The 71,667-nt window shown below is 31.3% G+C and overlaps 7 protein-coding genes and 1 long non-coding RNA gene across 10 annotated transcripts in view; 5 read left to right on the top strand and 3 right to left on the bottom strand.

The window, feature by feature from the left end:
- The window catches only part of VPS41 (vacuolar protein sorting 41), a 10,974-nt gene extending 3,862 nt beyond the window's left edge, over positions 1–7,112 (bottom strand). The window contains exons 1-10 of the mRNA XM_020358590.3: positions 6,661–7,112; positions 5,698–5,967; positions 5,425–5,604; positions 4,989–5,249; positions 3,119–3,251; positions 2,307–2,397; positions 1,181–1,283; positions 436–539; positions 264–357; positions 2–157 (exon numbers count right to left, since the gene is read on the bottom strand). Of these exons, the coding sequence (XP_020214179.1) occupies positions 2–157; positions 264–357; positions 436–539; positions 1,181–1,283; positions 2,307–2,397; positions 3,119–3,251; positions 4,989–5,249; positions 5,425–5,604; positions 5,698–5,967; positions 6,661–6,921 (1,653 nt within the window). The 5' untranslated portion in view covers positions 6,922–7,112. The remainder of the gene's footprint in view (position 1; positions 158–263; positions 358–435; positions 540–1,180; positions 1,284–2,306; positions 2,398–3,118; positions 3,252–4,988; positions 5,250–5,424; positions 5,605–5,697; positions 5,968–6,660) is intronic.
- A 3,751-nt stretch (positions 7,113–10,863) lies between these two features.
- LOC109799309 (coiled-coil protein) lies at positions 10,864–28,136 on the top strand. Of its 2 annotated transcripts, XM_020359856.3 has the most exons (25): positions 10,864–11,485; positions 12,787–12,954; positions 13,506–13,580; positions 13,767–13,845; positions 14,513–14,577; positions 14,669–14,758; positions 15,044–15,133; positions 15,278–15,364; positions 15,539–15,622; positions 16,982–17,101; positions 17,573–17,601; positions 17,698–17,830; positions 18,736–19,281; positions 20,036–20,580; positions 20,692–20,755; positions 20,892–20,994; positions 21,089–21,261; positions 21,958–22,083; positions 22,841–22,911; positions 23,972–24,034; positions 26,588–26,660; positions 26,841–26,960; positions 27,313–27,390; positions 27,520–27,570; positions 27,651–28,136. In XM_020359856.3, exons 1-25 carry the CDS (start codon positions 11,255–11,257, stop codon positions 27,750–27,752), a joined length of 3,366 nt encoding a protein of 1,121 aa, XP_020215445.1. In that variant the 5' UTR covers positions 10,864–11,254; the 3' UTR covers positions 27,753–28,136. The 2 variants fall into 2 exon arrangements, with proteins under 2 accessions (XP_020215445.1, XP_020215446.1); XM_020359857.3 differs by lacking the exons at positions 10,864–11,485; positions 12,787–12,954 and having other exon boundaries at positions 13,546–13,580; positions 14,518–14,577.
- Positions 28,137–34,292: 6,156 nt separating this feature from the next.
- Positions 34,293–39,563, bottom strand: LOC109798894 (serine carboxypeptidase-like 51). The gene is made up of 13 exons (XM_020359325.3): positions 39,332–39,563; positions 39,114–39,208; positions 38,733–38,840; positions 38,383–38,623; positions 37,972–38,015; positions 37,824–37,891; positions 37,596–37,701; positions 37,285–37,490; positions 37,129–37,198; positions 36,871–36,921; positions 36,582–36,634; positions 36,356–36,491; positions 34,293–34,640 (listed from the first exon to the last, which is right to left on the bottom strand). The coding sequence occupies exons 1-13, from the start codon at positions 39,453–39,455 to the stop codon at positions 34,572–34,574; spliced, it is 1,371 nt and encodes a 456-aa protein (XP_020214914.1). The 5' UTR covers positions 39,456–39,563; the 3' UTR covers positions 34,293–34,571.
- A 10,440-nt stretch (positions 39,564–50,003) lies between these two features.
- On the top strand, positions 50,004–51,936 carry LOC109799168 (protein RGF1 INDUCIBLE TRANSCRIPTION FACTOR 1). 2 transcript variants are annotated; one of them, XM_083061979.1, is made up of 5 exons: positions 50,004–50,130; positions 50,235–50,423; positions 50,583–50,659; positions 50,777–50,822; positions 51,388–51,936. In XM_083061979.1, the coding sequence occupies exons 1-5, from the start codon at positions 50,128–50,130 to the stop codon at positions 51,613–51,615; spliced, it is 543 nt and encodes a 180-aa protein (XP_082918105.1). In that variant the 5' UTR covers positions 50,004–50,127; the 3' UTR covers positions 51,616–51,936. The 2 variants fall into 2 exon arrangements, with proteins under 2 accessions (XP_082918105.1, XP_020215290.1); XM_020359701.3 differs by having other exon boundaries at positions 50,005–50,130; positions 50,583–50,822.
- A 2,172-nt stretch (positions 51,937–54,108) lies between these two features.
- On the top strand, positions 54,109–55,366 carry LOC114915902 (uncharacterized). Its single transcript, XR_003804090.2, has 2 exons — positions 54,109–54,689; positions 54,811–55,366. It is a non-coding gene; the product is annotated as an uncharacterized LOC114915902 (long non-coding RNA).
- A 3,447-nt stretch (positions 55,367–58,813) lies between these two features.
- On the top strand, positions 58,814–59,742 carry LOC109799073 (uncharacterized). Its single transcript, XM_020359562.3, has one exon. It carries the CDS (start codon positions 58,827–58,829, stop codon positions 59,481–59,483), a length of 657 nt encoding a protein of 218 aa, XP_020215151.2. The 5' UTR covers positions 58,814–58,826; the 3' UTR covers positions 59,484–59,742.
- Positions 59,743–62,610: 2,868 nt separating this feature from the next.
- Positions 62,611–63,491, top strand: LOC109793291 (RING/U-box superfamily protein). Its single transcript, XM_020352754.3, has one exon. The coding sequence runs from the start codon at positions 62,806–62,808 to the stop codon at positions 63,358–63,360; it is 555 nt and encodes a 184-aa protein (XP_020208343.1). The 5' UTR covers positions 62,611–62,805; the 3' UTR covers positions 63,361–63,491.
- A 2,434-nt stretch (positions 63,492–65,925) lies between these two features.
- LOC109793290 (Ring/U-Box superfamily protein) lies at positions 65,926–71,255 on the bottom strand. Its single transcript, XM_020352752.3, has 8 exons — positions 71,095–71,255; positions 69,477–70,566; positions 68,923–69,041; positions 67,389–68,303; positions 66,998–67,301; positions 66,579–66,744; positions 66,349–66,454; positions 65,926–66,254 (listed from the first exon to the last, which is right to left on the bottom strand). The coding sequence occupies exons 2-8, from the start codon at positions 70,311–70,313 to the stop codon at positions 66,137–66,139; spliced, it is 2,565 nt and encodes an 854-aa protein (XP_020208341.2). The 5' UTR covers positions 70,314–70,566; positions 71,095–71,255; the 3' UTR covers positions 65,926–66,136.
- Positions 71,256–71,667: the final 412 nt, after the last annotated feature.

The following is a 71,667-nucleotide window of genomic DNA, read 5'->3' as shown; positions in this document are numbered from 1 at the left end:
CCTCCTTAAGCGAATCAGTCATGGATGAAGTATTTAGCTGAGGTTCAATAGCTGAAATAACAGGCAATGCAGAATAAATTACAGATGGCCAGGATTTCACAGTGGACAATAAATCCTTATGAAATGATGGATTTGTAGCCAATGCAACAAGAGCAACCTGTAGAACCAAAAGCAGCATAAAAGATTTTTTAACCCAAGTCAGTTCATTACAGATACTATGCAAACACATTAACTGTGAAAGAGATCACTTTGTTTTAGCTAACCTCATATGCAGTATCACGTAGTCTGGGGTTTTCTGTAGGCATGTAAGGAACTAAAACAGGGAGTTGACGAAGATGTGCAAAGTGGAAAACCCATCTGTTAAAAGCAGTTCATTGAGTATCCAATTACAAATCAGAACTCAATAACAGACTAATAAATAATGGCATGCAGTACCTCTCCCATGCTGAAGCTGATCCTCGAAGCAACTTGGGGCACAAAGATGCTGCTTCACCATATTTTCTTTCCACAATCAGATGATCAAGGTACCTAGATCCCACCTGCAAAGATAGTGGGAAAATGAAAAACATAAAACCATATTAAGAAATACATCTTATACAGAGTAATTTTTTTATAGAAAAAAAAAATAATATTAAAGAGGAGAGAAGTGCGATAAGGGAGAGGTTAAGGTGTCCTTGAGACTTGAAAATAACTATACAAAAACAAACGCAAGTACCAATTGCATCAAAATAGAATCTTGAGGAAACTAGACAGGAAAGAGAAGGGTCAATCAAGCTTCAATACTAATCAAATCAAATTCCAATTTCACTATAAATGTAGGCACGGAGGAAAGAGGATTAATTGCTTTATATATTGAAATCACAATTCATTAAATACAAAAATACTATAGGTTTCATTTCATTTTTCCTTTGAGCTTTCATCTTGAGTGTCAATATAAGTGCTATTGATAGCAAAATAAATTATGACAAATTAAAAGATTTCTTAAGAAACAAAATAGTTGAGGAGCTTTCACATACATACAATCAACATAAACAAGTGCCTCCATATGCATACAGCACACATGTACCCTCATAACAATTATGTGCTTCACAAGTACTTTTTATTCTGTAATTTTACACATCCAATTTTAATAATCACAAAATCAATAGAAATTAGATTGAATTATGATAAACTTAAATACCTCATCAAGTAGTTCACTCCGTCCCTGACCAGATTCAACCACGGCCAAAGCTTTTTCATGCCACCCATGCTGAAGAAGCCAAGCAATATGATCTTCAGTATCCCTGATTATTAAAACACATCAATTTTTCTCCATATTCTAATTTAATTTTTTTTTTCAAATATGTAGAAAAAACTTTTAACATAAACATGACATTTAGACGTATATAAAAAATTCCATCAAAATTTTTTAGCAAAGAAATATAAGCTAAAGAACAGACTCCATTTGTTTTGATTTAAATGATCTAGTTCCTTGATGTACAAGGCTGAAGATCTCACACATAGATGAGAGCTTTGTGCAATTTTTTCCAGGCACTAGGAGCCATCACCTTTTTTTAACTAAAATGAGTAACAAAATAAGTTCCTTGGATTACCATTCTATGATATATGTGAAATGCAATAATATAAGAAATATTAGGAGTAACACAACAACTGAAGAACTGAACAGTAATGCTCGCATTGCATTAATACATTCTTCCATGACATACCATGCAGTCAGCTGGCAAGTCATGGGCATATAATATCTTACAGAGTTATGCTAGCAACACTCCATTCTTGATTAAAATTTATTGGAAATTACAAATTTTGGTGAGTTTTGCATCTCGATTAATGAGTCTCCTTATTTAATGATGAGACCCACCAAAATTTGTAATCTCCAATAAATTTTAACCAACAATAGAAAATATTGCTAGCGTTCCTCTATCTTATATATTATCTTAGAATATACAAACAAAAACATAAAACAATATCTATCACGCTTGGTGGATATGATGAGGTAGAAGACAATTTTATTTTTTTATTTTTTCATGAGAAAGATCATTTTTTTTTCTTGTTGAATCCCAACTCAACTCCGCTTTACCTGAGGAAAAAAACACAATCAATCACTTAAACTACGAATAGTGCCTTTGAATACAGAATAAACAAAAGGAAACATAACACATTTTTCCTTAAAAACATGTTTATCAACTCAACACCCCCCTCTCCCCCCCCCCCCCAAAAAAAAAAAAAAAACCTTTTACAGCAATACATCATGCATAAATCATCCAAAAATTAGATCAGTACAATAGGATAAAGAAATTGAAATCAACCTTGGCTTTGCAATAACTACATCCTTTGGAGATACAATATAGTAAAGTGGTTCATCACCTGCAGCCCACTGACCACCAGCATAACTGCTACCTACGTTTGAATGAAAAACAATATTACGCAAGACCATTCCATACATATCAGGAAAATATATATTCGTAAGGTGTATTTTACGAAGGAGCTAAGAGAATCCTCGTCTCTCAGGAAGGGAATGATTAATTTAAAAGATTTCAAGAGATGTAATCAAGGGAAAGTAAGATGCTAGGGGGAATGGTAAATGTAATGGATTTCCAGTGAGGCAATTGAGAGGAATTTGGGAGGGAAAATTTGATCTGTATGGATATCAAAAGAAGAGATGAGAAGACGGAGGGTGAGGAAAAAAGTCAAGAGAATGAAGGATCTCTTGAATACTGTGTGTTACCTATTTTCTGTTGTGAGAAGAGAGAAATAAATATTTTATTTTCTGAATTTGAAGGAGTATGTATACAGCAGAGTGATTTGTTAATGATGATGATGATGATGATTACAAGGAAAATAAATAACTACTAGTATTTTCAAGAGAACAATTAAAATATCACAACTTCCTAAGATACATTGAACTCAGCTCAACACAATAACTAAGCTACTTGAAAGAGTGATAATCATTAAATATTCCTATTTCCAACATCTGTTTCAGTTCTCTGTCTTCCTCAGTAAATCCACCACACGTACTGATACTGCAATGCTATCCAAATCAGCAGTAGAAAATACAGTATATTCAACATAGCAGAGCTTGCTTCAAATAAATTTTAAACAACACAAACCAAATGTTAACCTGAAAAGGGAGCATGAGCAAGAGAATAGTCATTTGCCCTGTAATGCTCGAACCCATGTACTGGTAGAGCATCTGTAGAAAGCTCATCATTATTCCATGTTACTATTCTTACTTCTGGTCTTTGTGCATTGCCCTGTTCAAAATTATTTTATTCACATGCAGAACAAAGTCAAATTTCTGAGTTCTATAAAAAGGATCATATAAGCACTATCTCACCTTTCTTTTCTTTCATAATACAATAGGTACACTTTATTTTTGGCAAATACAATAACAAATTCATCATTTCCATACACTTTTTCCCTTTTTCAAAAAGCTCTGTTAGGGCTGGTGATAATTGCCAAATATATTTATATCTTTAAGCCAATTTAGGCAATTATCAAGCATATTCTATGTCTAAGAGTATGTTCTAGTAAAAATAAATAAAATAAATTAGTTTTTTTATTTAATAGAATTCTTTAAGTTTTAGGTGTTTTTTTTTATGTTTTTGTTAGTGTTTTAGTCAGAAGACCGACCAAGGGACTGAAGCTATCAACTCTCACTCAAAGCGAGTTATCTTGGCCACTTGAGTGAGACAAGACTGAGGTTAATAAAGATAGCAAGACCTCTTGCCCAGAGCGAGGATGTAGGACAGCCCAAAGCGACCCTCCGTTCGCTCAAGACCACAAGCATGTGTTAAGTTTGTCAACAAGTCCGCTTACAAGCCATTTGGGCCACTTAAGCAAGTCAAGACAAGAAAAAACCTATCTAAAAATGTTATAAAAGGGACTTCAACACATAGGGAAAAGGACTTCACATTTTTTATATTTTAGTAAGATTCGAGAGATTCACCGTTGTTGGGGTTTGACGTAGCAAACTCTGAATCCATGTAATTTTTCATGTTGTTATTCAATTAAGTATTATTCAATTAATTGTTTTTCCTCTATTCATAATGTGTGCTTTGGTTTGATCACCCTTTGCATGATCCCATATATTTATCTGAGGTTGAGAAACCCTTTTAAAACTACGATCCAGAGAACAACATCAATAACGCTTATTATTAGGAATAGGATAAAAATTATTAGTCAACATTTTAGACCTTGGATCTTAATGCAAGTTGCTTAATTAACTTCCTCAAGGAATTGATATTTTTATCAATGAACCTAGAATTTCTCACCTAAAGGATTAGTGTTAAAATACTTTTGTTGGTTGTTCAATTAACTTAATATTAACTGAAATTGAATAATAATTTAGAAGAATACGTGTGAAGAAGGTCAGTAAAATCAACCTTTGATATCTTTTATTATAAATTTTCATCTATCTTTTTAATTTGTTTTCTTTTTCTAAAACCCTAAAAATACATTCTTACTTTTATGTGTTCTTCAAACGGCATTTTATAAATTTCCCCTCATTAGCATTTAATTTGATTAATCATTTGTAGTGCAAGTCTATGTGGATTCGATACTTAGACTTCTATCCATTGTACTACTTGCGACAATTGGTAGGCCTAACATGCACCAAAAAAGGTGTTGTAATACAAAAACGTCTAATTTGTGGGAAGCAGCAATATGCTGATCTGGTAGACTGGTACCATTGCTTATATAACATTATGAAGCTATCTAAAAAATCCAATTGACTTAGTTCATTATTTGATCTTTCACAAAAAGTAATAATAAATAAATATAATTTCCAACATGTCCAAGTATTATGGAACTTCAAATTAAAATACTTGGAGAAATTTCATCTTGAGAAGAATAAATGAACCAAGAAAACTAGTTATAGTCTTGTAGACTAGAGGAAGAGGGGAGGGAGGTCTACAGTATAATAGGTGTGTAAGGTCAGCATGAGATATTAAAGAATTTCATTTCATCATCTGCAAGGAATATAAATATACCTGCCGTGAAGGAGCAGTGCTACTAAAATCCTTAACTTCATCTTCTTCTCCAGGAATATATGCTAGAACAACCAAAGCATCACCAAAGGGGGCAAGTCCTGAGATGAAATAGCTGGTTTGGAAAGATGCCACAATATCCACCTGGGTCATACCAGACAAAGGAACTTGCCTGAATGACCCATTGGCTGCTCTATGGTGATTTGTCCTAATTGAAGCAATTTTGATAGATGTTCCCCAGCCAATAACCAAGAGGGTGTCATCCTACATGTAATGGAAGGAGATTAAGTTCAGTAGCTTTATCAAGAGATATACAAGAACAAGTGAAGTAATGCTATAGCTGCCACTGTTCAAAAGCTATAGAACAAGCTCAATTATAGCACTATACACTGCTTGACAGAATGACATAACAGCATGCCAACATTGATATTTGACTAACCTGCCAAACCAGGTGAGGAAGCAAAAGCTCAGGGCGTGGGCTCCCTCGTGGTTTTTCAATAAATGTAATACGCTGGTCATTGGCAGTATCATAAACCTTCACTCCTGCATCATTAGCCCAAGCAACAAGACTTGCCCTCCATTTAACAGCATGTATTGAACCTTCACCAGAGTGCAAAACCTTTTTGGAGGGTAGGGTGGGGTAATTTTATTGTTAACAAACAAAAGTACCATTGAGAATATATATGCTAATTATATGAACATTCTTACAAACCTGGTCACGGTAGCCCAACCATTTTTTTGAATTTAAATATAAATGACCAGCCAAACCACCAGCAACAAATCTCCTAGACATTTTCCTTGCATAATCAGGATCCATCGCAACTGCCTTCATCGGGCGATGGTACTCAAACTTCATTCTCTCATCAGTGAAAAGGCTGTTTATCACAACCGATCCATCATCAGAACAGCTTCCAATATATTCACCCTCTATGTCAAAGCTAAGGTCGTTGACAACAGAAGCATGTGCGGAGAATTCCTTAACCTATAAAAAGGCAACTCAATTAAAACAGATTCCTGAAAACAACACAAGCAAGCAATTGACCATCACACGACAGCAACTACACGAAATCTCAAATTGCAAAGTCAACATAAACCTATCCATAATCCTTAACACACATTAGAGAATATCAACCGAACACAAGTTCTCAATCACAAATTATTCCGCCATAAAACTGACCTAACCAGCTCCAATTCGAGTAATACCAGGTCAAATTCACAGATATTGCGAGATTCTCAATCACGCAACAGCAGCCATGTGAAATGTCGACAACGTACAGTGTCAACATAAACCAAATTACATCAATGATCCCTAGCATACATATGAAGACAATATCAACGAACACTTCTCAATCACACGAATTATTCTGTGATGTAAGTTTGATCTATCAAGCTCCAATTCAAGTAATAACAGCACAAATTCACAGAAACTACAAGATTCTCGATCACACAACAGCAGCTACACGAAATCTCGAAAGTGCAGTGAGAACACAAACCAGATTACATCCATAATCCCTAGCATACATTTGAAGATAACATCAACGAGCAAAAATTCTCAATCACACGAATTACTCCGTTCCGTAAATTTGATCTAGCCAGCTCCAAGTCGAGTAATAATAGCTCATATTCACATAACCTGCGAGATTCTCCACGACGAATAGATGACACGTTAACTGACCTGATTGCCGAGAAAATCGAGGATGTGAACGGTGCCGCCGTGAGTGCCGAGAGCGATCATCCGCTCCGCGACGGCGATACACGACGCGGCATCACTCGCTAGCAGCGAAGGTATGCTACCTCCCATCCTCTGGTACTTGAGCCTCGGTTCCTCTTCGTCTTCCTCATCTTCCACTTCCTCTTCGTCTTCCTCTTCCTCCTCTTCGTCTTCTTCTCTCTCATCGTCCCCTTCGACGCCGTTCTCTGACGCAAACGGAGCCATTCGGATAGTTATCGCGTGAAGCCTCGTCGCGAGGGGAATCGGAATGGTTAGTTGGAGAATTGAAAATGGAAAGGGAAAGTGAGAAATTAGATCTGTTTGGGTGCTGAGAAAATCTACTTTTTTATTATTATTATTCCCTTCTCTGTTTCTCGTTTTTTTTTTTAAATGAAATTTCGCGTTGCAATTTTCGCGAGAAGGGAGAAAGGTTTCAAAAACGGTCCCTCGATGGGGAAATAATAATGGGGTAGACGACAAAAACAACGAGGTGTTAGATGCTGACTCAGCAAATAAGGGTTTAGTAGGAGGCAGGGAAGGGCAATGTACGCGTGTCAGCACTTTTGCTCTGTTCTTGCTCCTGTGCTGTGCGTTTCGCTCACGGTCACGGAACGCTATCCTCTACGGTTGGGTGTAACTTTAGGGTGATGCAGTCCCATCTTTTACCGTTGGATTTTACAGGCGTGTGTTTTGGATGGTATGATTTGTGATGTTGAATATCCATCACCGTCCATGTCTGCAAACTGCAATTCGATAAAATCAATAATGACCGAAGGCCCATCTTAAAAAGAGACTAATGGGTTATCGCCGTCGGCCCAAGTTTGACAAAAGTTTGTAAGATATTATAAACCCCTATTTTACTATTTAAAGTATTTTTCTGAAAATATCTTATTTGACAAAAGTAACTCTAATATTTGACATCTCATTCAACAGAGAGAGATTGTAAAATAGAAAAGAGAAAGATAAATGAGTGAAAATAAATAAAAAATAAAATTGAAATTTGATTGTTTGATTTCGAAGAAATTTAAAAAAATAACATTATATATGTTTGGTAGGATGTAAAGAAATAGATGATAAATATAAAATAGGTGAACTAAAAAATAAAAACAAAATTTTAAATTAAGATATTAAATAAAATAATATTTTAAAGGTTAAATTATACTTCTAGTCTTTTAATTTATTTTTAAGATTTATTTCAGTCATTTATCTTTTAAAAAATTTATTTCAGTTTTTTATCTCTTAAATTTTAATTTATTTTAGTTTTTTGAAATACTCAGATAAGTCAAATAATACTTAGGCTAAACCAAGAGTAATTTGTAAATGAATATTTGTATTATTATAAGAGATAGTAAAATCTGATTACGTTGATTTACAACTAAACGCAATTTTAGTGGTTGACCAAAATCAATATAAAAAATTTGTATGTTTTTTGTTTTATACTATTTTTTCGTACTCTTAAAGTTTTTATACTACTACACTGTTTTAAAAAAAATGTTTAGTTTTTTATTGACAATATTCAACTTTTATTTCTAGTATATTTTTTTCTCCATAACTTTCACACATAATACAATCATTTTACACATTAAAAATACATACATTCTTATGCATAAAACAACAATACAATTCCAGCTAATATTCCACATTAGACAAACTAACATCGCAAAGTTACAAATTATAACACCATATATCAAGTTGTGATTTAGCATCCAAGCTTTGTGTCTTATTTGGAGAATTAAAATATATAAAATAACATGCCAAATATTCATTTTTTTATGCTATAATCATAAAAACCTGAATAAAAACAATATTTAACATGACGAAATTACACTTCTTAATCACATACAAATATAAACCAGTTTTAAAATCAAATTTGTTACAGCATCTTGATGATCCATTCAAGGCTCGTGATTATGATCAATTTCCATAAACCAAACTATAATGGACTAATTATTTAAATAAGTAAAAACTTTTAGTTGTTGGGTTTTAAACCACTCAAACTAGGTCCAAATTGAATTAATTTTTGCAAGGTCATGATAAATACTGAGAAACAAGGTTCTAGTTCCTAAACACAAGTTATAACATGATTTATTATTCAACTAGTTCAACCTGCATGCACTCCACAATGCACAATAGCTTAATTTTGAAACATTCTTGGGTGCAATCAAGCCCCCAATAGATGGTATATCACCCATTACCATCTCCCATGCATTATACATCATTTTAAGTCACTATAAAAAAATTAATCCCTATAAAAAAATTGTAAAAACAACCACATTTTTCTTAAACAAAAATATAAATAGACAACACATATAAACTCAGAATCACATATAAATGTCACAAGAGACCGAGAGATACCTTCAATCAATAAAACAAACCAAATAAATCAGTTTAACCTCCCCCGTTACTTCTTTAATCAAAAGTTTCAATAGTGAGTGTTAAGAACAATGACTTCTAACAATCTTTTACGAGTGTCTATGAAAAATGGAGAAGAGGAGAAAATGATTAGAGACCTAAATTGAGGAAAAGACTGATAAGAGAAAAGATAGGAAAATTCAACTACAAAAGATATAAGAGAAGAGTCATTTTGAAAACTCTTATTCCTATGTTTACAACTTAGCCAATACATAATAATTGAAAAGAAAGAAGGGGGGAGGGGGGAGTGATTTTATATCCACTTTTATGGGACATAGGGTAAGGTTAGGATGAATCTACATGGATCCACTTAATTGAGTTCTTAATCATTATTAATTTAGTTCTTAATCATTATTCACCATTAACATAAGTTTAGTATTTTTTCTTTTTAGTTTCACTAATTCATATACTAGTTATTTGATTAATTTATTAACTTAGTTTTATTAATTTTCTTCATTAATCATTTGATGTATTATTTTTTTTATTACCTTTAATTAATAGGTCTAACTCAATCATTAATTATTTTTATGGATATTTTGCTAATTACCACGACTAATAACACCTATTGTAGTTAAAGTATTTTTATTTTTTATTTTTTTCTAGTTGATTTTTTTAATCCATTTCATATTTTTCAAAATTAATCATGACATCAAAAATAATTTCAAACAATTATTAGAAAAAAACGTTTTCTATTTTATTTTTTTGTTCGAACATTTATGACATTACATAAGTACCTAATAAATACAATAATAGAAATTAAAGTTGCTATTGCAAGGAGACTATGCGTGATTATTTTTATTTGAGCACAGATATGGAAACACGTATCATATTTTACTTATACTTTAACTATTGTAAATACACTACACTAGTATTAATCATCTTACATAGTATATAAGAGAAAATATGCTATGCTATTGTATGTGAAAAATTTGTTGAGTTTTATAATAATTATTTTATAAATATGTTTTTTATTTTTGGAATTTTTACAATGATCATAATTAAATTATTTTAATTTTTTTTCAAAACATTTAAATATTAAATTAATAAAATTAAATTATACTTTTTAATCCTCTATTATATTTAATTTTAGTCGATCGTTAAATATTTATCAATCAATCACTAAAATTACAATACTAATTATACGATGACATAATATTTAAATCAAATTATAATATTAGTCTTTATTTTTATTATATTTTCATTTTCTTTAAATAAAATTGTCAAAATTGATTCAACTTATCATATGAACCATAGACTCGATTAGGTCAAGATTTTTTTTAATTATTAAAAATAAATAAAATGATTCGATTTGAGTTAGTTTGACACTAACCAACTAGATAGGATAAAAAAATGGTTAATTTAAAAAAAAAAAGACATACTAGACTACAACTTTAATTTATTTTAATTATCATATTATTTACTTGTCACAATAAACATTTAAACATTTAGCAATAAAATCAAAATTGTGATTAAAATAATGGAATTAAAAGTTGAGAATCCAAAATCACATATTAATTTAGTCGATTAATAATTATTTTATCATTATTTAAATTCTCTTTAAAATTAAATACATTTTAAAAATTTCAGAAACCGATTTATTTAATAATAAAGGTTTGAGTGATATTTAATAACTATTTTTTTTAAAGGCGATTTTTGTTAGGCAAAAATTAAATATTTTCTTATTTCATAATTATGTGCATTAAACTGTTAATCACAAGCAAGTTCAATCGAATTTAGTTGATCGATTGGCGTTAATTTTACAAGTTTTAACCAAGTTGTCTTCTCCAAGCTTTTGATCCCAAATCCCTCCCCATCCAACGTAAATTTCTAGTGAAGCAACAAAACAAAACCCAACCAACCATATGCGCGCAAAGTCAGTCACTGTCTGATCCCAAATTCTAAGCCACTTTTCGTCAACAGCACCGAGCAACGATCGCGTGCGTCCATGCACAGTGCTGTGTGTGGCCAGTGAAGTAAAACGCAAACGCAAACGCAAAAGTCTCTAACGCAAACGCCGTTCGAGCTCCTAACTCGCATTTCCCGTCGTAACGGCCAGATCTCAGTCTCAGTCTCGGAGAGCGCAAAACGCAACCGATTCGCTATGAAACGCGACTGTCACCGCTCGATCTCGGGGTCTTAAGCTGAGATGCAGCCGAATTTGTTTCCCTTTGGAAGCGTGCTGGGGAATCCGTTCATCTTCAATGACGATTTGAGCGAGGGAGGGATCGAGAGCTCTAGGGTTTTCTTCTTGCTCCCGTTCTTCTTGCTCTCCCAGGGAGGAGCAATGGATTTGTCCAAAGTCGGCGAAAAAATCTTGAGCTCCGTTAGGTCCGCGAGATCTCTCGGATTGCTCCCTCCCGTTCCTGATCGCCCCGAGGTAAATCAACATCCGCGTGATTATCATGCACAATTGCCTCGCCATTACGCTGAATTTCGATGTTTGTGCTTTTTGGAAGTTTAGATGAGTGGTTGTAGTTCTAGATAATGCCGTACGATTGAATTGTGGAATCGTATTCCACGTTTATGGTTAAGTTAGGGTAACGCGTTAAGTGTGTTGCTTATAATGTATTTGATACTAGTTTCGGATTTGATGATGGAACACTGCTATGCGCCTGGATGCGAATTAACGCTGAGCAGGGCTTTGTGATAGAATTCAGGAGCTTATGGTGTAACAATAAACGGTTGCAAGTTTGATTTGGAAAAATAATGAAATCACGAAATGGACTTCGTCAAGAATGCTGGCTCTGTGAGAGGACTTGCGAAGAGCCATTGATGTTTTTGGTTGTAGGGAATACTGTGGTTTTGAATTGTGATTGCAGTTTCGTTGAGACCCTACACATTCCTGGAAATTGTGGCTGCGATTGCCGTTGCAGACCATTCTAAAACCATGGGGAATACTGAATGATTTGTTCACATTGCTTATATTTGTGTTTTTCTGGAGTGGAGAACGTGAGTTTTGGGTACAAGAATTATCACAAGTGGGATAGAGTTATATTTTCTATTCCGAAGAGATTTGCAGGTTACATGTGAAAGTGATTTGCTAGAAGGAACTGAAAGAATGGGTTCTCATTACAATCGGCAATATGAGTTCCTATGAGAAACCAGTTAGATGTGAAACTGGAGAGTCATAAGGATGTGATTTTACATATATATTATATATTATATTTCAGTTTAAATAACATCTTGAGTATGGCTTGTTTTCATGTGTTTCATCTTTAAGCACAGTAGCTATAATAATCTTACTTGTTAATAAATTAATAATCATAACTGTGAACTGAAATTTGTCTCTTGTTTTTTATATTGGATGACTGTATCTTTCTTCACAATCAAAGCATAATATTCTCTCACATTGTCAATCAACTCTTGTGAGATTTTTTTTTTGGTTTACTAATATGGCAGTAGTCTTATTTAACGGGGATGAGGATTTTGTTGACATAGATGGTTGCTATTATTCACCCAGTTGATCATCCAACATTCTTGATAACTTAGTGGTCTACAAGTCATTTTAATATCTCTTGTAATTTAATGCTTAAGCCAACCAGTGAACCTAACAATGAATGCTCTCTGTGGTTATTGTGCTGTTCATATTCATACATTTGTTGGTATTCATGCAGTCACTCCTTTTTTGATTTTAGAGTTAGAGTCATATTTTCATGTTTTATAAATGTTATTGAACAGGTTCCAGCTCGAGCTGCTGCTGCAGCTGCCGTAGCTCGTGCTCTTGCAGGGTTACCTCCTCATCAGAGATATAGTCTTTCATCAAGTTCAGAAGAATTGAGTTCAATTTATGGAAGCAGACCTCAAGGGCAAGTAGTGGAGGAGCTGGAGGGTGAATTTTATGAAGAGGTGCTACTTGCTGTACCACTTTAGTTTCAGTTTCTACTGTTTTTATTGCAACCTCTGTTGTCTTGAATGACCCAAACGGTTTTAATATGGAAGTTCTGTTGCTCAATCTGAAGAGAGATTTTTCTGTGTGTTTGTGTTTTATTGAAAGATGGCAGAAAATTTTATCTTTTGAAAGTTTCCAAATATTTCCTTGAGATGGTTGCTAACAGTTAAGAGCATAGAACTTCTCAGTAAGAATTTGCTTTGTATCCTTAGACGGACCATGAATATAACACTACATATTAAGAAGTTTTATATATACAAACTTCTTCCTTGATTTGTTATAACTAATATTTGAATATCCCTTCATTTAGAACTTGAACTTCTGGGAATGACAATCCATATCCATTAGTAATTAAAATTTCTGTTTGGATGTACAATATAATATTCCTCATGCTAACATTGTGAAAATTTCCTTTCACGTTTGCACTCCAATGAAATTTAATTCATGTTACTATATTTCATCACCATGAATTATGAGGTGAATGGATTTTTTAAATGCCTTTATGCAGGATTTTGATCCAGTTAGGCATGTTTTAGAGCACATTCCAGCTGAAGAAAACGAGCTAACATATTTTGAAAAACAGGTGTGGTTCACGTTTCTAAATCTTGCTATCAGTGGATAATATTTTAACTTTTTGGAAAAAGTTCTTACGGTTCTCTGTTGACATTTATTATCTTCATTCTTGTGATTAGAAGAAACTCATTACTTTCATGCTGCTACATGTTAATACTCTAATATTAGATGCTTGGCCTTGAATTTTGTCATGAAGGCTGCCCTTAGATTGGCACAACTGGATAGAGTAGCTGAGCATTTATCTCGCCATGTTATGGAGCATCATGAAGTAATGGGTAAGTTGAAGAGGTGAACTAAGAGAATTGACTACCTCCTCTGTGCAGGTTTCAGGACATGAGGTCATGCATGTTAATATTTTGTTTAGCATTTATTTTCTGCTGTCCACGTCTTTTTACTTGCTTATTTCAAGGTTGTCTATTTATGATTGGCTAGACAACATTATTATTATGTGCAAATTAACTCACACTCCCTTGTGGTTTCTTCGAAATTCACACTATACCCCTGCCTTTTTCACCCTACAGTAACCCCCTAAGTTGTTTGAAATATATTACATTGACACCCCCTATTACACGAGAAACATATTGTGTACCCTTGTAACATCGTGTGAATTTTGAAGAAACCACATGGGTGTTAGTGTAATTTGCTCTATTATTATTAATTTCTCAATAGAAATTAAAAAAAAAAAACTCTTTGGTTGACATATAAATCGTGTTAATATCCTAATTCTATCCTAATTAGTAAATGTATTTGGAAGATTGTGATATCATTTCTCATTTAAATGATAAACAGTATTAGTCTAAATTCATTGAGATATTGGGAAGTTGGGTTCATGCAACTTTACTACAGTTTCCAACTTCCCATATCTGGACCACTTGTTTATCTGTTTGTTTTAGTTTTTTTAAGAAGTTTTAGAATAAGGAGCTGATACTTACTTTTGGCCAGTGAAGGGGATGAATTTGGTCAGAGAATTGGAAAAAGACTTAAGAATTGCAAACGTCATCTGTATGGTAAGAATCATAAGATTCATAACTCATAAGGAGCTGATACTTACTTTTTGATCTATCTTGCTCTTACTGCTTTCTTTTTAATGTTTTTCAGAATGGAAGAAGACACTTGACATCATCTATGAATGAGGTTTCAAGGGATTTGATTGTGAATTCTTATTCAAAAAAGAAACAAGCTCTTCTGGTATTTTTGTCACTCTTTGTATAAACTAGCCTTAGTTTTGTATTTTTTATTTTTAATGCTTTTATGCTTTGGTTCCCGTTTTATCATGATCTTATTTCATTGTGCATTTTGAAATTTGATTTCTTGTATTTATAAGTTGTTATTAGGTATATAGAGTAGTTAAGTCTAGGATACCACTTTTTTCCCTGTTTTGGGGTTAAAGGGGGGTTGTATATACATGCTTACACTCGGGCCTTTATTAGCTTGTGGTGGTAATTTCATGAATGCATCTATTTCAATTCACAGGACATGCTTCCAACCTTGACTGAACTTCAACGTGCTTTGGACATGCAATCAACACTTGAATCCCTTGTAGAGGAAGGGAATTACTGGAAGGTGAGCTTATATATATATATATATTAACATGCAGATTGTGATGAATTACTCACAATTTAATCAGGTTTCTATTTGTTGTTTTTCCCGTTTTTGAATCTAAGTCATCTTCTAAGATATTCATTTTTTATGTTGATCATTATGCAGGCATTTCAAGTCCTATCTGAGTATTTGCAACTCTTAGATAGTTTGTCAGAGCTTTCAGCAATACAAGAGATGAGTCGTGGTGTGGAGGTGACTTTTGAATAACTAATAGGAAGGATTAAGATGATTTATTCTTAAGATTTTCCTTGCACGTTTGAAATTTGTGAAATCAAATCGATTACTTTTTATGTTACTGAACATGTTCCTGATGACAATGTGTATTTGTTTATTTATTTGTTTTTCTCCATTGTATTATTAATGCAGGTTTGGCTGGGAAGAACTTTACAGAAGCTGGATGCTCTTTTATTGGGAGTATGCCAGGAATTCAAGGAAGATGGCTATATAACAGTGAGTGTCTATTTGTTTTTTGCCATAAATTACTTTGCTTTCTACTCATATGGAGCAAGTGATGAGTCTTTAGTGTCTTGGAATAAGTAGTGAGCATATACACTTTTATTTTTGTGTCTCTGTTTCAAGGAGGTATGTGGCAAATGAAAACTAGTTCCGAAAACTAATTTCATGAAACTTCATCAAATTGAATTGGTTCAAATTAAACTCAGTAACAGAGCTAGTTTAATAATTAAAGATTGTATGGTCAATCTCGGTGATTGTTAATCCTTTCTTTTTGTGTGGTTGAATTCAAATAAATAGAAAGAGGGGAAGAGAAATGATGAAAGTTTTAGTTCAAACTGAAATTGATTAAATAAAAACTAGTTATGAATAAGATTTTTTTTGGGTCTAGCATTTACTTAAAAATTGATTTGATGAGCTGTTTCTGATGCAAATTTTCTAGTGTTGGCTGTTTGCCAAACCAAACAAAATTTAAAACTTAACCCAGTTTGCTTGGTTATCCACATTTGGAGTTTCACAAATAATCTGCAATATGTTGATGTTTACGTTTCATTATATGTATATCCTATTGTTCTTGTACTTTAATCTGTTAGCACGTGGTCCAAGATATGGTAAGAATTTCCATCCATGATTCTATCTAAAGGCCTAACTTAGCTAGTTTTCTAGTTTTTATTTGATACAAGTAATCACCACCAATATCTGGAAATTTGCTTCTCAATATTGAGTTCTGAAAATGCTTGTCATTTTGTTTTTGCAATGCTCAGCAGTTTCCCTTCTTGGGAATAATTTGTTTGATGTTGTTAGTGAAGATTGGGTTGTCCTCAAAGATCTCCTGAAGTTCCTTTGCGTTAATTTTAGAGGTTTTGGAACCATAAATACTAAAAGGCTTTGATGTTGTTCTCAATTTGTGGTTGTTTTGTTGTATATTTCTGGAAGAAATGCTAGGATTTTCATTTGTCAAGTGTTACCTTTGGAGTTCAATTGGGATAAAGTAGTTAGGTACTGAGCTTCTATGTGGTGTTCAACTAAAGGTCCTTCCGGGGGGGGGGGGGGTGTGGCTTTGGTAGATCTACCAAGAGATTGGCATAATGTTTGATGTTTCATGTTCTTAGTTTTTTCTTCCCTTTTTTTTGGTTAGTTTCTTCCCCTGTTCTTTCTTGGTTTAATTTGTGTATTTCTTATTATCTTGCATTTGTGTCTCTTCTTCCATTATTAATAATTTTTTTGTTTATAAAAAAAAACCCACCGATATTTGATATGATTTGTTGTTGTTCGCATTATAATGTGTGTGAAGATATTTGCCATTGGATTATTGGAAATATCTTATAAATGATGTAACGTAATGAGGTGATACAGGTAATTGATGCATATGCATTAATAGGGGATACTGTCGGTCTTGCTGAAAAGATACAGAGTTTCTTCATGCAAGAAGTTATATCAAAAACACACTCTGTATTAAAGGCTATTGTGCATGAGGTATGCAATACATTTTCTTGCCTAACTTCTGTTGTTTAGCACTGTCTGGATTCTGAAATTGTTTAGGAGGGGGGAGAATTAATAGTATATTTTCCCTATTTGACATGTGAATAAAATTGAGGTGGAGCTTCTGTTCATTATTCTATGTAATTTACCTTTTGGACATCTGTTATAATGGTGACATTATACCATTAATACAGCTGAAGCATATGTCTTGGCTACTGAAGCTTAGTCTTATTATTTGTTTACTTATATTCGTCAAAATGAGAATTGGCAGCGCTCAATTCCTTGGAATGGGTTAAGAGTAGTATGCCCATAATTATTGATATTCGAGCCCCCAAAACAATAATACTGATTGTAGCAATGGATTCACTTTAAAGATTAGTTTGGTTGATTTAAAGGAATGTAATTTCTCTCTTTCAACCAAAACTTAAAAGAACTCATTTAATTGTTATGTTAACTGTTTTTTAGGATGAGGAGGGACTTCCGCAAAATAGTAGGTACTTTTTCTTCTGCAAGCATATTTATCATTCTTTAATTATTAGTACAAGTATTTTTATGTTAGATTGGCTTCATAGTTGTCATTTCAATTCCAGGCTAACTTACAGCGATCTATGCCTTCAAATACCTGATTCAAAGTTCAGGCAATGCTTATTAAGAACATTGGCTGTTCTATTTGACCTTATGTGTTCATACCATGAAATTATGGATTTCCAGCTAGATAGAAAGGTAAGTTTCTGGTTCATCTTTGGCTTTAGGTATACATTTTTTCCATTCATTATGCCTTTTCTCCTTCTGCTTTGTGCATTTAATTTTAAATATTCATGTTATACCCATAGAAAAGTCACATGGACTACTATTAGGTCAATTTTGGCCTTTTATTTTTCTGCAATGGTTAGAGAAGTCATTCTTAGTTTTCCACCCAATTGCTTAGTCCCTATTTTTAAATCTCTTACATATTGTTTGGTTGGAGGGGAATGGAGGGGAGGGAAGGAATTTTTATATACTTTTCTTGTTTGATTCAATTGTTTTTTGGGGGAGGGGGGGAGCAGAACCTCTCATTTAACTTTAACCCCCCTCCAATATTGGGGGGATTTGGAGGGGAGGGATTTTAAAACATTTTTAGTATAATGTCCAAAATATCTTTATGTTTTTAAATTTAAAATTATAAGGATAAGGATACAAAAGTAAATTGGTTCTTGAATCCCTCCTTTCCCTTTATGAACCCAACAAGAGAAGTGCTACCCCTCTTCCCTTCCCTCCTCTTTACCAAACAAAATTTCTAACTCCTCCCTTCTCCTCTCTTCCTTGCCCTTTCCCTCCCATCCATTAAAATCCCTTCCCTTCCCTCCCCTCCCCTCCCCTCCCCTCCCCTCCTTTGAACCAAACAAACACTTAAGATCCTAAAAAGGTCTCACTCAACAAGTCAGCATATAGGTTGGGGAAATCCTTTATTTGGTTTTGCTGGGTTGGGTAAATCACCATTTCATGATAGAGAACTCATCTTGCAAACATTCAGTATTTCCATATGTATCTGATCTAGAGACTGGGAAGAAGGCTATATTCATGATTACTGGGTCTAGTTGTTTGATATTTGTTTTCAGGCTCATACATATGGTTGATTTTAATCTCAGGATTCATCAGCGCAAACTAGAACCAATTGCAATGAAGACATTTCCTGTAGTCCAAGTGAGGCTCGGGAAGTTGATTCAGATGTAAGAGCCTGCAACAATTCTATGTCCAGTTCCGGTGATGTAATACATGGCTCATCTTCTAGGGAGGAATCTGCAACAATGAGCTCACTGACTGAAACTATTGGTTCACCACACAGTGATTCTTGTGATCCAATTAGGGAGGCTGGAAAGGAGGACAGTTCAACATCAAGCATTGAATCTCCTTGGTACCATCTTCGCCAAGAAGCTACAACATTTGTTTCACAGACCCTTCAAAGAGGACGCAGGAATCTGTGGCATCTCACTGCAAGTCGTGTGTCAGTATTGCTTTCTTCTGCTGCAGCTTGTACAGCTAGCATCCATCAATTCTTGAAAAATTATGAAGATCTCAGTGTCTTTATTTTGACCGGCGAAGCCTTTTGTGGAATTGAAGCAGTTGAGTTTAGGCAGAAATTAAAGGTTGCTTGTGAAAACTATTTCATAGCTTTTCATCGACAAAATGTGCATGTAAGTGGCCTTAAGGCTTCTCATCCTTCATGGTTGTTAGAGTCATATAATGTTGTGATTTCTTATGTAGTTCCTTTAAGTGTCGAATGATGTGTAAAATACAATGTCATTTCTTGCCTCCTGTGTCTGCAGGGTGTCTCTATAGTGGTGTTCCAGCTATCAATAAGATTATAACAACTGATAGATTATTACATTAATGTAATAATTTTGTTCCATAAATTTTAAATTTATTTACTTATGTTGTTCTTTCTAGGTGCATGTTGGGATGTATGGCATGTTCTTGTCTGTAGTTCTGTTACTTGTGGGTTTGTCTAATTAATTTTACTTGTAACAGAAGATAATCCAAATTGCCGCAAAATTTTTGTATGCTTAATTAAACCCTGAAACATTCACAATATTATTTTGTTTCATGATGTAACATGTCAGCTATGTCATTTGTGGTTCTGTTGATTTTGTTGTGTCCAGGAAAGTGAAAACTGCAGTGCTATAATTGTGTGGAAAATTAAGAATGCTTTAATTAACAGAAACTATTGCAAAATGCAAAAATTAAGTAATTCATGACTGGGAAAAGAACTAATCAATTCATTGTATTTTTTCTTCAGGCATTTTAACTTTGTGATGCAGAATAATTAGCTACGTAATTGCTAAATTGTTGTTTAGGCTATTTGATATTCCAGGCTATGCATCTGACCAATGTCCATAATCTATAGTCTTGGATAAATGATTAAATAGGTTTGTTGTTTTTTCTTCTTAGGCCCTAAAAATGGTTTTGGAGAAAGAGACTTGGCTAAAATTACCTCCAGAAACAGTACAAATTATCAGTTTTGCAGGGCTTATTGGGGATGGAGCACCATTGATTTCTTTATCCAGCGGTAAATCAATTAATGTGAGTGCAATCCATTCTGATAAATCGGTGAATATGGTTCAGACTGGTGCTAGGAGGAATGGGTTTTCTCCCTGGATTAAAAGTGGAAACCCTTTCTCGCAAAAATTACCAACCTCCAACGAAGGTCATGGTTACTCCCAACCCAATGGATCAGTTTGTAGTGAATTTGACAGAAGTTCTGCCAATAACCTTCATGATGATAAAGTCTCACCTAGAAAGAGCGATTCAAATCAAATGAATGGTTCCAATTCTGTTTCAGAAGACGAAAATGAGGATCTACTTGCTGACTTTATTGATGAAGACAGTCAACTACCAAGTCGAAGTTCTCAACCTCATCATTCAAGAACTCTCTCTTCACATGGTAATGATGAAGAGAATACAACCCAGACTGGATCTTCTCTCTGTCTTTTAAAGTGAGTTGCTTTACATTTTGTATTAGAAAAACAGATTACCATCCACCATATACCTTTATTATTATTATTATTAATGGATTAAATGAGATGTTGTATGTCTTAAAATGTAAGGTCTATGGATAAATATGCAAGGCTTATGCAGAAATTGGAAGTGGTAAATGTTGAGTTCTTTAAGGTAGGCATTTCTTCCTTGGCTTTCTGTACATCCCCCACCCTACCCATCTTTTCTTTACAGGTTACAGATACAAGCTTGGTGGTACTTTTTTTTTCTTCTCTAAATTCTTTTTTCCTGATTCAGTACATTGATGCAGGGAATATGCCAATTGTTTGAAATTTTTTTCTATTTTATATACGAAACATTTGGTCTGCAAAGCACTAGCTCAAGTGGAAAAGGCTCGACCAACTCACTTAATTGTAAGTGACAGTATATTAGATACTCAAATATTGGTATTTAAACCAATTTTAAGTTGATTAATTATTAGTGGTTGAATTCAATTGTGACATGCAGATCGCTTGAGAACAGCTTTATCCAGAGTAAACCAAGATTGTGAAGAGTGGATCAAGTCTCAATCGTCTTCACCTACATCTTTGAGTTCATCATTTGTACATGCTGAGTTGACACCTACAAGCCCTCCCAATACAAATTTTCTTCACTCTCCAGGGACTTCTTTGGGTCTCAAGGTATTTGTGTGAAGTTCTTTTTGGGAAAAACAGATCTCACATGCTCTGTCTTTTTTTGTTTTTTCCTGCATGACTAAATCACTAGACTTGTATTGTTTTTTCCTGCATGACTAAATCACTAGACTTGTAACCTTATCTACTATAAATTTCTTTAACTGTTTATCATCTGCTAGACATTGTTGATTGAATTTTTTCTTTTATGACTGATTGACTGTTAAGAAAATTCCACAAGGATTATTATTTTCTTAAATTTGGTCCAGAAACTATACTATGCTAGTATACTCAAATCTGGTTGAGCAAATATGTGGATTTGGCTTCGCTAAACAGGGGAATAATGCACTCTAGAGGATAAAGTGCACTAATAATTGTTGATTAGAAAATCAACAATTGAGATTGTAACTAATTGCAAGGAATGAGCATGGTGGGATGTTAGGATCTAATTGCAAGGCATGAGACTAGAGTTTCACATTGGAAGTATGGGAATCTAGTGTGGTGTTTGAGGCCTTGGGCTCTCCAACTATTTGGCTAACTTTTGTGGTGTGGTTCTCCAATTACATTGGCTAGCTTATCATTGAAACTTTTTTTTTTAATCAAAGAATGTTTTCCCCTGTTTCTTGTATTAGTTTTAGTTTTGAATCAAGGAGGAAGCTGTGTAAGCTTTGTTTATGTCTCTATAAAATCATTTTATTGTTTCAGGAAAGATGTGTGGCTGTTGACACTATATCTCTTGTTGCTCGAATATTGAATAGATCTAAAGCTCATCTCCAATCAATGCTCTTGCAAAGTAATTCAACTATACTCGAGGATTTCTATGTTCATCTGGTATGTGGAGTCTTAATATTTAACTTACTGCGGGTTAAGCTATTGTGGAAATTGATATTGACAGCTCTTTCAAGATTTCTTTGTTGACTATTCAACAAAAATTTGTTTGTATAATGACATTGTGGAATTTGACATTGATGAAAATTTGAAATGTTATGGATTAGATTAGATAAAGTTGAAATCCTGCTAATGTTAATATTTACTGTGATTCATGTCTGAACTCTGTTTGGTTGGGAGGATTTGGAAGGAAGGTAATGTAAATGGACCAATGTTATATAGCTAAACTGGGGGCTATTCTGCTACCTTTTCCCTCTTTTCAATGCTATTTGTCAACATGACACACGAATCAAACTTCATTACTTTTTTGGAGTGCCCTATTATTTACATGAAGAGTAACAATGCATACATCTGAACATGCATGAAATAGTGGCTGTAAGGTTTCTAGTTTAAGAAACTATTTATCATGACTTAGGAAGGAGTGAGAAAGTGTTGCTCATTAAACTCCCCTCCTCTCCCCTTCCATTTTTTTTTTTGTTTATAAGGTTTCCTCATATCCTTAAAGCCTTTTTGAGTATATCTGTACATATAACGTCAAGGTGTTGACTTCTAGTGGATGATTATGTTTGGATTGGATATTTAGAACATATTTTTATCTGATAGTTTATTTCTACTCAATTCTATTGTTTTTACATATTTTTTATATGAAAGAGATTAAGTATGGATAACAGCAATCTTTAATACATAAGGATTTCTTTAGGTGGATGCTGTACCAGATCTTACAGAACATGTTCATCGGACTACAGTGAGACTACTGTTGCACATTAATGGGTAAGACAAATGTATACCTAGCAAGAAGTCTACATGGTTGCTTTGGAAGTGTTGCTAATCTATATAAGTTCTGTATTATCAAAGTGACATCCACCATTTGGATCCTTTTGTCTTTGACAATCATTTGAGAAGGAAAATTATAGGGATAATTAAGTTTTTAGTCCCTTAACTTTTTAAGAATTCAATTTTTAGTCCCTCTTAAATTTTTTGTCAACTTTTAATCCTCCATTGATTTTCTGTCACATAAATTAGTCCTTAGGACTAGTCTCTTGTGTTAAATGATAATGTATGTCAATAAATTATGATTGGCTCAACTATTGATGTTCACGTGATTACCTAGTAGATATCAAATCATATGACACGTGTAATTTTATTATTCGCTCATGGTCATATGGGTCATCATTTAACATAGGAGATTTAACCTAAGGACTAATTTATGTGACAAAATTAATGGAGGACTAAAAGTTGTCAAAAAAATTGAGGGACAAAAAATTGAATTATTAAAAAGTTGAGGAACTAAAAACTTATTTAACCCAAAATTATATTATACCAAAATGAATTTAATTTTATGAATGATTTCTATTGCCTGGTTCGGACTACAAGGTTTGTGCAGCAAATAAAAATTAAAAATCCAAATATATTAAGTGATACTATTTTTTATTATTTTTTTTATGTGAGATATATCAACAATTCAACTTCAAATTTAGGATTCCTTTTTGTAAAGGAAATTTTTATTCAGAACAGTTTTGCAGTAAAAAATTAATTTTAATGTAGTTTAAATATCTCAAAACTGTGTTGCCAAATACAATGAAATAATGTATCTGGTGATGGATGTGCTTTGGAATGATCACAATTTTTTTTATGCTCGTGTTTATTTGTAAGCCCTGGAGTCTTATCTTTGGCCTCTTAACCAGCACGATATATTATGCATTATAAGTCGTGGAAACAATAATTCAACCTAATTTTGAATGTTTACATATTGCAAGGTTGTCGTAACTAGTTTAAACTAATAATTTTTTTTTTTTTAATTTTTTTTAAACTTCTATTCATTCTTTTACAGATATGTTGAACGTGTTGCCAATTGTAAATGGGAATTAAAAGATCTTGGCATGGAGCATAATGGGTTTGTATTTTTGGATCATCTTAATATTTGAATTCCAAGTCATTAATTTTTCTCTTTGTATCACTTGTAGTTGGTTACATTAAATATAGGGTCTGTTTGTTTAAACTTAAAAATAAGTATTTCTATAAATGTACTTTAAAAATTAAGAAGCAGATGAAAGTTGCTTCTTAAAAAATGCAGTAAAACTACTTATTTTAAAAAAAGGTTAGACAAACACATCAAAAAATAAAAAAAGTGCTTATTTTATTAAAAAGAAACGCTTTTAAGATAGTTGCTATTTTATATCAAAGTCAAACAACTAATTGCATGCATTAGATGCACCTATGAAAATTTATTTGCACTATTGGGATCTTATTTTGACAATGTTCTTGAGTATGAACACTCGGTTTTTTGTGTATGTGAATGAATTTTGGGAGAATAACTCATGTAAACTACCCATCTAAAAGATTAAGTTAGGTGAAAACACAAATGGTTTTATATCTAACCCCCTATCATGCAAGAACCCTTTGGGTGAATACACAAGGTCACCTACCTTGTGCCAAAATTTAACTTTTTGTCAGAAAAATGAGGGCACCTAGGATCAAACTTTAGTTCCCTTGGTCCTAGAAGCTTTGATACCATGTCATGAGCCAATCATCCTAGACACTTGCGTTGTTGAGTTGAAACACATGGTTTTAATCCTAGTGGAATGGACTTGTTTGTTTAAACTTTTTTAAAAGGCATTTTTAATAAAATAAGCTGTTTCCTACTTTTTTTGCTTTGTTTGTCTGAAATGTTTTTTTAAAAGCAGTTTTCTGTTTTTGTCAAGTAACTTCTACCTGCTTCTTAAAAAAATACTTTTTAAAAATCATCTTTTTAATTTTAAACAAACTGGCCCAATATCTCCCATTTACAATTCTGAATGTTACTGGATGATTTTAATGACATTGAATGTTTTTTCTCATAAAAGTCTTTGATATTTGAGTCATTGAGCAAAATGGTATAACTTATACAATTTAGTTCTGTTGGTGTTATTGAACTACAAATATATTAGTGTGCCAAGAGATGTTTTGTGGAATGCACTGGAGAAGAAAGGAATGTGTATTGGTTATATTAGAGCAATCAAAGAATTGTAAAAAAGGGTCATGACATGACAAGCGTGATAACCCGAGGTGGGTTGACAGCAGATCTCCCTATAAGTTAGTGCTTTTTGAGCATATCCAAAAGTTAGTGCAACATTGCATTTCTTTGCAGATGATTTAGTTCCTGGTTGAAGAGTCAAGAGAGGAAATGAATGATAAGTTAGAGGTATGGAGACAAGCTTTGGAAGCTCATGACTTTTAAGTAGAAGTAAGATGGATTATATTTAATGTAAGTTTAGGAAGATATGGGTGCATTAGTTCTAGCTTAGAGGTGAAACTTGGAGACCTTATCTTCACAAATCGGAAGCATTAAGCATCTTGGGTCCATCATACAAAATGATAGGGAAATAGAGGTTATTAGAAAATCAGAGGATTCAAGCAGGATGCATGAAATGGAGTTATGAGGAGTGCCTTGAGTGTTACTGTTAGGACAGAAGAAAAGGAGTTTAGAATATTAGGTAATTAGAGGGACTAACTAGATATAACTAAGGGAAGAAAGATAGATTTAGGGTCTGTTTGGATAAATTTCTACACAAACACTTCTAGAAGAATAAAATAGGAAGGAAAATGAAACATCTAGGAGAAAAAATAGGTATAGATAGTTTTAAAGTCTATTTGAATAAACTTCTCCTTAAGTAACATGCATATGAGAGTTGTCATTTGCAAATTGAGCGTTAGCTCTTTGTGAAGGGGAAATCCTTGGAGGAGAGATTTCTTTCCTATTTCTTACTATTTTAATCATATTCAATAAAATCTTTCTTTTCTTTCCCATTTCTATTCTTGGTTGCTAACAGTTGCCTTACCATTGACAAAAAGTACTGTTTAAGCTAAAGGAAAAAACTACTGCACAACTATAAGACTTGCGATGTTTTATGAAATTGAGTGTTGCAAGGGAAAATGCCAAAAAGAGAATAATATCAAAGTAACAGAAATGAGAATATTGCATTGGATGAGATGACATAATAGACATGCTAGAATTAAGAATGGATGCATTAGAGAAAAAGCTGAGGTAGGACATACTGTAGAAAAAATGGTAGAATATTGATTTGGTTTGGGCATGTGTGGAGAAGACATATAAAAGCCCTAGTAAGGAGAATAAATCAAATGGAGGGTAGTTCTATTGTTAAAGGTAGAAAGAAACCAAAAAAGACTGTAGGGAAAACCATTGAGAAAGATTTAGAGGTCAATGGATATCAATCAAAAAAGGCGGTACATGGATTTTTTATAGACATGGTTCACAATGGAACATTATGGTGTCTTTTTATCTATGTAGCTGGACCCACCTATTAGGAAAATGCTTGGTTATTGTTGCAGTGTTATTGAGCTGCAACCATAATTATAGACAGTAAACGTATTTTCTTTTGTCTGAAATTTTATCTTGGAAATAAGCTGCATTCGATATGCATTTCTGACTTGTAGATCGTATTTATAGATATGTTGATTTGTTGCTGGGGGAGTTTAAACACTATAAAACACGACTTGCTAATGGAGGACTTCGTAAAGAGGTATTGCTGTTACTCATTATCTCGAGTCACTTATCAAGTGCATGGTAGACAACTTATTCGATGAATACACTTATATTTGAAATGTTGACTTGCATATTGTTGAAAGAATAAAACATACAAAAGTAATTCCTAGTGTTTAAATGCGAGTTTGATTTTCAAATTCTGCTCCTGCATGTGTAGACTCAAGACCAATTATTGGATTATGGGCTTGAAAATGTGGCGGAAACTCTTGTTGAAGGACTTTCACGGGTGAAGAGATGTAGTGATGAAGGACGAGCTCTTATGTCATTAGATCTGCAGGTTATTCTGAAGCTATGATCATTTTTTTAGTGCTTTCAATTTCAACAGTTTGGATATGCAGTTCACATGGTAGATTATTATATTAATAGTTATGGCAAACCTTGTATAATATTAACCTACTTTTAAATTATGTAATAACAAATTTTACCATTATTTAAATTACTTTTCAACTTTATTCAGACCTTAATAGCAATCAGATCTTAAAGTGTTGAATTTGTTATGGCACAAATATGAATTCTTGTGTAACGTAGAGTTGCAGACGATGTTCAATATATTCATCAACCTCTTGCTTTTTTAGTCATTCTTTTTTGGTTTTTATACGCTGGTTTGAATTCGTCTTTCCACATTCCAGGTCTTAATTAATGGGTTACATCATTTTGTGTCGCTGAATGTGAAGCCCAAGCTACAAATGGTTGAAACTTTCATCAAGGTAAGCAACGAATTCGTTGGGTTTTGCTGCCTGACCTGTTATATAAATTGGGATCTCACATGTTTGAAACTTCCATTGTATGCAATATACATTTTATTACTAATACAAGTCTTTGGACCTTGAAACCAGGCTTACTACCTTCCCGAGACAGAATATGTGCACTGGGCACGAGCACACCCGGTAAGAATATCCCCCTTTCAGTAGTTTCGTTACACATCTGATTGCACTGAGGTTTTAACTAAGCATCCCAACTATTGCAGGAATACAGTAAAAGCCAGATTGTTGGACTGATCAACCTTGTTGCTACTATGAAAGGTTGGAAGAGGAAAACCAGGTTGGAAATACTTGAAAAGATTGAATGAGTAGACGTCTTTTGTTGTGTCAAGTCAGGCATATAGAATCTTCTGCTCCTTTTCGTCTGTCTTTCATTTTTGGCAGAGCTCCGTGTAAAGGTGGTGTATGGTGTGTATTTGCTTGGCGTTTGATCCCATATTAATTATGGAGTATTTTCCAAATCTGGGCTTTGGTGTCTTGTAGATAGTCCTTTGAAAATAAGCTGTAATTGTACTATAATTTTGCTTTCATATTATATTTTTTCACGTAACTCAGGTCATCCCTTTGTTCACATCCTTTTGTTTCTTAGTATTAAAGGCGCACAATTTGCACAAAGTCTTATTTCAGTTGAACATGATGTGACTAACATAATTCGTGAGGGAATGAATTATCGTATGAAAATTTTGTATTTATCCTTTTCTTTCTAAATATTCATAAATTTTGACAGAGCCCTGCCTATAAAATGGCTATGAAGAATGAAGAGACATGTACTGATATAGAAACATGAGAGATTCCATTATTGTTAATTTTATTATTGGATCTCATGTTATGTTTTTTCTAGGTCAGTTGCAACTTGCCAGACGGTAGTAATTTTTCATCGTAGACAGATACCTAGGACAATGTCCACCCACTTGTGTATTCTCTCTCATATTATATCCGGTCTTTGACGCGAACTATTATAAGTTCGGAATTCGGATGTGTATGTTGGGTTCGCCAGAGATGCCATAGACACACGAGAATGGGGAATAACAGGGAGACTGGCGAGGGAGAGAGGAAGCTAGAGAAGGCAACAATTCAGGTATTATTTGATATATTTAGAATTACATATTAAAATCTAAACTAGTTATACCAGTGGATAGGATATCGTTCATGAACATGATATTCAGATCAACAAATCGAAACTTATTAAAATCAACGTTGTTAGGATAGTCATGCTTTATGACAAACCAGCTCTTTTCTATAAGATAGAGGTTTATTTTTTTAGTGCGGAAAAATGTTAACAATACATATTTTTTTTAAACATTTTCTATTAGATAAAGTTTATTGACAATTATAATTTTTGGTGGTTTTACTTTCCATTCAAATGGTCATTTGAGTCTGAAGTTTTTGATAAATTTTAATCAATAACGTGTATGTTGGAGAGAATGTTAGAGTGTATTATTATCACTATTCTTTGAAAATATATTTTTTGAAGTCTTTGAAAATTGAAAAAATAATTTTTAAATATACTAAATTATAAAACAAGGTAAATAAATAACATATGGAGAAATCATAATTTATCATTGCAAATCGTGTCTTATAGAGAAACTATTGGTTTTTTTTTTATAATAATTTTGTCTATAATTTTTTTTTTGACAATTGTATTAATTCTAGTTTGATATGATCTTAAAAGTATTATTGAATAAAATTGTACGTAAGACACTACTCCTATACACCATCGAAAAATGTTTTGTGAAAGACATCAACGGTAAATTTTGCAAGAGTATGCTATATTTCATTCAAGCAAATCCGATCACAATAATTTTTTATGTTTCTTATTTACAAAGGAAAAACAAAGGTACGGTAGAGCATAGAAAATTATATATGGTTGTGCCATATAAAAGAGAAATGGCACTGCATAAACAACAGTAAATAAATGATGCAAGTTAATAAAAATACTGCTTTAAACACATTTTTTTGTTATTGGTTTATGTTATCAAAAGATAATATGAAAAACATCTTTTATGAAGTAACTAAATTCGTTTTTTAAAAAATAAATTACTATTAAAAATATTTAATATTGTCTTATTTTTTATAAGGCTAAATTAGGTTCTTAAGGCTCTCCTTTACATGAGTTATTGATGTTCTCTGCTTTAACCTGTTCTAGCTTGCTTGTTGACTCCAGTTTCGACGCTAGGGGACAGTTTGATTCAGTCCACTCATGTTATGCGAAACAGTGCTGATCATGAGCGTTACTGCGTTAGGTAGCTACAACATATTCAAGTTATGCAGGTAAAATTAAATAATGCACATGTATGAACGCACCCCAACTCTGATGAGTCGGTCTCTATTCTCTAATTCCTTGAGCGTCTAGTCATTTTCCCCAATAATAGATGAGTGTTCTATCCTTCTCTTAGAAATTTCAGCCCTTTCCATAGCGAAAGGGACAAAAGAAGAATTACTAGAGCTTTCTTATGCTAACTTCAACTTCCTTGGTTGCGCAAACGACATAAACTACAATAGATAAAGACAAAACAAGATGCACAATAGCCTAAAATCAAGAGCTATCCCATTCATCAAATTCACCTTGTTATTTTCCTAGCTATTCCAGTCATCATATAAGATAACTGGGTTATTGCACGACTTCCAATTTTTATACTCATATTTTTTATATCTGTTGCATATTTCAATAAGAATCTCTTGCCATCGATTCTAATAAAACATGGTATTGCTGTCTGCTGATGAGGATAAGTCCCAATCCAATTAAAAAAAATATATAGATACACCTAAAATTAATAATCAACTAACCAAACAATAAAAATTACTCATGTTCTCTTTTGTTTGCCGTCCAAGGTTGTGAAGTGGTACAAGAATTAAGATTATCTTAATATTTTAATTTGTTAATGCACATATTAAATATTTATTAAATGTATTTTTTTTAAAAATGTATTAAGTTAATGCAGATATTAAATATTTATTAAATGTGTCTCGATCCGAAAAACGTATTAAGTTAATACAAATATTAAGTATTTATTAAATGTGTTTTGATTCGAAAAACATATTAAGTTAATCTAATCATACATCTAAAGTTAGAATATTCAAAAATATATTTTGTCTATCTTTACCTAAGGATTAAGGTTTTATACTTGAACGTTATGACTTTATGGGCTTTGAGAATTTTGAGACTTTATGATCTTTATCCATTATCGAGTACCATATCTTGATGTGTTATCACAATTATTAAAAATAAGATTTTTTTTATTGGAAATAGGTCTCGAATTGGATAAATGTTAACCTATTTTGAAAGTATGATTGGTGGGGTACTCACCTAGGTACCCGATTAGACTGGCTTGGCTTGACCTTCTTGATCAATTCAATTCGATTACACCCTTTTGACTAGATGAAACTTTAAAAAGATCAAGCCAGACTTATAAAAAAGCTTATGATAAATAATAGGTAAAGCTTATGCTTTAATTTTGCATAATAGACCCAACCTATATTTTAAGTTTGATCTGGTCTAATCTATTCTCATCCCTAGTCACACAGTATAATCAACTTGTATTTAAAAATTTGCTATAGATACAAGTCATGTGTCATAGAAGTCTTTGAACGACAATCACCAAAATATCGATTCTATTTACATCATGTTTGTCAGTGTACAACTGATTCAAGTTACATGTTTTCATTGTCTTTGCGTGGTAGTCGGTGTACAATCAATTCTATTCATGTTGTGCTTGTTGGTGTATGACTGGTTCAAGTCATGTGTTTTCAACGTCTTCATGTGGTAGTGGTGTACAATCGATTCTACTCACGTCGCACTTGTTGGTGTACGATAGATTCAAGTCACATGTCTTCAATGTCTTTGTGTGGTAGTCGTTGTATGACCAATTCTACTCACATTGTGTTTGTTGGTGTACAATCGATTTAAGTCACATGTCTTTAATGTCTTCACGTGGTAGTTGGTATGCAATACCTCAAATGTAATGACCTTAATAATGTCAGCAGAATTACGATTGAAATATTGACACTAGAAGGAAGGCCTAGACCACTTTTACTCTTTAGTATCAACTAAGGGATTTGTTCTGATATGCTTAAAAGTCACATATCACTTAAGAATCGAGACTAATGATAGTTTATAATCAACCTCCTTCCTTAACCTATTGAGGTTCCTTTTAAAGGACAAAATTGAGACGGTTCCAATGAGTATCAAAGCGAACAATACCTCAAACACAATTACCCTAACGATGTCAGTGATCTTACGGTTAGAACATTGACATTAGAAGAAGAGCCTAGGCCATTTTTATCCTTTAGCCTCGATTGAGGGGCTTGTTCTGGTAGTCCTAAAAGTCCATATCGTTTAGAAATTGAGACTAAAGATAATTTATAAACATCCTCCCTCCTTAATCCATCAAGGTATCTTTTCAAGGACAAAATTGTGATGGCTCAGTGAGCACCAAAGTAAATAATACATGTAGTGACTCTAACGATATCAGTGAACTTACGGTTAGAACAAAATGTAACTAAAATTTATAATAAATTATATATACAAATTAACTCCTATATATTAAATACGAAAACAAAATAATTAAAATTCATAATAAATTATATGTACAAATCAATCCCAATGTTTCTAGGAGTTTTTCTTCAATGAGAGGGTTTATAAGATTTTTTTTAACTTTTTATCTAATTTAGTTTTTATTTATCAAAATTATTTATGAATTAAACATTAATATTTTAAAATGAATGAATTATCAATGAAAAAAAATAAATTTTTTACAATAAAAATTATTTATTATAAATCTACAATATAACATATGTTTTGAAATATTTATGTATACTAATATCAAATAAAATTTATTTACAAAAATATAGTATTTATATATATATATAAAACTTATTATAACTTTTAATTATATATAATAAACATGCATCTACATTACACATGTTAAAATATTAATAAATATTATATTTTAATATATAAATCATATTTAAAATTTATATATATAGATATTTATAAACATATAAATTATATTTTAAATTTATGATAAATAATTTATATTATAGCATAATATTATTTTTATTTATTGATATTTTATTTTAAAAATATTAAAATTTAATTAATAAATAATTATAATAAATAAAATTGAGTTAGATAAAATGTTAAAAAAAATTAAAAAACTCTTTCATCGAAGAAAAATTTCTAAAAATATTTTTGTGTAAATTAAAGATTCATATTTATAAGAGTTTATTTAAGATACTAGTTTTTGTAAAAGATAAAAAAGATATTAATTAATTTCTTTTATTTCTCACATAAATTATTTTCTCCAAAAACATCTTAATTATTAAGAGTAAAATTTAAAAAAAATTGTTCATTAATTAATATTATAAAATAACAATTATGCATCAAAAAAATATTATAGTAATAACAATTAAAACTATTTTCTTTTGCCAAAAAAGCCAATAAAAAATACAAAGTATATTTTATATTGGTGATAGAGCGTAGAACTAACTAAGAACTCAAGATCGTTCTGTACGCAAAACATTAAAACAAGCTTTAATTTATCATTCAATTTTTTTCTCTATTAAAATTACAATAGTAGTTCTAGAGCTTCAACATAGCATTTTATATATACTACTTCAATTTCTACCACTAGGCCAAATTTTATCATTCTATCAACGCCGGGCATTGAACTCCAAAATTTTGGGATGTTATTTATCTGTACCTTGATTACATTTAGTCTCAGTAATTTATTTTTTGGTTGCACGGAAAGTTGTACGACTTGTAGGTGGATGAATTTAATGGCTAATTGGCGACAGAGCAAAACTTGGTCGTGGGGCAAATGGTGAGGTTCTTCTTATGCTCATTATTATGTGAGGCAGTCATCAAATGCATCATCAACTATTCACTGCCAATGAATCTCCAAGTTCTTCCTAAACTATATATATCACCAAAATATTTTGGGTTATCACAGGTCGTATCTAATTGTAATTTTGATTAGTGTTGTGGTTAGCTTTCAACATGCATTCAGTTTGAAGCTATTCACCAACAAGTATCTGAATTACTTTTCAAATCCAAATCTTCATGCATGCCTTTCTTTCATCTTTCTACTTTTTGGCCCGGTAGGACCAAACAATTTATTGCAATTGAAAATTGAAAATCACTCGACTATGAACAAAAACACTAGAGAGCAAATTTTGGTGAGATTTTTAATTGATATTTGTTTATAACAATCCTCCCATGCTGAAACTCCTTTAACAGAAATAATTATATGTCTTCATTTCGGTCCGAGATCACTACGTATTTAATATATAATCAATTTCTAAGTGATATGAAATAATGGTTTTTCAATTTATGATAATAAAATTCAGTTATTTGTTACCTAGAAATTGGTCTCATATGTGGTGGTCCCAACCATATCCCTTAATAGAAAACCTTTACTCTTGCTTTTGGAATCAGTGAGATGTTAGATAGGATAGCTATGTTTGGTTCCTTTTAGGGTTTGATCAATGTAAAGCCAAGCTTCAAATGGTTATTTGATTTGTCTACTAACATACATCCCTTAATATTCAGTAATGCATACTAATCTTGAAAGTTCACTTTTAATGCAAACAAAGAATTTTATTTCTTGCCCAAACCAAAGTAGTTCAAGGTTCTTTGCCTTCTCTCTCTCTCTCTCTAAGCCCAAAAAAAAAAAAAAGAAATACTTTTTATTTATTATTTACAATGAATTATAATATTTTACTTTTTGAATCTTCGACTTATGCCTAGCTCATTTTATTTCTTTATGTTTTTCTTATTCTTCTCAATCAGATTTTGCTTATTATATTTATCAATTTTTCTTATATCTGAGTATACATACAATATCATCTTCTTGAGTAACAAATAATGATTTTCAATTAAATTAAAAATCAGAATAATGAAGGCACAGACTTTGTAAGATAAAAAAAAAGTATATATATATGATTAATTATGACATTCTAAAAGAATGGAATGGTAAAGCAAACAATGAATAGCATGGATCACTTTGATGAGTCATTTTTATTGCTGTTGAGTGCTTGATCCTGTTCCAGTTTGTGTTGTTGACTCTTGAACGTTGCTGCTTCATCTTCCAAAGACTAGTGTTTTTATTTGGTTTTGTATGGAAATGTCATGTAGCTGGTGAGTGTGTAAATGCACCCACCATGTCTAGTGCGACGCAAGGTTGATCAGTGGGTACCTGCAGACACGTCATAGATTACTCACTGTACTCTGAGGAGACAAAACAACTGAAGCATATATACACACATATCTGATTTTTCTCAAGAGACACTATCATTAGATCTTATAACTAGGACTCTGACACTATGTTTCCCACGAAAAGTGATAACGTAGTCACCATCCCACTTAATCTCATCTTCTGCTACACCCTTATCATAAATTCCTCTGCTTTAATTGTTTCCATCTTTATATTTGAAGGATATAGCTTGTTCTCATAGAAAAATTGATTTCCAATTTATAGTTTTCGTGATTGATTTGGTTAAGATATATTTTTAAAGCAAGTTGAAAAAATATAAATGAAGACTGTAGAATAAAAGTATACTAATTTTATGTTTTAAAATTTTAAAAAGTTTTTAATGCTTTTTTTAATAATCGTTTCAAGACATATGAAGTCTTGGGGTCAGTTGAAGTAAAGAAAGAAAGATATATGATAGGTAAAAATAGAGAAAAGAAAATAAGATAAATAAAAGTAGGTGAGAAATAAGATAAATTTTGGAGTGTTTAGTTTGAAAAATAAAAAAAGAGAAAATATGATACGTTAGTAAAAACTCCATATTATTCTCAATTAGTTGTGCAAATAAGGAAAAAATAAAAAGAGGAAAAATAAAAGCAGTCAAAAAAGTTTTAACAGAAAAAAATAGTCATCAACTTCGACATAATTACTAAAAATAAAAGTAAAATGGAGAATGAGTATTACACGCAAAATAACTCATTTCTTTCGCTTTATATTTTCTGCCTCACATTTCTATATATATAAATCAAACAATTCATTTCTTTCCTCTCTACCCTATTTTTTTTTCTCCTCACATTTTTTTTCTACCAAACAAAGGTTCAAAGATTAAGATGTACATTAAAAAAAAAATTTCGAGCTTGATACAACTATATATGTAAACTTTACAAGCTACTTAAACAGAATTACCTCCTGATATGTATGGTGGTAAAAAAAAAATACATATTAGCAAAGTTGATTGTTATTGTATTATGGTTCCGTTTTCCGTGTTTTAAAAAGGTAACTCAAAAATAAGGAAGAGAATACTTTATTTTGCTGGCATCACACACGTGAAAACCCATCTAAATAAAGAAAGAAACGAATCATCGAATTTGGGAAAGCATATTCATTATGTGACAGCTAAAGATGAGTGGATTCTTAAAAAAATGTGATCCTAAGATGATCCTAAGAGAACTTTACGTACAAAAAAACATGACACTGACTAGCAATCTTTACTCACTTTGCTATTATTATATATGGTTAAATTAAATAACTATTTCCTATAAAACCTTCTTTGATTTTCTTACAAAAAGTACCATATTATTTTTTCTTAGTTACAAAAGTAATAAAAGTTATGGTAAATTATAAAAATTTATAACTTTATTACTCAGTAAATAATCTTAACATAAGGCCTGTTATTTTTTTCAAAATAAAATGGTCTGATAATTTTATCTTTTTGTTTTTGTAGTGAATATCAAAGTGAACCTTTATAATAGTAGAAGAATTGGATTGTGGTCTTTATATCTTCATGACTCTAAGTAGTAATTATTTATTTTATTTCTTAATGTAGAAGATGACGTGAGGATGAGCACAAGGCAAGTGACTTTGTTTGATGCTAGTAATACTGTATTGCTGCATTGAAAACTCATGCATAGCTGTTGAGAAGGTGATTGATGTTGACTTACAAAATGTCCAGCTTTGAGGATCCAATAGAAGTAAAGGTTTTTGTATGACTTAACAAAGCCTTTGGTCGTCGATTTGTCACTTCCACAGTAGAGGGGTGTTCTGTCTTTCCCCAAGAAATTTTTAAGCCCTTCCCACCTATAGAATAATAAAAATAAAAAGATAAGAAACTTTGCTTTCAATTTCAACAATCTTGAAGGATAAATTAGGAGAGAAAGGGATGCATACTTTAATTTGTTAACCCAAGCTTCAGTCCCCTTGGTTGCACAAATCAGATCAACCTATAAATATAATAATCAGACAGAATATGATGTTACCTGATATTAAAACACAACATGTTTAAACTTGAAGGATAAAACAAGATCGCCAAATCAATCAAATAAAATAATCTGATAAGATGGTAACTAGTCCACATGTTAAATAAAATAATTGGGGTGACCAATATTATATGCATCCAATTATGAATATCCTCAATTCTTATTATACAATATGAAAGTGTTGGGAAAAGGGACCTTACTTGTCCATTGTACACAGTCACATTGACTCCTTTTGCCAGCAGTTCATCAACCTGGGGATTTTAAATTAAAGAACAAAAAATATTGAAAATAGGAAAGGAAAATCGGGAAAGCAGAAAGCTTACTAGAAACATTGATTTCAAGCTCAAATGGACAATATATATAGGATATGGTTGAGAACAGGGCTATTTTCATTTAAATAGAAACTTATAAGTTAAAACCATAGTTTTGAGCTTATTCAGCACTTGTTTTCTTCTTACCTCATTAATTCTTGGTTTCATAAAATCACCTTCAAGGTATGTAAAAACATCATTTGACTGCCCTCCCCATCTGTCAGCACAATTCTAAGTGATCATTTGATTGGTTTGAAGTCGAATTGAGAGTTGTCCTTTGTTGTCAAAGAAAAACAGACTTACGTGACATTCTCAGGGATGATCTTCAACTTTTTCTTTATGGCACCGTTTAGTAACTCGTCAAGATCATTATCACCACCAGGAGTTGACCTTGACCTCAAGAAAGTAAGATACCTTGAGTACCTCTTCATCGATATTTCTTTGTATAACCCCAACTCCATTGCTGATAAGTCATTACTTCCTTCATCTTCCAAAAAATTGTAGAAGTCCTGAAGTTAACAAAAAATTATAGGACCTTTTAGGAGTACTAAAGTAGTAGTACACATTAAAGCACAATGAGGAGATAGAAAGATGTTGAATGAAGATCATAGTACCACATTGTTGCTGCTAGCAGAAATCACTGACTCAAGTTCACTCCATGAGTTGGTGGCATCAACAAATTTACCCTCCTCAAGTTGCTGCTTGATCCTCTCAGCTATACTGATATTGAAAATGGGTTTGTTAGATAACGCAGAAAATGGCCATTCCATAGAATATTACTTCAGTTTTAGCTGTGTAATACATGGTTGTTTCTACTTGAGAAGATGGAAAACTGATTTAACCTGTTTGATTTTTGCAGTCCATTATCATCAAGTCTTGAGAGGTCTTTGAGGAGAGGACCCCATGAGAACTGCAATATTGGATTGAATATTGAGAAACGTGAAAGTTCAACATAAATTGCATGGCAGAACAATTCTACTTATTACATACCACAAAATCTTCTGGGGAGATCCAACTGTCTCCTAATGCCACACCTACACAAGGAAAAAAGTTACACCAAATCATCATTTGACCCATTTCCTAACTAACATAAAGAAATTCACCACTTAACCCCACTCGTAAGTTAAAATTGTTTTTAACCATCACATATTGAAAAAGACTAATCCCTTAACACGGTGCGATATGATTGATAAATAATTTGATCTCTTAAACATGTAGCCTAGGATTCAATCCTTGACACCAAGTGTATGATAACGTATATGATGCGAGAGATTAACTTTTTAAATAAATTTCAGAATATACCAAGAGATTAGTCTCTAACTCTGTATGGAGGAATCATGGGTTCACCCCAAAAGACCAATCTAGAATATGACAGAAGCATATAATTCAAGAGAGAATTACCTCCAAGTATAAGCTTCAATTTCCCCTCTTCTATAGCTTTGAGAGCAGATAACGCAAGAGTGACAGCATATTTGCCGCCATATGACTCTGCCACAATGAACAGAGGGCTCTTTTGCAGTTTCTCATCCCCATTGAATATCTCAATCAACAATGTAGTCAAGTCAGTGCCTGCTTCCTCATCTGTTTTCACAAAGAGCTTTTTGTCCTCCACAAAACTGTACCCCGTTCCAACTGGATTGTCCTATACCGTCCACAACATTAAAAAAACATTGAGCGATCATAACTGAGAGCCACAAAATGTGCATATATATATAAAATTAAAAAATAAAACTCTTTTTCATAGTTATTACCACAAACAAGAGATCTGCTTTTCTCAACCATGTGGAATTGCGTGGCTTCAAGCTTGTGTCCAAAGGCCCAACCTCCTCAAAATTTCCAATCCCAACTCCTGAAGCACCCTGCTCAATGTTTGGAAATCTCACATTATGGGTTGTACTTGTTGATAACATCACAACCCAATTCAACAAAGACAAAACTTAAATATAATTGTTAAGTACTTTTTGGTTTTTTATTTATTTATCAGAATTAGAGATTTATTATGATAAATAACAAAGAATTGTAGTAAATGTCAACATAAATTTATCAAGGTGAGACTCCGATTCTGATTGAAGAGCAACGGTAAAAGTACCTAAGAAAGTCTATCTAAAATTTTTCCATTGAATCATACTTACAGGTCCTCCTTGCAACCATAGAACAATTGGCCATGGCTTAGAGGGGTCTTCCACTCTATAGGGACTTCTGTAAAGCCACCAAAACATGTGGGCTTCTGTAAAGCAAAAAACAATTGAAACTGAAACTATCAGCTGAATTTCACTATAGATTCCTTTTGCCACACACTCAAAAATGTCCCAATGAATTGAAATTACAAAATTGTGATGCATTGGCTTACTGGGTCTGACTTGTACGTATCCCCATTCCTCTGATCCATCTTGGCTCTTCAAAGCTAATACCTTTCCTCTATGAACAAGGACTAGGAATAAGAGAATGAAGACAAAATGATGAAGCTTCTCCATTTGAAGAAAGAAAAGCAATATGGAGAGTAAGTGAAGTGAAGCAAAGGATACGCCAATTTATATTGGTTTAGAGAGTCAAAGAAGAAGCGTAGTGTGTCAGCGTTTTCAACACAAAAACAGAAGCTGTTTTGAGTCCTAAACTCCTACGTATTCAGGAAGATAAAAATAAAAAATAAAAAATAAAAAAAAGTGGGTCACGTAAATGATCGATGGTGTCACTATTTTCCAGGTAAAACTATCCTATCCTTAAAGCAAGGTTGTGTTTTTCTGAAACAAGATCGTGAGAGTAACCTCACGTTACTTATTAGGGGGACCAATAAGGAGATATTTAAGAGATTCATTTTAGTACAACATAGCTTTAGTAATCTTTCATATAAATCTTCTGAAACTATCCTATCTTCTCATGTCTTGATGTCGTGTCGGCGTATATTTCAACCCAAAAACAGATTACAACATAACTTTAGTAATCTTTTTACATTTTGTAATTAATGACTGTGTGCACATTATTTATGAGTGCTCCTACTAATATAATCTTTTTAACACACTTTTATTATTAATTAAAATTTATTACTTTCATTTTATATAATAAGATCCAATTTAGAATATTTATTTATTTTACATAATATAAGATTCAATTAATATTGATTCATATATTAATTATTTTCAAATTAAAATATCTTTAATTAAAATATTTTTTTTAATTTAATAAAAATTAATTATAAATTTTTTTAAACAACATAAACTCTAATCTATTAGAAGAAAGAAAATGATTAATTAGAATACATAAATAATATATAACATACACTCTAATTGATTAAAAAATATAAGAGTGTTTAATTAAATTAACTATTTTTTTTATTTTTGATAAATTAGATAATTAAATCTTATATATAAAAATAAAAATAGAAGTAATATAAACTTAGAATAAATATTTGTTAAATATTCTCTTCATTCATAATAAATGTCATTTTTAGAGTTTCTTTATATACATAGCAATAAAATTTAATAAATAAATAAATAATAGAATTTTTTTTACCAAATTATTCTTATTATAAATCTTCTTTATTAAAAATAATGCAACACAATAATTTTATTAAAAAATTATTAAAATTTTAAATAAAAATAATTAATATCATATTAAAAGTTAAAATAAGACTTATTTTAAGATTTATTTTAAACTCTATAAACAATTATCATAGATAAAATGATAAAATAAAAGCCTTAACTTAAATGGTTGATCAGCCCTATATGACTTATTGTAAATCTTCTGGTAATCCGATCGATAAAAAAAAGGTAAAATTAAAACAATGAACCATATTAATGGTAGCCAAAATTGTGATGGAGAATTTTAGGAAGGTTAATTGACAAGGTGTCGAGGAGGATCAGACTCTCTTACCATAACAGTTTTATATTAAACTTTCGTTATTAGAATTTATCTTATTTTATTATATGTGACTTTTCTTATGAATTTTGTATTAAAATTTATAGTAAATATTATTTTTACAAATTTTTCTGTAAAATTTTATCTACAAGTAATATTTTCGTAGATAATATATTTTTGCAAATTTTAAAATTTGTAAAAAAGTTTCCTGCAAAAAAAATTCGCAGGAAAGTTTTTTTCAAATTTTTTCGCAAAAAATTTTACAGGAATATTTTTTACAAAAAAAATTTAAAAAATTATTACAAAATTTTATTGCACACAATGAATTCATCTGAAATGTTTGTTTCCACGCCTCTAACATATGATAAATAATCTTTTAAACTCTAAGATTGTAGATTATAAGCCTAACAATCAACCAAACAAATCAACTTGTAAGGTAAGTGTTGTCCCAGTTTATATATTTTTTAATTATTTTATTTTCAATCGTTGTGGGACTTGAAGTTTTTTTTAAATATTAAACTTATAAATTTAAATATTTTTTTGATTTTTTCCTGCAGATTAAAATTGGCAAGAAAATTCGCAGGAGAAGTTACCTGCAAAATTTTTCTATCATTTAGTAAACATTACTTACGAATTTATTTTTGCAAGAAACAAAATAAAATTCTTAAAATATTTTTTTGTAAATTTTTACCATGGAAAAACATTTCTATGATCATTAAAATTGTCGCAAAATTTGTAAAAAAATTTTGTAGATTATTTTTTATAAAAAAATTTATAAGAAATATCTGTAAATTATTTTTCATAAATAAATTCCCCAAAAAATTTTGTGAAATTATTATTGTAAGAGAATTCGCAAAAAAAAATTTACGAATATTTTTTATAGAAAAATTCACAAGAAAATGACACTTTTCTAGTAGTTTTTTTTTATTTTATCAAATATACTACCTTTTAAATTAAAAACTGTAAACGTAACTTTTAAGTATAAAATATAAATTATATAAATGTCTTACACATTTAAAAAATTACATTACAATTAACAATATATTTAAAATACCAGGTAAATGTTTTTATCAGTATTGCAATACTTAAAATATTACAATAGTCAAAGTCAAACGTTTTCTTTGAAGTATTAAATCAAATTTTGAATTAATAATTGAAATTCATCACCATTAAACATCGAATAACTAATGTTTATTGATTTAATTTGTGTTATACACTTGGTCCTCGAGCATCAAACTTCCGAGTTTGATAAAAAAAAATTCTAATGAAGTTAGAGGAGTTCAAATCTTAAATTTAATAAATAATTTTGTATCATATTGATTTATATGACTCAAAGTAATTACGAGTGAAAGTATTTCCTTTTTTTTGGGGTGAATAATGATCACAATTGAGAGTGAAGGTATCTCTTTTATTTTATTTTTTGGTGAATAATGATAAAATAAATATTAAATTATCCCTCTCAAGCAAAAGATATTGACAAAGATTACGTAGGATTGGACTGTGGAAAGAATGGTAAGGGGGAAGTTATTTTTGAAAGAATAACAACATGCTTTAAAAGAAAATTCTCAAAAGTATATTTAATTACATGCTTCCAAAACTACTATCTAAAATGGTACATATTATTTCTAAAAATATATTCTTAAAGCATATTTTTTAAAAATACTTATTGGACTGTGGAAAGAATGGTAAGGGGAAGTTCTCTTTTGAAAGAATAACAACTTTAAAAGAAAATTCTCAAAAGCATATTTAATTACATACTTCCAAAACTACTATCTAAAATGGTCCATATTATTAAATTTTTGAAGTTCTTTTCCCATATTTTTAAAAATATCTTCTTAAAACATATTTTTGAAAATTACTTTTTAAAACAGTACATATATATATATATATATATATATATATATATATATATTGTTGTAGAATTTTTTTTAAAAAGTATGTTTTTATAACACTTTCTAAAAGTACTTTATTAGAATACATTTTAAGAAGGCTTAAATATGTTTTTAGTCCCTCAAATTTAAGACAAATTTGTTTTTGGTCCCTCAAATTTAAAACTGTTGTTTTTAGTCCCTATAATTTTTAAAAATCTTATTTTAGTCCCTTAGGTCACCAATAACATATTTAAAAATGACTAATTAATACAGTTATGCAACATTAACCAGATTTAATGTGATATTTTCACTGATAAGGATACTAATAAATAAATTTTATGCAATAATGTTTGATAAATTTCTTAACAAAATTTGAATATAAGGACTAAAATAAGATTTTTTGAAATTACAAGGACTAAAAACAACAATTTTAAATTTGAGGGACCAAAAACAGAATTACCATAAATTTGAGGGACTAAAAACATATTTAATCCTTTTAAGAATTATAACATGCAAACACAATTATAAAAATTACTTTCCAATAATAAAAATAAGTTTAAATTTATTCTAATCAATCATTTATCATAAAATTAATAGGATTGTATAAATAAACGTCAATGTCTTAAAAAAAATCATGAACTATTTTTTTTACATGTCTAATTACCAAAGACGTCAATCATTATTACGTATATGTCATAATAAATAAATTATAGATAAAAATTATAATGTAATACATATTTATACCTTGTATTCGATATAAGAAATAAAGGAGAAGAAGAAAAAAAATAGGATTTGAAGAATGATGAAATTAAAAGTGTGAAAAATAAGTTTAAATAATGATAAAGATAAGATATGAGTGTCTTGATTTTTGGAGATAGAAACCAAGTAAAACAAAAGTAAAAAAGAAAATAATAAAAAATAAAGTAGCAGAGAAAGAGAGGCAGGAGAATAGGTGGTGAATGAAAAAGATAAATTTTGGTAATGAATTTTATTTTAAAAAGAATAAATTTAAAAGTTACTTAGAGATTTAAAAAAAAAAAAAAGAAATAGAGAAATAAGAAAGACATGTTTATTAAATAAGAGGTGTAAATATTACAAAGTGAACTTAACATCATATCTTAATTTAAAATCTTAAAGTATTAAATTTATAAAAATTTAATAATGATAATTTAGATATTAAGTTGAAATTACATATAAAAAAAAATTGCCGCAGTATATGTAATATATGTTGTGAGAGTGTTTTCAAATTTTCATTGCACAGGACAGAATAAATTTAAAATAAACTAACTGTTAAAATGATAACGATTTTAAGATGGAAGAATTATATATGTTGGATATTTAGTTAGATATTTAAAAGTTAAAACCCTATTTAGTTACTTTTTCTTAATCGTTGGCCATGTTTCTAAAGCTAGAACATCACTATACAAAATAAATAAAAACATAGTTTCTTCATTAATTTGTTTCCAGAATTGCACGATGTGTTTTGGCTGTCATTTTATTCCTTTTTCTTGCCATTTTATAATGTTTTGGTAGAGGAATACTGAACCACGAGTTCAACAGGAAAGAACAATTTCTGGAAAAGGGGATTAAAGTAATTGTATTTATATACTCTTTTGCAACAAAATATAATAATTGAGTAATATAATAATATTATTTCGGTATGTTTAAAAGTTCCACGTCACGTGGAGGCATGATAGTTTATAAAATACCCTTTCTCTTTGACCTACAGGCACTTTTTCAAGAATAAAACTGTAACGACCTAACGAGTATCAAAACGGACAATATCTCGTATGCGGGATAACAGTAAAATTTACAATAAGAATAAATATAATTGAAAAAGTAAAAAGAAAAGGTTATAAAAATATATTATATGGAGACATTTAATCATGACAACCAAGGTGGGTGGCAAGCATCGCCTAAGTCAGCAGCTTAGTATCTATGATTAACTCCAATAATTTATTTTCCAATCATAACAGACACGAAATTGAAGTTTGAAAAGAAAGAGAAAAAGAAATTGGTTACATTGAAAGGGAGTGTCACTTTGTTTTGTGTGTCAACTATTTTCTACTTTTTAAATTTGACTGATGCTCTAGATAATAGGGAATTGGTCAACAAAAAATTATTGATAATCACAATGATACACTGAGAGAAAAAAAAAAAAAAACTTTCTCTTTGTCATTTTCACCTCATTCCAAACAAATCAATATTGATGCTTTTGCATAGGCAAATATATATATGGATGTTATGAATGCCAAAATTGTTCAAAACTTCACCATCGGTAATTGAAAGTTGTGACCTAGTGTTATTAGTCTTGAACTAATATAGTCAAGTATTTGTGCCATTCTGTGTATGGTATATTTGGATGTATGGCGAATATAAAAGAGAAAAAAGGGCTAAAATATCATTTTAATCTTTTTTATATATTTAAAATATACTTTTAAAATTTTTATATTTTTATATTTTTAATTTTTTGTTTTTATCTTTATAATATTGTTTTTATGTAAGTGACATATGTTTATTAAATTTATATGATTTTATTAAATCTACATGATAGAAATGTATTTAGTTTTTAGACGATGATGTATTACTTATAGTCATAAATAATTAACGACTTATCTGATTCATATTCAGTCACAATAAATATTAACTGTTTATAAAATTATTCAGACTTTTTCATTTTTTTTCTTTCAAACTATTAAGTGACATATTATTGTCTATAAAACCTATTATATCAGTGTCACATAAATTTATTAAGCCCCATATTGCTCACACGAAAATGACTTTACAAAAAAATTAATAGTAAAAATTAAAAAATGAATAAAAAAATATAAGTATAAAAATTAAAATGATCTATTTTAAATTATAATGACTCAAAGATAAAGTTAGTGAAACTATAAGAACTAAAAAGATATTTTAACCTTAAAAACTAATATTTTTTGTTAAAATATAGAAGTTATAAATAATTGTAAAATCATAAACATGAATATTTAACTTATTTTTAAGCATTGTAGAACTAAACACACAAATACCAATAAAATATGACGTGATTGATAGATAATCTTATTTCTTAAATATGTCATCAGAAGTTCACTTTTTTGACTTGGATGAAAATATATTTCTATAAAAAAAAATTAAATTTTTAAATAAATTTTAATATATTAAGAGAATAATCTTTAACTTTTGTTTAATGATTACCCTGATGTAAAAGGAAAAAATCAAGTCCACTAGTAATATACTTTCATCACTAATTTACACTTCTTGCCAATTCTACCAACCAAGGATTTAAAATGACTAAAGGAATGAAATGGGTTTTGTGGTTAAAGATCGTTGTCAAGTATACAATGCCTTTGGGGACACAAAAAGGGGAGCATAGCTGGCCATAAGAGTATATAAAATCATAGTAGAAGCATTAACCTATGTTTGGCATCAATTTGGTGTCTTTATCCTTTGAGTTGAATAACCTTTTGCAAAGCTACCTATTTAAGTTGGGGTCTTTAGGACCTACTTATTAGTTATTAGAGTTGCTTGCCATAAATAACCTTTCACTAAACCTTGTGGTTATTTGACTTGGGACCCTGCTAGACCTAATTTTCAATTGGTTTTGCCATAAATGTTTGGTAACAAATCACATGCACACAGTTTCGCTTTTCATATTCAGCTTTTGAGGTGGGCTTGTTTGGACCTTGATTCGTGTTGTGAACAGTTTGGGCCAGGTCCATCTTAACCATTGAGGGATTTATGAATTCTAACGAATTTGAGAAGATGGACCAAAAATATGGAAAAGGAGTTGAGATAAGAGGGAGCAATAACAAACAAATGTCTAATTGAAGTTTTAAAGGTTTCCTCTCCTAACATCTAAAATATGTATGTAGTTAAGGAAAACGCATAAAATTTAATTTTGAATCACATATTGTAACTTCTGTAAGTTGTGGAAGTTAACATAAAATATAAAATTTTGCGTTAAACAAATGAAAGTTTTATATAATGAATATTAGTTACTATTTTTAGTCTTGTTTTCTTAATTTCATTACTCATGATTAATAGGAGAAAGAGACACATCATATTTATATATATTTATTTTTTATGGAGTTTTGAGTAAAGATAATTGTAGTAAAAAAATTAAGATTACAAAGAATGATTAAAAGTTACAAATTGTGTAGTACGAATTTAATGACAGAAGTATCCGTTAAAAAAGTTAAAATAAAAAAGTATTTATTAAAATGTATTTTTTTTTATAATAGGTATAAACAAAATTTAAAAAGGAGTGGATAACCTAAACATAATTAACCTGATCCAATTTGAGTTTGATTGAAACATGGTAAAAATCACATTCAGTTTAAATTCATATTTTATTATTGAGCAGTAGGGGTTCCCATATATATACACATGACGTTGGTGAGATATTATTGTCTACTTTAGGTCTAAGCTCTCACAATTTTGTTTTTGGATATCATCCAAAAGACTCTCTACCAATAAAGACAACTATGTGTATATAAACTCATATCCATCCTCTTGTTTGAACGATGTGAGACTTTACTTGCATCCCAACGTTTATAACTCATATTTTTCATTTTATTGAACAAATTTGAGTTGTTCTTGCCATGCAACTTACCCCATTATGTAATTTTAATAAAGAAAAATATTTTTCAAATAAAAACATATTAAAGTTTAAATTAGTTAATATTTTAAAAGTTAAAATTTAAAGAATAGTTTTAATAGAGAGAGAGTTTTGGAAAGGGTAATGACACTTAAACTTGCAGCTGCTATGTTATTAGAGGTATCAAGGTCGAATATATATATATATATATATATATATATATATATATATATATATATATATATATATATATATATATATATAGATATAGATAGAGAGAGAGCGAGAGAAAGGGAGGGGGGAATAAATAAATATACAAAATCAGAATATATAGTGAAAAAGTAAATTATATTTCTTTGTTTTAAAAACGAAATCATCAAGTTTCATCATACTTTTATTATCTTCTAATTCAATTTATTTAAATTTGCATGGGTTTGGATAAGTAGGGCTGTGTTTGGCTCAATCAGGTTTCATTCATTTTAGTTTAATTACTATATTTATTAGCTTTGATGATCTGATCTGATTTGATTTTTGTAAATTCTACTTGGCTCAGTCTGGAATGATGGGTTTAGTTTAATTGGTTATAATTTAACCATGCTTTCCTGAAAGTTACTTTTGTTAAACACTACAAATAGATTATACTATGATGATACTAATGGCCTATTGTCACATAACATAATGACACTAATATAGAGTTAGTATTTCGAGAACATAGAATGATTATGAAGTATTGTCACAATTTATGAACTTAAAGAACTTTTAGAATAAAAGGATAAATTTCACAATTAATAAGAGTTGAAGCATAAAAACATATATTCACAATGTGATATAAGTGGAGTAGTCAGTAACTTGAGTTCTTTAAGCATATGATATAAATTCGTTTTTTATTTATTCATATAAAAAAAATTAAATGTGACACTTATTATAAAATAAGAAAAGTATTTCAGATTAATTTATTTTTCATTAAATAATTTTTAACTAAAATGTAACCTGATATTGTAGTTAGAGATCATATATAAACATATATGTAAAGACAATATATATAATAGAAAATTTCATATTTGGTCATAGTCATATTAAAAAATTCCTTGGTTCAACCACAATTACAACACCACCAACATATTAGTCTTGACTCAATAAATTGATATATACACGTGGTAGAAAAAAAAAAGTGATCTCGGTAGTTGGCGTTTTTAAAGAAAACTTTTGTTTGGCCTTGTATTATCTTATAATTAGTAACAAAGTCTCCATCTTATCTGTTTTGTACACAGAACTGGTGTTTGGATTGTTAGTTTTGTTAGGGTTAGGAACCCTTTTGCTCTCTTTCAATGATAGTTTTCTTTTGCTGATTAAAAAGAAGAAGAAAAAAAAGTTGGCCAAAAGAAAAAACGTTATTGAGCATTTGAGTTCACACCATCCAAATATTTTCGAGCGACCTATATATAAAATTCTTGAAACTAAATTTTTATTATATGAATTATTAAAATAAAAAGTAGACAATACACAATAGCACAAACAACATTTAAGAAAACATGTCCAATTATACAATTTTTAAATTTAACGCAAGTAAATAATATCATTCCAAACACATGATTAAACGAACTAAAAGTAATGTATAGAAAAGTGAAAAAGTTTTTAGAAAAGGTAACTATAGAAGTGGCGTCAGATCATATGATTGTGTCGTATTCGGATACTGCCACTCATTTGAATTCACCAAAAATTAAAAATAAAATAAAGACTCATTTGTCGCCTCCCTAAACCACACGCAAATTATCATTTCAATCAACTAATTATTATAATTATTTCTCATTCTGTCAAGTTCAATTTATTAAATCATAACCATTTTTAAGTTTCTTTTTGAAACTATATATAAGAGAAACTAATTCTTAAAATGCCTCAAATATATTAAAATAACACGTTATAAATATGTTAGTGTAAAACAAATTTCGTGTGATTGTAGTAGTGTAACCAAGCAAACACCCACGGGATAAAACAAACACTTTAAATGTAAATATTTTTTAGTTTAATATTTATGTTATGTCATTGTAAAAAAATTACTAACAATTAATTAGAAATCATCCTATCCCATATAAATAAGGGAAAAATAATTCTTATCTTATATTACACATGAACTACTATTTAGTATAATAATATTTTGGGAATCTTTTTTAATCAGAGAATTTTTAAAGATAATTTTTAACTTCTTATATAATTTTATTTATTTATCATAATTATTTATGAATTAAATTTTAATATTTTAAAAACAATTTTTTAATAAATAAAAATTATAATATACTATAATATAAATTATTTATCATATTTATATGTATAAAAATATTTATCTATATAAATTTTAAATATAATTTATATATCCAAACATAATATTTATTTTTATATTTATAAAATTTAATTATATATAATAACCATTTAATTTGTACATTTAAAATTGTAATAAATATAATTTATAAAATTGTCAAAATTTCTACATTTTTTTTTATATCTAAGGCTGTCGTTTTCCCCTTCATATACCCATATTTTCAAGAAATCAAATTTTAAAATAAAAAAAAAAAAAAAAAAAAAGTTAAAAGAGGTAGCTGTAAGAGAGCAATATATTATATATATATTGTCTTCACTTCCAATCCAACGCTCCAAAACGCACTTGACCTACCATCCTTTCATTTAAACCGTTGATGCACCTTTTATAATACAAATACAACATTTCTCTTCTCTTCCTTTCTCCTTTACTTCATCCATTCTTTTCTTCACAAATTTTCTTCTCTTCCTCACTTCCTGCCACAATAATCAACAACCCTTATAATAATAATGGTAACCATATATACATACATATACAACATCCCTTGTTTTCTCCAATACATTTTTTTACATTTCTACTCTTATAGTGCTACCTTGTGTTAATTTGTTTCTCACAGGAATTAATGTTTCTGCCACCACCACCACCATGGCTCGAACAACTATTGTCAACCACCTTCTTCACCATCTGCGAGTCCCACATCGACGCCCCCAGAAACGAGTGCAACATGTACTGCCTCGATTGCACAGACCAAGCATTTTGTTTTTATTGCAAACAATCTTCGCATAAGGATCATCAAGTAATTCAAGTGGGTACTTAATTTATCTTATTCATTATATGTATGGTTTCTCAAAATATAATATACGTACATGCATTAATTTATTTAATTAGATTAGGATTTAGGACAACACGGAACTGGAATTGGAATTGGAAGGATTGAATATTTTGATTTGCAAGTGTAATGCAGATAAGGAGGTCGTCGTATCATGATGTTGTGAGGGTAACGGAGATTCAGAAGATTTTGGATATCAGTGGAGTTCAAACGTACGTGATTAACAGTGCTAGAGTTCTTTTCCTCAATGAGAGGCCTCAGAATCAGCCTAAGACCAATAATGCTATTGTTAGTGGCAAAAGTAACTCCCATTTGTGTGAAATTTGCAGAAGGAATCTCTTGGACCCTTTTCGTTTCTGTTCTTTGGGATGCAAGGTCAGTCTCTCGTTAACTTCTCTTTTTCTTTCTCATCTAAATTTTGGTTAGTGCAAATCCAATTCAATACGACAACTCAAGCATATTGTTTAACTAATTAAAAAATTTTATATCAACAAAAAATAATGTCATAATAATAGTGTATAAAAATGGATAACCATTCTCATCTTTACATAATAGTATATCATCTTAATTTGTTTTACTGTTTTTTATGCTTAAACATATTGAACCATGATGCAATGATACTCCAAATTGAATGTTTAATTGTTATACCCAGTTGCTTATTTAATTAAAGTCATGGATCCGCATTCATGTATTATTGCTAAGAATTGGAAGGCGACCTATATATGTTCCCTTGGCGTTAGTTTCGTTTTTACTTTATTTGTATTCTTCCGTACCAAAGAATAATAATAGCAATTTATAAACACATCAATAAGTGGGAATGCGATGATTGAAGATTTGAGGTGGTGTTCAATATGTCTGTCATATATGCATTATATTTTTGTTAAGAAAACTTAGGATGACAATATGGTTTGTTGTATTTGTATGTATAAAAAAAAAATAGCTTGTGGGAATAAAGAAGAATGGGAACGCGAGGTTTGTCTTGAGCGCAAAGAAAGACGAAGAAATAGGGAGAATGCATGAAGGAATAGCAAGGTTGGCATCAAAGGAAGAATTGCGTGAAGGAATCCACAAACAAGTGTACCAAAGCACGCCTTCTCATGTATCTCTACAAGTTTGCTCAAATTCAAGGAGAAGAAAAGGGGTACCTCATAGGGCACCTTACCTTTAGGCCCATAATTAAGGCTTTAATTTTGGTATTATTATTATTATTATGGTTTGCATGATTAATTAGTTTGAAGCTCTTTATCCAGCTCATTCCTCACAATCCCCATGTGGTTATGAGTAGTAACCAAAGGTCTCTTAATGGGGCATTAATTTATGTACAAAAAGGAGAGCGGAATGGTTTATGTTACTTTTGAGCATAGCCTGGCTTTGGGGGCAATAATGCTTTGCTTTGCATTCATTAATAAATGTTTTGAAACATGCTAGGTGTAAATGTCCCCTCTACACATGAATGGTTTCATGTAACAAGGAAAACGACTTCTTTCTTTTTCCTCTCTTATATTTCAATAATCCTGACTTCTATAAGTACTAGACATTTAATTAGAATAAAAATTCATGAGTTTAGCATAGTGGTTAATCACGGTACCCTTAACTATTGTGGGACAATTTAATATAATTAGTGAAGAATATTGTGTTTAATTTGTATTGTGTGCAAAAAATTGTATAAACTAGTAACAATTATAGTAATGTAAACAAGATTGGTCTATGTCTTAATAGATTTTGACTTTGGCAAAACAAAAAAGTTACAATTATTTTAGATGAAAGTACTTTTAGGAATAGGGACTATTATTTAATAAGGTGTTTTAACTTGTATTACAATATGGTGTGGGAAAAAAAAAACTTGTATTACAATATAAAAATTTTATTATAAATATAAAATATAATTTATATATAAAATATTTAAATATTATAAATTTAATCATAATATAATTATAATATTTAAAATATGTATCATAAATTATATGAGTAACTATATAACCATATATTTAAAATATTTAATCATGGGAAATTTAGAAATGCATCTAAAGGTTGGAACTGTTTTGGAACCTAACACGCTTGATACAGTACAATTTTACTTTTTTATTTATTTATTGCTTCTTTGATATTACTTTATCTATAAATGAATCGAACTTCTGTAGATATATATTTTACACATTATATTTTGCAAATAGAACAAATAATATGTCTCTCAATCATCTCAATTTACTTCCTGTTTATTTTTATCTATATATTTGATATTCTCAATCGTTTATCTATTTTAATTTTAATATTTTTAAAATACATCATTTATGATTCAAATATCCTTATATATAGAAATTTAAATTATTCATCTTTAATATATATATATATATATATATATATATATATATATATATAAAGACTTCTACTTATTATAAATTTAATCATAATAATATAATTTATATATTTAAAAAATATTTATTTATTATAATTTTAATTATACAAAAAAATAAATAATTGTCTTTTACAAGCTAAAATACTGATATTTATAATAGTTACGAGTTAAAAAATAATGTTAGATACATCAACTCCATTTCATGCATGATTCTGCATATCCAAAAAGGATGTTGGATATATATATATAGAAGGTATTTCAGGTTAGTTGATTATTATTGTTCGTTGCATGCAATTATTGTTGCACTTGCAAATGTTGGGATGAAATATTAATCTAATCTCGTTGTTGGCATTGATTCTGAGAAAGCCAGTAGAAGTTTACAACACATTGAAAATGACCATACATAACCTTTTTGAAGAAAATTAATGATTTAAATTATTGATAAAAAAAAAAACTATTCACATTAAGTAAAAATAACTTGATTCTTTAGATGTAGAGACATGGACTGTGGGATATAATGAAGGCATTTGTTGATAATATCCTTCTCGATCTTTCGACAAATTTCAGTTTATAAATTAATTATATCGAAATAATGAATATGGATCATCTCATTGTGATGGTTATATAGGCAATGGGCTGCATAATGAATGATATTTAACTTAAATACTATTAATCTAACCCGAATCAATAGATGTGTTTAGAGACTCTTGTATATGTCTATAAATTTATTATAATTCTAGGTCAATAATTTATTTTTAATCAGTAATTAATTATAAGTGTAAATTTTATTTTCAAAGTACACCTCTTCATTTTAAAAGAAGTCAAATCCTATTTCATCTTATTATATGTTTCACATTGTTAATATATATAAATGCAATATTTGCAGAAACAAATATTATCTTGGAGAATTTTGATTTTGATTTTGATATTATTTTCAATTTTCATCCATTTGAAATCGAAAAATTAATATTTTTTTATTTCTGTGTTTTATATTTATTTATTAACTGCTTACGTGTCTTATATATAAGTTCATGTTGTAGTCATCCTTACGGCACACAATAATGTATATATGGGGTTATGGCAACACGTGACTTCGGAGAAAAAAGTTAAATCATAACATATAGTTATTTATTTATTCTAAAATGAATACTAGAGACTGAAAACAATTATTCAAATTATCGACAAATGAAAACTAAAAAACTAAATTTCGCTCTCACTTTTAAAGAATAAAAATAATTTTAAATTTTGAAGAGATAATATAAAATAAAAATTAGTTTAAACATCGAAACTCAAATTTATTTATTTAATAAAAAATATTTAATGGATTTTTGTTATTAAAACATGATGCCTTTCTCTAGTGATATTATAGTAAAGTTGATATATTAGAAATTACAAAAATGTTACATATTCCCTAACAAACTCTTTTCAACACATTTTTTTAATTTGTGAAAATTTATTAAAAAATGCAAAAGTTGATGAGTCTTGCATTTTATTTAATGTCTTACTCCTGATCTTGTGATTTTCAATAAATTTTAACTAATAAAAAATTGTATTAAGATGAAAGTATTGAAGTATGTATTGTTAACATTTTATATGCATAACTAAAATCAATAGGATAAAAATATAAAATTCCTTGGACAAAGGCAATTCTAACTAATGGTCAAACATGACACATATAAGGTAAGGCTTTCTAGCTACCTAAATGAATCCAAACACATTCTTACACAATTAGGATCTGAATAGTGCCTTTCTTGCCAACTTAGACTTGTTCTCACATGTAGTTGTCATTGGCAATGCTATACCACACAACACTGACATCCTTTTTCAAGTTTCAAGCTTGAAGCAAAAAGTTTTTGAGAAAATCTTCAAACAAGAAAAATAGAAAGGTACAAATTAATAGTAAAATAAAAGCTTCCATCTTCAAGTACTCTCTTCATTCTCATCCTTTTTGATGATCTAATGTTTTTGTCTATTGCTTACACAAACATTTTGCTTTTGTGTGTTTAGTGAAAGTAATCCATGACTATAGGGTCAATAGAGCAACAAATTCCACCACAAGTGGAAGAATCAAGAGTTTCTAAGCAAGAAGGAGAAGATGCAAAGATAATAAGAATGGATATAGCACAAGAAGGGATTGAAGAGTGCAAAACACCAACTTGTTCAAGCAACAAGATTCCCATGATTCAAAAATGCCCACTTGCCCCAAGAAAGAAAAGAAGTAGGTCAATCCCACAATTTTCTTCATGCATGAAAAGATCATCGTCAAGTGATTTGAACCATGTAATAAGGCATGATGAGGTAGAGTCTTTCTTCCAATCCATGTTCGAGCTTACTAGGGTTAACAAGAGACATAAAAGTATATGAAAGTTCTTTGCAAATGAATATGGATGAATATATATCCTCACATGAATCATAATCACCTCCAACTTTATTGGAGTTTTAGCACTTTTCTTTGTTTATCTTCCCTTTTAAGATAACTTCTATGGGGGAAAGAATGAAAAAAGAATATGTATGTCAATAAATTTGCAATTCAGTCAATCAAACATGTTTCTTTTTTTGTTGATTGCATTCTAAGAATTTCTCAACATCATACTAATTCATATAAAATTTTATTCAATTTAGAGAATCATAAAGTTAACTAGACCATATCCTTATGATCACCCCGTCTTCACTCAATTGTATGTTCCAAGGCAATGGATTATCTCGTGTTCAAATTTCACGTGACATATCCTATATATGCATGTTTTTGAGCTTTTTTTTAATAGATATTAAATAAGCAAGGCTCTATAAAAAAATAAGCAAGGCTCTATAAAAAAATAAGCAAGAGAGATAGAAATTTACTTTTGTTGAATGAAAGGAAGATAGATATAAAGCTTATACATGATCTATCATGTCACATAAAAGCATCCTCTTCCATGTTCCCATAAACAATATGGTGGGGAGAAATGATAACCGCATATGTATTCTATACATTTTGATATCTCGAAGTTAAAATTAATCTCTTTTAATTTGTGTAATATTTTAAAAAAATTATTTTAATTTTTATGGTTAAATTTTGTTAATAAATTTGTGAGGTATTATTACACAAAATTCATCACTAATATCTCTCTTAGTAAAACATCATATTAAATATTGTTGATATTGTATAATTATCTTAATTTGTTATTATTTGATATGTTACTTATAATCTAAAAAATTAAAATAAGATTTTTTTTTTATATTACTTGATTTAGAAAAAATTTTAATTTGAGAAACAAAAACAACTTTACTCATAATTTAATGGACTAAAAATATATTTACAACTTAAATATAAAAAAGAAATTCATTTATGATATTTCACTCTTTTTAAAACAATTATAATTGATAAAATATTTGAGGAGTTAAAATTTTTTTTAGCTAACTTATAAATTAATTTGACAAAAATGAATTAATTTTTAGTACAAAAACATATTTTAAGACCTCATAACTTTTTCCTTTTTTTTATTTTTATTTTTTGTAAAGGAAGAACTCATAACTTATTTTTACATGTTAATCGAAGTAGTTTAGAATTTATAAGTTTTAACTTTTTTTTACTCTCATTAATTTACTTGAATTTTTTTAATTAAAAAATTATTTTTTCTATCTTATTACTATCTCACTCTCATTATAAAAGTTATTTAATATTATTTTTATATTTATCAGATAATCTTATTAAATAATTTTAATTCACTCAACTAACTTATCAACTTTTATTTTTTAAGTTCGTGACTAATTACTTATAAGTTTTCAGTTAATTAATAAGTAAACTTTAGAAGACCCAATTCATCAATAATAGTAAAAGTTGGGATTGGATTATGATGAATAGATTTTTTTTATTGGCTTGATGGAAAAAGAAAAGTTTGAAAAGTAAAAAAGAAGGAAACAAAGGAAATAAAACAAGATAGAGAGGGAGACAGAGGAACCTGCAACAGTCACAGTCAAGAGATAATGCTTTGTTGTCCATGGGGACCAAGACTTTAGTTTCTTCATTATATACTCATATATACATATATATATATATATATGTAAGTCCTTATTTTCTTGCTATCATCATACACTCATACGGGCCATTACAATTCAACATTACTTTCTTGGGCTTTTAAATGGGCCACTCATTTTGAACGATGAGATTTTTTTTAAAAAAAAATTGGTGTAAATTAGACACAAAACAGTACACAACTAACTTATGAAATGATGAAATCCAATTCGAATATTGGATACTTCACAAAACAAAAAAATTGAGGGTCGGAGGAGGCCCTTCTTTCGAAAGAAATGTTAGGAACACCTTTTCAACATCATTTTTTTTAATTAAAATTTATCAAAATTATATAAATCTTTTTTATGAAATAAATTTATTTTATAATTTTTAACTAAAAAGAAATATATTAAAAAAAATGTATTAAAAGTATGTTATTAAAAAATTTATAATTTTAATTAAAAATATATATTCAAAATAATGTGTTGTGTACGTCGCTAACAACTTTTTTTCTTATTCAAATGTAACTAAACAAGATAAAATAGATTTAACTCTTTTCTCATTATATGCAAAATATATATAAAAAATTTTATCAACAAGCGATGTTAGATTCGATCCTCTTAAATAAGCTTTTATATTTAAATTTTATGTATGAAAAAAAACAATTGAGAGACAATATGTCACTTTTAGTGATCAAACGAGTTATTCAATAAAAGTTAATTATTAAAAAAAATACTTCATACTAATAACATAATTACTAAAAACAAATATAAAAAAATATTAAAAATAGATCTTTTATAATGACATTATTCTTAACAAAGTCGATTAAAAGTCTAATTCTATTTAACAAAATTAGTTTATAAAATTAGTTTATAAAATTAAAATTATTCTTTATTTATATAGCTATAACAATAGATTAAGTCCTTCATTTATATATCAATAACAATAGATTAAGTCAATATGATATTTTTATACACATTTAGTTATTTCTTTCTTTTATCACAATATCTTTTATATTTTTCTTTTATTAATATAAGACAATTTAGTGATTTTTATTTATTATATTAACTTAATAATTAATTAATTAATATTAAGTTATCTCACAACTCTTTCAACTATTTACCAACCTCCATTACATATGATATGATTATTCATCTTAATGGAACTATACTAAAGTTAAAATAAAATTATATTTATTTCATGAACAAAATTATCTCGATTTAACTTAAATAAAATAAGTATTGAGGCACGACTTGCTAGTTTATATAATGTCATCTCATTATGACAGAAGATCTAAATCACTCATTAATTTCTTTAATCTAATATATTTTAATATAAAATATATAGGAAGTTTAAAAACAAGCGGTACTGTTTTTTATTTTCTTGTCTTTATTTCAGTCGTTATCCAAAGTCGAAGACAGCAATATCTTTCTCACTGAATGCCCCAAGAAAACGTACTAAGAATTGAGGACTAATAATTAGAGAACCCTACAATATTCTGGACACAAGGAAATTAAACTGAAGTTGTGGAATTATGTTGCAAGCTATATTAATTGACCAGTGTTTTGCAAATTTGTACAAGTTCTAGTAGTTGAGGGACTTGGAATCAGGGCCATCCCTGTTTATTCATATTTTAACAAAGATAGCATATATTGATGAAATAATGTTCATTCATCTCTTTAACCCCAAAATCAAGATTAAAGGATGGTTCTTGAAAGATGACCATGCTGTTCTAAAATCGGACATTTATTTTCTTGTGTAATCTTTGAAGAGGTGATGATAGCAAAGGGACACACTAACACAATTATGGCACATCCTCTCTCTCTCTCTCTCTCCAGAACATGCAATTCACTTTTTAAGTTTTAACCCCACGTATTTACTTGCTTCCTATATATTTGACACGTGCTGTCCACATGTCGAGCTCTATAACTTCGCTGATTCTATTAACATACTCATCAACTAATTAATCACTTACTCTCTTCATTGGCAGAAAAGCTTAAAGGGTAAGGCAAAAAGAAATAGTGAATGCATGGCTCCTAAACGTGAGAAGATGGTGATAAGATCCACGAAGAAAGTAGTGGAATCAAGTGTGGAAGTTTCGGTTGTAGGAAGCACCAGCACCAAAAGAAAAACCCGTGGAAACAAAGATAATATTCACACAACAGATGAAGAAGTTGTGAGTGGCCAAGAGCATGTGAAGGTCATTCCCATTCCCATTCAAGAAGTGGCTTCTCATGCACAAAAGGATTCCCCTATATCTGCCATCACCACTGAAAACAAAGGTGATCAAGAGAATACCACTAATCAAGATTATGGTGAAGGAGTGCAAACTCAAAAGGAAGAGAATGAGGAAGTGAAGAAGGCAAAAAAGAGGGGGAGAAAGAAAAGAGGGAGGAAAAGAAGTGAAGAAGGGTACCAAAGGTATGTGTATAAGGTGTTGAAGCAAGTCCACCCTGAAATGGGGATTTCTTCAAAGTGCATGACTATTGTGAACAACTTGATGAATGACATGTTTGAGAGGCTGGCTTGTGAGGCTTCTAGGCTTAAGGATTACACAGGGCACGTGACACTGTCTTCAAGGGAGATTCAAGGAGCAGTGAAGCTGGTTTTGCCAGGAGAGCTTGGGAAGCATGCCATTGCTGAAGGGGTCAAAGCTATCAACACCTACACTACCTATCATGCATAGCATCTAATTAGATATTAGATCATATGAATGTATATATATGTACTTAGTTGTTGTATGGTTAATTAGTTGATGTGTACTGTGTTTAATTACTAGAGATGTGTTGTTTTGGCTTTTGCATTTTGGAGAAGCAGCAACAAATGGAATATTGTTGCCTGTTTTATGTATGGTTGCTTCATAGGGTTAGAGTTGTAGATTACTAATTGTTTCCTTGTGACCTGTGTCTATGTGTAATGCAAGTAGTTAGTTACTTCCATTATCATTGATTTTCTGGTTTGCTACTTGATACTTAAGAGAAGTTTGGTTTTGCATAGTTCACAATATTTTACAAGGTGGAAGGGTATATATTATTAATTGTATTTTAACACCATTTATGTAACTTATGAAAGGCGACGAAGAACGTGTTAGTGGGAGAGACAATAGCAATGAAACTAAGTAAAGTTTTTGTCCCATGTTGTTCCCGAGGAATTGATGAGCAAAACAGCATGGAGTACTCTTGGACAGTTTTTTATATTAAAAGATGTATAGTGCGTTTTGGGATTTAAAATAGAAAAGGAAAAAATCCTAAAAAGAACTTTTTAAGAGTTTTATTTTTATTAAATTGCTACTTTTATAAAGCTATTTTCTGGAAGTTTATTTAGCTCATCTTATCTTTAAAAAAAATCAAAATAAGCTTCATCAAATACTACCTTCAATTGCTCTTACTTATGGATAAAAAGTGATATATATATATATATATATATATATATATATATATATATATATATATATATATATATATATATATATATATATATATTGTAATAGTATACACCCTCTCGGTTAGAATATAGGCCGAATACCGAACCGACAAAGCACACATCATGACACCCTCTTGGTCTTGGCCGAATACACCAAAGGAGTAGCCCAAGGCTCACCTCGACAAGTGAAGATGAACGAACACCCATTCGATCGACTCCAGGCCGGGCCGAACACCCATTCGGCTCTAGGCTGGGCCGAGCACCCATTCGGCTCTTGGCTAGGCCGAATATCTTTTCAGCTTCAAGCTTGATCGAAGGAAGGAACAGCCAGGTACCTCGGTCGTAGGCCTAGCCGAAGACCTCTTCGGCTTTGGTTTTGGCCGAACACTCTTTCGGCTCTGGTTTTGGCCGAATACCCCTTAGGCCTTGAACCTGGCCGAGGACACTTCAGAAGGACAATTCATGTTATTAGCAAGGTAAAGCAACGTTTGTTAGTTCTAATCAACAGAAATTAACGTTAATTAAGATCATTACCCATCTCTCAACACAGAAGGCCCACCAGGCCCAAACATGTCACTATAAATACACAGGTGATGGGACATAAAGGAGGTACGTTATCATCCAATATAAGCACTTATTGCTCTATACCGAATACTCACTTGATTGTTGGAATGCCTTTGCAGGTACCCTCCCCACCTCTCGAGGACAGTATTCGGTCGGTACGAGGACTCAGAAGACCAAGAAGGAAGAACGATAAGAGGAGTGTTTCTACGCAGGAACATATATATATATATACCTATATATAGGTTCACTATTTTCCGGGGGTCTTCACTTCCAAAATCTTGGTCACCTTTAAAAAAGGGAAAATTTTAACATGAAATAGAAGAAAAAAAAACGTGTACATGAATTAAATATTATTTTTTATCAAAGATTTAATATTATAATAATTAATGATTGAGATTTGTTATCTGTAACTTAGAAAATAATATTTTTGTATTTTGTAGATTAGTTCCAGTTTTGATTTTCTTGTGGTGGTGAGAATGGCGAGTGGTTGTTGGTGCCGCTAGTGAGAACGAGGAAGATGATAACGGCGAGTGCAACGGTAAGGCTGTCAAGGGCGAGCTAAAGGCGGGGCCGGGTTTGGAAGTGGCGAGGTTTTAGTCATAGCGAATATAGTTGATGGCAAAAAAGGCGAAGGCGAAGGAGAGGCCTTGGGAGAGTTGAACCCTACAAATGACAGGGAGGGGAGGTAGTGGTGAGGCCGGTGGCGCTAAGGAGGAGGAGGGCGACGACAAAGAAGATGCCACATGAGGAGGGCGACGACAAAGAAGATGCATGTGGCGAACATTTGGGGAATGGTGAGGGGCGGGGAGGCGAAGATAGCAGCGACAGCGATGGACTCCATGGGTTGGACAGGCATTGGGAGGCTGAAGAGGAGGCTGGTGGCGATGTTGTAGAGAGGAGTGAAGACGACATCAGTGGTAAGGACGAGAAAGACAAAAGCAGCAAGTGCGACGACGAAGCCATCGAGGGCAAGTCAGACACAAAGAAGGTCACGCTTCCGCTGCCACCATTGTGAAAGAAGACGGCACCTTCGCTGCCACCGCACGAATGAAGCCACGCTTCCGCTGCCACCACTTGAAGGAGCCTACAACTCCGATGCCATTGCCCAAAGAAGACCACACTTTCGTTTCCACTGTGCAAAGGAGGTCACGCCTTTACTACTACTACCGTGAAAAGAAATGACACCTCCATTGTCACCATGTCTCTGCCGCCACTACACCTTCACCGTGCCTCCACATATAATATAAGAATTATTTTGTAAATATAAATTAACAAGTTAAAAAACTTGCTATTACCAATCATTTTACCATCTCATAGATAAGAGATATGCTCAATTACTTCATATTAAAAGCATTCCATATAAATTCAATTGTAACTATAATATTGTCTAATCCGTACTTCATGTCAATCTTTATCTCAGCATACTCGAGTTAGAATCTAGAATTGAGCTCATAATTAAAAATTGACCGAATAAAACATATATATATATATATATAAAATTAAAAAAAAAATAAGGGTCCTAATTAACCTGTTTTGGTCCCACAACCACTCCAATGGCCAATGGGTACCAATTTGACTCCTCTAGAATAAGTAAAGTTAAAGTGTGAAAAAATTAGTTGATTAAATTGAAAATTAATATTTCAGCTTTGTTATGCATTTGAATCTAGCATTAATTATTTATTTTCTGATTAATATGTTATGTAAGTGGCCTGATAGAGTTAAATCCAATGGGTTGGGCATTATAATAATAATATCGAATGCAATGCAACATTCCCGTAAACTCCAGAGTGAGGGATTAAATGCGGTGGCTCCCATGCTTGGTTCCTGTCACCTCACTCTAATTTAATTAAACCAAAATATTATTATAACTTATAAGAAATAATAAAATATAAAAGCCGCTACTCTAGTCTACTACTCCACCTTTTATGATTCCAGTAGCAGCAGAGCGATAGAAATAGAAAGTTATATAAAAAATAAAAAATAAAAAACAAAGAGTAAGACAGTGTTTGGTTGGGAAAAGAATGGAATTCTCCAAGCGCAAAGTGCTACTACTAAACGAGGACGTTCCCAATCCCATGGCCAGGCCCCCTCTCCCAGACGCCAAACACGCCGTAAACACGTCGGCGGCGGCGCCGCAGCAGCAATTCTCAACGCCGGCGAGCCCTCTGCAAGTGGCGATTCGTCCGGTATTCGCCTCCAGCGTGGCCTACGTCTTCCTCATCCTCTTCACCACCTTCTTCTTCATCGGCTTCGTCTTCCTCTACTTCCGCCAGTTCCCCTCCGAGGTCGCCACCTTCCGCCGCAGCCGCAGCCGTCGGAGTCCGCCCTCCGCCGCGGCCAAGTCCCTGCCGGTGGTGGCGCACCGCGGCGACGGCGGGAAGCAGGCGGAGTGCGCGATATGTCTGGAGGAGTTCGGCGACGGCGAGGCGGTGAAGGTGATACCGCAGTGCGGGCACGTGTTCCACCCGCAGTGCATTGACACGTGGCTTGAGGCGCACGTGTCGTGCCCCGTGTGCCGGTGCAGCGAGTTTAGTGGAGCGGCGGTGAAGGAGAGTGAAGAGGTGGAATCGGTTTGAGTGAGAACTGAGAAGAGAACCAAACTTGGATTACAACTTCACTTTCCGTCTCTTATTCATTCTCATTGCCACTTGTCAATTGTCATGCCACTCTTTAATAAATTATTACCATTCTCTTATATCTTATTTAATTAATCCTATCCACTTTATATTTTAAATATTAATTAATCCTATCTCACTATGGTGCTTGCATTAATTTGGTTGTCACTGCCATGTCTCCACCCTCTCTTTTATTTCATCAAAATGACCATGATCATTGATCCCTCTCTGCTCCATTTCTATCAACATTTTTCTACCTGCAAAATCACTAGTTCAAGAAAGATTAAATGGCATATTCTGCTAGTTACAAAATCTCCAATTTACATTTTTACCTTGAGATTGATTCTCTGGGGTCCAACGTCAAATTCGTTGTCTTGATTCTACTTTTGTTTAATTCCGACCAAGGAAGTGATTCTTGCACATATTCTAACTAATATAACTTCTACAATGGAGGATTTGCTAGGACATTATTTTACAATAAATATTAGTCTTTTATTTTGACAGCTCTTGTTTATTTAAAATGTTCATTGTTTTTGAATCATTGGATTAAAAAGGTAGTTTTTGCAACTTACAAGTCAACATTAGGAACTGTCGCTGCCCAACTCTCTTATTTTTTTTCATTTTTTTTATAGAAATTTTCATTTTTTTAATATTTTTTTTTACTCTCTGATACTGGTTTCCTTTCGTAGTGAATCCTCATTTTTTTTTTTAAAATTTATTTGAGCATTTGTAGAAATTCTTCATATTCGCGAGTTAGTTGTGGTCAATATCACAGTTTGGAAATTTTTAATATTTACTTTATTTCTAGGTAAACTAGGACATGAATTAACATATTATTATAAAAAAAAAATTGGGTAAAGATAAGAAAAATTATAAAGATAGTCGCAAATGAAAATTGAACCTAAGTCTTCATGCTTCTAAATAATAACAACTTAAGTTGTGAACTTATTTTTTTCTTAATTATTCATATAAAAATTCTACTTGACATTTTTTATTCTTATAAAAATTCTACCTGATATTTTTTATTCTATGCAATAAATTATTTTACCCTATACATTTTACAAGTCATTTTAAGTTACACATTATTTTAAAAAAAAAATTGACACCACATTATTTAACAGTTTCTTGGAAGAATAAAAATAATTAAAGAAAAATGCTACTAAAAAATCAGAAGATAGTACTTGGTATTATTATTAAAAAAAAATTATTATGAAGAAGTTAATGTAATAAAATATATATTTGCCATATAGATCAAAATAATTTGTTTTATACATTATTATTAAGAGAAAATATTTCTAAAAGTTTGATTCTAATTTATTTCCTTATTATTTTTATACTTCATCATTTGAAATATAGTTCATAAACTTTAAATGTTATGAAAATAAAAAAAAATAGAATATAATTGTAATTAATTACATTATTTTATCATTTCACATTTCAAAATTAAAAAAATATTTAAATTTAAGGGTAATTTAAATTTTAGTATACTATATTTAATAACATCTATAAGTAAAAATTATTTACACTCCATGAACTATAATAGATATTTCTCATATGATATTGATTTATTTTTCCCATCATTGAGATATGATAAGTAGTTTTACGACTCTTTAATATGATATAGATAGAGATGAATGTTAAAATGTAGAAATATTATATTGATGAAAAAGGAATAACAAAATTAGATAAAAATGATAATTGTCACAATTCCTGTTTAGAAGTTGATTTAATTATATTTTTATGCAACAATATTTTATACCCAGACCAGCTATAAACCTATAATAAAATAAATTTTCAACAATTAAAACATTCAAACGTCATTGAATATTTCTTTACCTTAATTGGGGCATTAAAAAGAATTATTGAATAAAATAAAAGACCGACCTTGAATAGATGGGTTTGAACACCCAGATTTACTTATTATTTTGCCGACAGTTATATGATTGATTCATTTTCTCTGTTTTATCTTAACCCAAAAGTCAAATATTGGATGTTACTAGGTCATACTCTCAAACCTACAACTAAAGAAAAACAACTACGCAATTAATTACGTGGATTAATAAAGTGAAAACATTGCGTAAAAGAGGTTGTCAGTATTGTAGTCTTACCAAACTGCAAATCATGCAAAAATTAAAAAATTAAGAACAAAAAGAACATTTCGAAATGGGATATTTGATCCAACGAAATCTTTGTATTTGTGATATGCTGTCATTTGTCAAGAAACTTCTCCCAATCATCAGAGACACACTAGAAACAAAAGGTGCAGGTTCCATGACAAATCAGCATTGGTACGGTTCATAACAACCAGGCAAGCCCTCAACCCACTTCAGAACAAAACCAATCGAATCTGATTTTCACATATGTAGTGTACAACCGGAACGAGTCTTGACACGTTAGAGCACCAACAGAATCACATAAATAATGAAGAGATGGGTTTGATATATATAACCACCATCCAACCCACCTAGGCTAGAATTAAAAATCAAGATAACTCTACACACAATCATAAAAAGTGCAAATCGAAACTTTAAAACGACACATTTTTTATTCATATCGGAATCATGGCCCCAAAAAATGCCATCATGTGTTCCATTGTACACTCGACATAAATACAGTTATCACAGTAAGAAACAAAAAAAAAATTAACAACGAAAAAGAGTACCTGGAAACGTCCAGGCGATAAAACTTGTTAGAATCCTGTATTTTGTTAAAGTGTGACCTTTATTTTAATGTCAAATTATTGTATAGAATAAGCACGTATCACCTCCACCACAGGAGCTTGACACATTGGGCACTTTCTTCTGCTTTGGAGCAACTCATTGGCACATTTGGCGCATGTACACAAATGCCCACACCTGCAACAGACAAGGATACTAGGTGATTACAGTCAGGTTCAGGTGCTAACTGACTACAGATGTATCCAACTGATTAAGAATATTAGTATATTACCTGTACAACAAAGAATCGATATTGTTTTCACAGCATATACAACAAAGTCCTTTTCTCACACATTCCCATTTAGATTTATCTTCTGGTGACTCGCAGTCATGTATTCCTGAAATAAGTTATTCTTCTCAGAGAGCTATATAACATAAGTTACTTTACTTAAAAGTTACAGCTCAGTTTAATTGCAAAATGGAAGAGCCCTTAAAAATGAAATGTGAAGAGAAATAGCAAACCTGATGAATCGGCAGAGCGATTTAGGGCTGCAGAAACTTCTTGTCTTATAGAGCGCTGCAACTCAAGCTGCATATCCATACAAGCCTCCAGCATTCTCTGCATGTTATTCATCCTTTGCTGTAATCGAGCCATGTCAATTCTCAAGTCATTAACAATCTCCCAATCCTGCCAAAAAGAAATAAGAAAATTATTTAAATCATACCACATTTATAAAAAGGAAAATAAAAAAAGTTAACAATAGGCTATCCACACCGTGGAAAACATTGGCTAAGGAAAAGTAGTTATACGCTGTAAATTTCAAATCAGGCAAACAAAATTTCCAACCATAATAACTAATAAAATTCATTTACAGGACCAAACTGTAATCATTTTCATTTCATGCGAGCAAATGGAACAAAAACAAAGCAAATGTACGCACAATTCCAAGACGCTGATTATTTATGTTGTTATGTGACCAGTTGTCACGAGGGGGGTGCTGGTCCCAAAGAGGCAGAGGAGGCGGTATAGGTAAAGAGGGCATGTCAGGTGGACTATTAATTGTAGCCTCCTGACCAACAACTTCATCCCTGCTCTGTGGCTCAAGGTCCTGCTCTACTGAGGCAGGAGTTGCTTCTTGCAGCTCCCAGTCAATGTTTGCATGACCTTGTCTTTCAACATATGACTGTATCAACTGATCAAGACTGTCACGGAAACTGCTTCCAAGCAGGTTAGAGACACTTCTCCTGAAAGATGAACAGAATGGTTTATTCTAGATTACATCTTTATTTTAGAAAGAAAAGTGCAGAAACCCTTCACTTGTATTTACATACCTATTAAGAAGTTCCCTGAGTTCAACACTGTACACATTGTCATCATCAGGAAAATAAAATCCACGAATTCTACCAACTGGAGCACTTTCATGATCAGAAGGTCCTCCCAGCCAGTTTTCTACAGCCTCTTGGAAGCCACCATCTTCATGCCACACTTCATGAGATTCCGGCAGACGAGAATTCTCTCCATCCTCATTTCCCAAATTGTTTTCAGGCCACTCGTTTGCTGTATTACTAAGCTGATTATCATCAACATTTTCCTCGGTGCTATTTCTCCATTCAGTATCACTCTGATACCACCCACTTCCTTCATTTTCAAAAGCTTCTTCTGGCTGTTCTCCTTCAAGAGCACTAGATTCATTCCAATTTACATCATCATTAACATTATCCTCCATATGATTGTTGTGATTTGAAGAATTGTTTTCATTATTATTTAAATCACCGAGCCCAGATTGCTCATTATGCACCTCGCAGAATTCTTGATTAATATTATGCTCTGAATCTGCAATTTGCAAACTTTGTAGGGTAAGTTCATTAGTAGTATCTTCAGTTGGCATCACAGTAACATTTTGCTCAATATTGTCCCCTCTTTCAATGCCCACACTGCATGATGGTTGACAATCTTTTGATTTAATTGGCAAATGATCTCCTACTTGAGCAGTAGATTCTTGCCAATCTAAATTTTCACATGTGGTTCCTTGTAAACTTATCTGGCTGTCTGATACCCCAAGTACAATGCTTCCCATGTCACTAGGGTCATACTGCTCAGAATGTACACTTGGGACCATGTGTGAACTGCTTGATCCCGTTTGTTCATTCATATTAAAATCAATATCAACATTAGATGAAGCATCAGATGCATGGCTGGTAGCTTCACAGCATCCACTATTTTCCTTTCTGGAGGAAAATCCTTCCCTGTTCAGAAGGGAAGTTAATATCATTGGCATATAGCAAAAATATGATAAAATTAAAATCATGAGGCTACAATAATTAACGCAACCTCCAACCAGATTAAGGATTAGAAGCTATAAGTTTGCAGTAACATAATAAGACATGAAAGAATGGGCTTAAGAGATAACAGGGTGAATACTTACTTTTACCAAGAAGAAAACAGCAAGCGAAATTTATTAAACTATGTTATTAGTTTACTGTTAACCACATACAACCACTGTATTCAATTGTCAACAAGTCATTTTCCCCCTTTTTTTCAACTAAAAGGAATTAGCATTTGACCCTTTTTTTAAAAGAACCAGGACAAAATTGAGCATGTGAATCCAATATATACAAAATTAATAATTTAAATGCCATAAATATATGGCCTAAACAGACATTCAAAAAGATGGATATAGCGAATTTTCATACAACCCATCATGTATGTTTTAGTAAAAAAAAAATGTTATAAAAAAAATTCATATAGAGACACACAAGATGTCATACATTTTATTTCTGGTAACAAACTTGCATAAAAACAAGAAAAGTATTAAGAAAAGATGTAGTTGAAATCATCCACTTAATGTCATAAAGAAATTCATACCTTAGACCTGATACAGTTTGTCTTCGCCTCAAGAAGCCTAATTCACTTTCTGCAACAGAAAGGGGCCTGTTATTATGAACAGGTCCATCTTTTCTCAAGAATCTGCCTCTAAGCAGTGCCTGTTAACATTTTAACAAACATTCATCAAATGCAGAGCAAAGCTTGGGATTTATATCATGTCCTAAAATTTAAAATGTTTGATTGGATTAAAATGCACAGTATTTTGCTTGACCTTTCCTTGGTTGTCTAAATTATTGTATTTCAGATTATTTCTGCATTAGGAGTATTTTGTATTTGCCCCACACAACATTATACTTCGGATTTTAAACACAAGTTTAACATCCCTACAATGAAATTATCTCTCTTAAATTTTGCCATGAAATTCAGTGTATAACCAACAAGCTCACTCACTTGCAGGTACTGTCTGGGTCAACTGATGTGAATCTCTTACACAGTAACAAAGCTCTGACCCAAACTTAACAGCTAATAACCACGATACAGGCAAACTGGATAAATAATACAAAAATAAGATATTAATCATTTATCGAACAAACCTGAATGCGATTCCGATAAGGGAACTTCGATACGGCCCGATGGTCCAACAACTCATGAATTTCCCTTTGCCTTTCTCTCTCAGCCTTCTTAAGCATATCAAGCATAGCCTGTCGGCCACATAATTTTCGTATGCCCCTCCTTGTATGCTCAGTTTGGCCCCCAATCTGGTTAACAATGAGTCCATCACGCACACGTTCAATTTGTGTATCAATTTCAGCAGATGGTTCTTCCCTGTTTTCCCCAGGAGAAACACTTCTCTGCTGGCTACTCATTTGTACCCACTCCCGTATAACTCTCACCCTTTCTTGCTCAGTTTCTCCGAGCCATTGTCCCCTTGAACCATTACTTCTTCGGGAAATGTTTGATACATGATCCCCAGCACCACTGTTCATCCATTCCCTGAAAATTTGCCTCACTCTTTCCCTTTCAACTTCTCCCAAGGCGGAAGAGTTCTCACAGGTAGAATTGTTTAAATCCTCAAGATCATCATGGGATTCATTCTGACTTTGTGACTGTGACCATGTTTCAGATTCATTCTCACCCAAAACTGCATCTTCTAGAACATGCCCCTGTGCTCTCTCTTGGATATCCAGTCTATTGTCCCGCGAACGGTCCACAATTAACTCATCCCTCCTTTGTTCAATTACTTCACCAGGTCTTCCTTGAACTTGATTCACCACATGTTCATCTTCAATCTCTCGCCACATTCGCAGGATTGAAGAAGACTGGGTGCTTCCCCGTCTTCTCTCTCCACCTCTCCCAGAGGACTGGGAATGGGAGTCCCTCAGGAAAGAAGAGTCGAGCACAGACACACTGTGTAGACCAGCAATAGCCATTTCTAATTTAATTTTCTAGCTAGCATGCAGATCTCTTCAACCCATCTTAATCAAACGCACTAAAATTTGCATTCGCTAACATGGAAGGAAAAAACAAATTCATTCAATACAGATCCTTTTATATTTTCATGGATTCAGCCAACACCATTACTCTCCTTGACAATATCATCACCAGCATTAGCCCCATCAAGGAAACGAAACCCAACCCTCGGGATTTTCCAATTAAAGGTACCACCGCTACGGACGCTTAATCCTGCATTCAAACAGAAAAAACCACATCAACTTACGTTCTTATTTAAAATTCACAATCGAAATCCGTAACCACAGCATGAGAATAAAAAAACACTATATCCGAAACCGGCAAAATAAATAAATTACAAATAGCTCCACAAAAAACACCAAAAAACCGATAAATTCTCAGATTCCAGAAACTCAGCGAACCTCGGCGAGACAAAGCCATTCGGCACACCGCGCCGGAATTCGTCATTTCGACGCCATAACAGGAAATTCGAAAATTCATTTCTCACCATTTCGCTCAGAAACAGAAACGTGCCACAGAGAAAATAAAATTAAGACAATTCAAATCCGCAATGCAAAACGCACAAATTCAGGAGCAGGTAAAAACAGAAAAGGCAAAAGCAGACAAATCAGAAGCCAGAGGATTCATTCAGCACGAAACACACAAAAAAAAAAACAAGAAACGTTTCTAATTAAGCGATTGTTATTTAAGAGTAACGCTGAAGCGCGAGGAGGTGGATGCGAAACGTGAAAAGGAACGTACCGGTGAAGCAGAGGTTTTGATTTTGAAGTAAAGGAAACGAAACCCTAACAGCGAAGAGAAGGAATTTTGAGAGAGAGAGAATAATGACAACGAAAATGGAAGCGCAGAGAAAGAGAGAGAGAGGAAGCAAAGGAAGAGCGGCGATTTAGAATTAATAAATGTTGACACGTTTGCATGTAAACTGCAGTAACGTATAAATAAATTAATTAATTAAATATTTCTTTTTAAGCTATTATCGTTCCTTGACACGTGGTTATTTGCCCCCCATTCCGCACTAAATGTTTCCTCTGTCTTTTTTTTATTATTTTTATTTTTATTTTTTAAATCTTAGGATAAGTAAATTTTATTTGTATAATAACTTACATTAGACATAATCTTCACTTGATAAATATTCTTTTAATTAAATATAAAAATATAAAAAAGAGGGAGAAATTCTTTCCACACTCTCTTTAGTCTTTACAATGGAAGGAAGCAATGACTGCTTTTTTCCTTTTCTATTGAATCATTACTTAACTCACCTAATTAAGATCGATTCCGAGGATCTAATCACATTAAAAAAAAAACATGTATATT

This window comes from Cajanus cajan, chromosome 8 (assembly GCF_000230855.2).
Source record: "Cajanus cajan strain Asha chromosome 8, NIPB_CcT2T_4, whole genome shotgun sequence".
Lineage (NCBI taxonomy): Eukaryota > Viridiplantae > Streptophyta > Magnoliopsida > Fabales > Fabaceae > Cajanus > Cajanus cajan.
Note: the sequence above shows the minus strand (reverse complement) of the source record. Positions and strands in the feature narration are given on the sequence as shown.

Excerpts from the sequence above, each read along its gene's own strand:
- LOC109798894 (XM_020359325.3), bottom strand. The coding sequence starts at position 39,455 with ATGGAGAAGCTTCATCATTTTGTCTTCATTCTCTTATTCCTAGTCCTT. Across the intron at positions 36,922-37,128 it reads TGAAACCAAGAATTAATGAG|GTTGATGAACTGCTGGCAAA; the intron begins GTAAGAAGAAAA and ends TAAAATCCCCAG. Across the intron at positions 34,641-36,355 it reads TCCTCAAAGCTGGACATTTT|GTACCCACTGATCAACCTTG; the intron begins GTAAGTCAACAT and ends ACGTGTCTGCAG.
- LOC109793291 (XM_020352754.3), top strand. The coding sequence starts at position 62,806 with ATGGAATTCTCCAAGCGCAAAGTGCTACTACTAAACGAGGACGTTCCC.
- LOC109793290 (XM_020352752.3), bottom strand. The coding sequence starts at position 70,313 with ATGGCTATTGCTGGTCTACACAGTGTGTCTGTGCTCGACTCTTCTTTC. Across the intron at positions 66,455-66,578 it reads TCGCTCTGCCGATTCATCAG|GAATACATGACTGCGAGTCA; the intron begins GTTTGCTATTTC and ends AACTTATTTCAG. Across the intron at positions 66,255-66,348 it reads ATCGATTCTTTGTTGTACAG|GTGTGGGCATTTGTGTACAT; the intron begins GTAATATACTAA and ends TGTCTGTTGCAG.
- LOC109799168 (XM_020359701.3), top strand. Across the intron at positions 50,424-50,582 it reads AGGATCATCAAGTAATTCAA|ATAAGGAGGTCGTCGTATCA; the intron begins GTGGGTACTTAA and ends AGTGTAATGCAG. Across the intron at positions 50,823-51,387 it reads TCTGTTCTTTGGGATGCAAG|CTTGTGGGAATAAAGAAGAA; the intron begins GTCAGTCTCTCG and ends AAAAAAAAATAG.
- LOC109799073 (XM_020359562.3), top strand. The coding sequence starts at position 58,827 with ATGGCTCCTAAACGTGAGAAGATGGTGATAAGATCCACGAAGAAAGTA.
- LOC109799309 (XM_020359856.3), top strand. The coding sequence starts at position 11,255 with ATGCAGCCGAATTTGTTTCCCTTTGGAAGCGTGCTGGGGAATCCGTTC. Across the intron at positions 15,623-16,981 it reads AGGAAGATGGCTATATAACA|GTAATTGATGCATATGCATT; the intron begins GTGAGTGTCTAT and ends GAGGTGATACAG. Across the intron at positions 26,961-27,312 it reads TTATGTCATTAGATCTGCAG|GTCTTAATTAATGGGTTACA; the intron begins GTTATTCTGAAG and ends TCCACATTCCAG.